The 59,650-nt window shown below is 43.1% G+C and overlaps 1 protein-coding gene and 1 pseudogene across 2 annotated transcripts; one reads left to right on the forward strand and one right to left on the reverse strand.

The window, feature by feature from the left end:
- Positions 1–3,983: 3,983 nt before the first annotated feature.
- LOC311369794 (sterile alpha motif domain-containing protein 3-like) lies at positions 3,984–5,786 on the forward strand (the record flags this gene model as incomplete). Its single annotated transcript, XM_084487990.1, is given in 5 exon segments — positions 3,984–4,322; positions 4,326–4,433; positions 4,585–4,752; positions 4,942–5,037; positions 5,472–5,786. Coding segments are annotated over 5 exon segments (1,026 nt in total).
- Positions 5,787–31,644: 25,858 nt separating this feature from the next.
- On the reverse strand, positions 31,645–51,699 carry LOC311369795 (annotated as a pseudogene). The gene is made up of 6 exons: positions 51,360–51,699; positions 50,999–51,154; positions 48,477–48,585; positions 47,054–47,070; positions 31,941–32,231; positions 31,645–31,659 (listed from the first exon to the last, which is right to left on the reverse strand). The product of its transcript is annotated as an uncharacterized misc_RNA (transcript).
- Between the last annotated feature and the right edge of the window lie 7,951 nt (positions 51,700–59,650).

Here is a 59,650-nt window from a genome sequence, read left to right on the forward strand (position 1 = left end):
GGCGTCAGTAGCTTGACACTTTGGGATCGACTGAAAAGATCATTAACGGGACAATTTATAAATTGAAGTATTTATAATATGACACTCTTTGAATGCTTTTAATTGTTCATTTTCAGATCAGTTAATGCCTTTGCATCTATCTGTTCCAGTTTCAAGAAGTCAGAGTTAAGGAAGATAACTGGCGATGTGATAAAGATACCAGGTAATCCAATGAATGTGAATTCTTCTATGAACCACCCCTCTTTCTCACCCCCCCTTTCTGTCTTAATACCAATAACTTCAATTGCTCTCCCATATACACGTATTGTCGTTTATTCTACTTGCCTGTTTGATCTAAATATAGCTTTTTGCTGTATTCAAGTCAACAATTCATGAATGTGTTCTGTTCATAAATACAATTTTTCCTAATTGATATTTAATATTTGGCACTGCACAGATCATATTTTTGCTTAACTTTGTATTGGCTTGCAAAAAGATGATTGGTCTAAAAACGAGTCCAAGATGGACGAATAAGTCTACTTATGCTATTTCCCATCTATAGACGTTATATAAAACAAATAGTTTTGGGGAAAACATGTCATTTTAAAGCAGTGTTAGCTGTACCATGATCATGTTTTGGTAAGCTAATAGTTTTATATTGTGGTCTAAACTTTGTCTTTTTTTTTCTTTGCTTTTTAGGTCGCTGGTTCAAGAATGATCTGGAACTGTAAGTTGTGCGCCACTTCTTTCACCTCCAGAATACAGTTATTTAGACACTACAGGCTGCAGCAGAGCCACTATTCCAGAATCAGCCCTCTTCCATGCCTCTACACTGATTGCATTTGTACATTTCAGACACTTAATGCACTGAGTACTCATCTGTCAAGATATACAGCACAACCTAGCAGTTGTACAGAGCAAAGTCAGGGGACTGTGTTATTTAAATGCCCTTTATGCACATATCAGCAACCCTTTTCTAAAACAGATTTTTTCAGTCATCTCAGAAAGCATTTGAAAAATCATGAAACAGTGACGTGCCCATATAAGGATTGCAGCTATCGCACAAATGTGTACTCCTCATTCAATTCCCATAAAAGTAGAGAACACCAAGAAGGTGTTCTTGCATCAGACTTTCAAACTGATATTGTCAGTGAGGCACCCCATAATCTTCAACCCAGTATTTCTGAGGAAACAAGTGATTTGCATGAAGAATGCCCAGGCCCGAGCAGAGAAGTGGGGAATGATCAGTGTGACACTGGCAGTCTAAGAAATCAACTTAAAAGAAACGTATCTTCCTTATTCTTAAAGATGCAGGCTATCCTCCATGTCTCAAACACAGCTACTCAGGAAATAGTAGACCACTTGAATCAGATCTTCTCCTTATCTGAGCCGTTGATCAAAGAGGCAGTTGGTGACATACTGCAAAGAAATGGTCACATTATTACAGAACCTACACTGAGTGAAGTTGTTACTGCTGTCATGGACTGCAATGTTCTGGCTACATCAACCTCTAAAAGGTGCCGAGTTGAGTTCACACAAGCGCAGAAAAACCTTTATTGAGCGCAACTATCCTTATGTAATGCCAGTGGAATATCAGTTGGAGGAACCTGGACATACCAGCATGTATGTTCCTATCCTTTCGATGATTCAAGAGTTGTTTAAAAACACAGACATTCTTAACAAGATTACTGAAACAAATACTGCATCTGGTCAATATCTATCATGCTCCAATGGCTCTCATTTCCTTAAAAATGAGTTGCTGTCAACGGGGATCTCGTCCTACCACTCCAGCTATATATTGATGATCTTGAAATTTGCAATCCGCTTGGCACAAAACGCAAAATTCACAAATTTTGCGCTGTATATTGGGTCCTCGCTAATGTCCCACCAAAATACAGATCAGCATTACATGCTATACAGCTAACAATACTTGTAAAAGTAACGGACGTCCGTAAGTATGGATATGCAGCTGTACTTGCGCCATTGCTGAGTGATGTTCATACCTTGGAAAAAGACGGTGTCTTCATCGAAAGAGTTGGTCAGAATGTCAGAGGCACTGTATTTTGTGTTTCTGCTGACAATTTGGCTGCTCATGGATTAGGTGGCTTTGTAGAGTCATTTAGAACAGGCCATGTTTGCAGATTCTTTATGGGCTCAGTTGAACAGTTTCAAGTAACTGAAGTTAGAGAGAGGAAGTTTCCTCAGAGAACCAAAGCTAGCCATGACTTGCATGTGCAAACTGTGCAAGAAAGTGACACTTTGAGCAGCCACTTTGGTGTTAAAGGTGGCTGTGCCTTGCGAGAATCCCTGAATTACTTCCATACAATCACAGGGTTTCCTCCTGATATACTCCACGGAAGGTATCGTTCCCATGGAGCTTTCTCTTTGTATTAAAGAGATGATCCGGCAGAAGTACTTCACTTTAGAGTATTTGAACAACAAGATTACCTCATTCCCATATCAGCACACTGATAAAGTGGATAGGCCTCAGCCACCTCCCAAAACGTTTCTTTCTCGAGGAACGATTGGAGGTAATGGACATGAAAATGCCACTCTGCTCTGACTTCTTCCATTGCTTGTTGGCAGTGTAGTACCAGAGGGTGATAAGGCGTTTTGATGGAGCTGAAAGAGGTGGTAGAGTTAGCATTGTGCCCATCATTTACTGATGAAACCTTGGACTATTTTGAGTGCAAAATCAGTGATCATAGACAGGCACTGCTAGAGGTTTTCCCTGAGGTTAGGCTCCATCCTAAACATCATTATGTGGAGCACTATCCTGCTCTAATCAAGAGCTTTGGGCCCTTGCTGCACGTTTGAACCATGCGGTTTGAGCCCAAGCACTGCTTTTTCAAAAGAGTGGTGCATGACGCTCAAAACTTAAAAAATATTTTGAAGACGATGGCAATCAGACACCAACACATGATGGCATATGATCTTGCTGCACCATCATTTTTCAAGCCAAAAACTCAGGCATCCAGGATTGAATCTGTTCTGATTTCAGCTCTACCAGAGGTTGCTCAAGTACACATTAGCGCACAAACAACTAGTGACACAATCTACAAGACATCAAATGTGACCATTGATGGCACAGACTATGTCTGTGGAATGTTTCTGTCTGTAGGAGTCAGCGGCGGACTGTCCAAATTTAGCAAAATAGAACAGATCTTCCTTGTAAATCACAATGTATCTTTTCTATGTTGTGATTAGGACTCCTGGTATGTAGAACATCTACTGTCCTATGAGCTGTCAACTGCAAACACAAGCCTGTCAATCCACCTGCATTCTTGTCTGAATGATACAGTCCCTCTCTCAGCATACAAAATAGATGGCTCACTGCTGCTGACCCTCAAGCGCTTCATTCAAGTGAGACATAACTGAGTTCATGTAATTGTTCAGTTATTGTCTTTATTCACTTTGTAGAATTTAAATTTATATGGTACTCTTATTTTACCCTCTTTACAACCTGATTTTGTCTTTTCAATAGCACAATGGCAGCTGCATCCCCACAACCAATGATTCTTCGTGTTGTAGAGCAAGACCTGGTTAGAAAATTAAAACTCAGCTCACGACCAGCCAGTGTTGATGCACTGATCAACATTATAAAACATTATATTATAAAACAGCTGGAAATCGACCTTGACTTTGAGTTGCTTTATGAAGATCCAGACTTCGACGGGAAACGTACTTCCCTTGCAGACATTGAGGAATTGCCGCAAAAAGCTGTTGTGCACATCTCGCTTTCACAAGACTCAAGCTCTATTGCATCTACCGTTGCACTTTCAGATGTGTCATCTCCAGAGCGTCTCAGCAGGTGGCCTCAAGGTCCTTTTCCAGTTCCAACATTTGCGTTTGATGTAGAACTGAAACTTTGCAATGGAAATGCGGAATATGAGAAGAACGATACTCAACTTAAGATGTCAAGAGACCTAAAGCACGACATTTTAGACAAACTTGCATCTGTTATGTATGGGTTTAAAGCTTACCCAAGCGATAAAGAGATCGCAATGGCTGCTGAGGCTCTTGTAGCCAAACATCCCTGTTTGAAGGAAGCCGGTTCTGAGAGTGGCTGGAATGGCTGGAAATACAGCATCAAGTTTAAGATGGGCAATTATAGGAACAAGATGAGACGAGCTGGATGTCAAGAGGTCACTGTAAATTCTGGAAAAAGAAGTAGAAGTAATCCTGAAAACGAACCTTCACATTCCAACATTAAAAGACCTAAGCGAGCAGAAGTAAACTTCCTACCCAACTTTGCCCAAGGAAAGGATCCTTCAATTCTTGAGCAGTTGAGGCAATCAATTGTTGATGAAAACAAGAAGACTGAGAAGAACCTGCCCCTCATTTGAAAGATGATGGAGACCACATTTCCCCTACGCCGGCAGACCATAGTGATGTCCTCCCCACCAGTCAACGAGCTTATGGACCTCTGGCCTGCTCTCAAAATGGAGTCTGAGGTAATATGGATCAGTTATTTTAAAGTGAAAATTAGATTCTTACTCATTTGGCTGCTATTTTCTGCTTTATAAATGTGTGCTGGATTCTTCAAATTGAACTTTTTTTTTAAAAGTTGTGTTGCTGTATTCTCCTGCTGTTATTTCAATCTAGTTGTATGCAGAGTTCCAGCGGATTACGAATCAGAACCTGCCCAACACATTCTTTGCTGAGCTTGACCGCCATCTTCCTCGACTGATGACCTTATTCAGACAGAAGGCATCAAAAACTGGAAAGACAGCAGATGCTCTGGCTGAAATTTTAAAAATCCACGATGAACAGGTAAATAGATTATTACACATTCCATATGTTGAACCAGTGGTTAATCAACTTTGTGTTTGCCATTTGTCTGATTGCATTAAATATGTTTTATTTGTTATTTGTGGACATATGTTCTGATTGGACTGTTTAAAATCAGCTTTGTTCAGTAAACTCTTCTGTGTATATACAATTCTGTTTTTATCTGAATAGGAAATCCATGACATCCACACCAAGCGCACTACGGTTCTCCACTGCCTTCCTGTGTATCTGCGAGAGGACGTTTCTGGATTTTTCAGAACCTGCACTTTGAGTCTCCTTAAGTCACTAACAGATTCTTATGTGTATTATGTTAGTGTTCTAACAGATTAACAGTTAATCAAAAAAACGAACATGTTTTAGGACTTACCTTTTATAGTCTACCCAAACAGTTTTCGTGTGTAGTCTGTTTTCTTTCTCCTCACTATAAAGGAACTGTATTGGCATTTTATTCAAAGTAATAAGATTTCCTGTAAATGTCCTTTAGCTTGGTTTCAGTCTCCCACACCACTTAGATTCTATGGTAATTTGGCTGATTTATGTGTGCAGAACATCAATCTTATGTTTTTCACCTCTTGAAATGAGAGGCTTTGTTCCCAGGTCTCCCTTATTGGATTTCATTGGGATTTGGTTAAAGAAAGATAAATTATGTCTTCTGTTCCATGTGTTAGTTTGTGATTAGTATCTCTTTTTCATTCTTTCAGGACGAGTCTGATGAGCCAGAGCTTGATGTTGTTGCAGTGGGCCTCCTTACTGTCATCGGTGACCATGCCACAGTCCAAAGTCCAGTTCACTACCACCCTGTGAGAATCTCTGTCATCATTGAAAATGATGCCGTGGTCAGCCTCCCCAAGATTGCCGATGCCTTCCTGGTAATCTTTGGACTAATCTATGCACACCTCAGCTATCCGAAAAAACTGAGCAACACTTTTGAATTCACTCAAAAGATTTTACTTGGTCTAGAAGGTGGTAAACTGTCACCCAGGTTGCAGACCCTCAAGAATGAGTTGATGATGTAGAAACTCTGAAAGAGCAGCATTCCAGACATTATAAAAGGCTAGTTTAAAGTTGACCTTTGCCTCAAAAGTTACTGCACTACTCTGCAGGTGTTCAGCCAATACACAATATGCCTATTTTTCGTAAGGCTAATGTTTTGTATGATTCAATGTTGTTTTTAACCATTGTGGGCTCCAAATTTCACTTTGCATTTGCATTTTAGAGTTTAGAGTGAAGATGTTCTTAAAGGTTGCATCAGCGATTCTAGGCCGAAACATGAATGATCACATTCATCTGATCTTTCCTCATGATCCACTAGCTGCCCGCCTCATAAGCAGACCGTCAGAAAAACGCGTCTCTGTAGGCAGCCTGTGCTCCGAGATCACACACAAAAACAAATGCTACTACCAACCACTCCAAACCAAAATAAATATTCCAACCAATCACCGACAAGGGGTAGGTGTTTGCCTCCACAACACCCACCCCTCGTCAGTGATTGGTTGGAATATTTATTTTGGTAACACAAAAACAAATGCTACTACCAACCACTCCAAACCAAAATAAATATTCCAACCAATCACTGACGAGGGGTGGATGTTGTGGAGGCAAACACCTACCCCTTGTCGCACAGCCAACGCACTGTATCTGCTCTGTATCAACGCACTGTAAAATGCTCAATGATTTGAGTAGCTGGTGTGACAGCGAAAGTTATAATCATACATTGGCCCTATATACCAACATTAAAGCAGCTCACCAGAGGGGTGTTCCAAGAACGGAGGTTTAACAAACACAGAGTTAACGCTGAACTCTAGGTTGTCCGATCCTGTGCCGACTAACCCAGAGCTGTCGGTTCCACAGCACCGGTTATGAATTAGTTCAATCAACACGGGGTTGGTTAACACAGGGTTGTGCGCGTTCATGGCAAACCTATAAAGACGTGATGTATGGATCATGGAAATCCTGATCAAAATGGCGAAACGGGCCGCATATTTTACCGATCAAGGTACTAATTATTCTTTTTCCTCCCTCAGCAACTAAAGAATAAAAATGATGGAAGAAAAGTGTTTTTTTTAATTGTTTTTTATTTAAATGATTTCTGCAAATGTGGTCTCGCATCCTTTGTCAGCCCTTACAAACATTTGCGAATGTGTTCCTCCTCGAGGAACGGGTAAAGTGGGGAGGCATCTCTTTGCGCAGAGTGGCTATATTGTGGAGGACGGCGCATGCAACAATTACATCGCATGCCCGTTCCGGACAAACTCTTAGTCCACGTAGGCATTGGAATCTGGACTTCAATATCCAGAATGTATTTTCAATCTTAACGCGGGTTCTGCTGTGTGCCAGGTTAAATGTTGTCTGTGGTCCAGGAGCGGGATTAGGGTACGGGGTGATGAGCGTCGGGAGGCATTGATACCCTCGATCTCCTAGGAGATCCCCATCGAATTGCCCTGCGATCAAATACAAACTTTGAGCTATCTTGCACAAGCACAACAATTATATGAGGTCTATGATATGTTCATAATGCAACGCACCCTGTTGAAATGTATTGCTCACATTGGATGTGTGCCATCAATGCACCCAATTACATTAGGAAATCCTGAAATATAACACCCAGATGAAAAGTCAACAAGGATAATTTCGGAGCCATTTGGGAACACTTAAAGTAGATAATGCTGACCTGCAAGTTGGTGAAACTCCATGAAGTTACGCAACAACCGCTTCAGCGCAAGACAGACGCACGGAGCGGCAGACGGTATGCCTATGTGCTCAGCATCTCCTACACTGTACAAAAAGCTACCCGTCGCAAAAAAACGGAAAGCTATGCAAATTGTTTGTAGTGAACTGAGGGCAGATCCACGATTGGTAACATTTGCAATGTAGGGTTGGAGAAGGCTATTTAAATATATCAAAGAATCACGTGAAAAACTATATCTCTCCAGCAAAAAGTCATCCGGAAAGGACAATATGTCGAGCCGTGGTCTAATTAATCTCTCTGTGAATTGCACAAATTATTTGCGCTCCGATATCAATAGGCGAACACGTAAAAGCTGCGATAAACGTGGGTTTAAATAGCCTACTCTGAGCAAAACCGGGTTATCTTCCAAACTTAACCTGCGCAAAACCTGCTCCGACCAGGTTTGATTGAGAGCATATGTTTCCATAGCAACTTACATGCCGTGGTCATTTTGGAACGGAAAACCTAGGGTTGCCGCTAAACCTGGGTTAACTTAGCTGGGTAAGTGATAAAACCGGCTTTGTGGAACACCCCTCAGCTTGCCTTAGGTAGGTTCCAAACACAAAGCAAAAAGAAGAAGATATAAAGGCTACCCGGAAAGTAATTGAACTCACAAAAAGGAAATTTGCAAGTGCACACAAATCCAATCCAAATATCCAAATATTACTATTTTATATTTTACTTGAGATCCCAAAATGTCACACAGTATTCTTTCTTTACTGAGCTTGTACATAGTAAGAGAACATGGGGTGACAAGTTCTAAACTGATCTCAGAGTGGGTTGGTTGTCTATATATTTTTTTATTAAAAAATTTCTGATGCTTTTGTTGCATATTTCTAATATATGTTTTACTTGAGACCCCAAAGACATCCTGCCTTCGGTCAGTATTCTTTGAAAAATGTGATTGTCTTGTAATGTGTGAACCCATAAAGATGAATGATTTTTGTTGATTGATGGATACATTGACTTCATTAGAATTCCATTTAAGTACTGTGTTTGTTACAAAATTACAAACAAGATCAGATATTGGAAGAAGAGAGCAGAGAATCCTTTAACAACACACACACACACACACGATATAACCTTGGGCCGGTGTGTGTGTGTATGTGTGCATCGCACTGTTTCTTGTATACTGTTTATATGTTTTACTTGAAGGTGTCTGTCCGACATGAAACTGGCTTTAATTGTCATTAGTTTTTTATAATGTGAGTTGACTTAGGACATCCCGAACAAAGTCAACATTTACGGAACAAAAGCTGAATGCTACTTAACCAAAATAAACATTAACTTAGTGTTCATAGCATTTAATTTCCCCTTGGGGATGAATGAAGTGCTTTGAATTGAATTTGAATTTTCAAGTAAAGTGTTACCAGTAGCAGACTTTTTTCTCTCTCTCTCTCTCTCTCTCTCTCTCTCTCTCTCTCTCTCTCTCTCTCTCTCTCTCTCTCTCTCTCTCTCTCTCTCTCTCTCTCTCTCTCTCTCTCTCTCTCTCTCTCTCTCTCTCTCTCTCTCTCTCTCTCTCTCTCTCTCTCTCTCTCTCTCTCTCTCTCAGAGCTTAAAGCATGAAATCATACTGTGGCTGAAATCATCAAAAAGTCATTATATATGACTATCTACAATCAAATGTACTTGCCCACATCTGATTTCAGGCACAGTGCCTGCAAATTAAATAGTATATTGTAGTATTTTTGAAAATGCTTACTTAAACTCTGTCGCCTTTCCTGCTGCAACACTTCACTGGGTCACTGGGCAGCGGCATGGCCACCGCCTCAAAATGAATGCCCTTGGGGAAAGCGCCCCAACTGAATGGCAGAGCTCCTTTGCTTCACCTTGAATAACAAAAAGGTAAAACAGAAAATAAATTTGAAAAGAATGAACACAGCTTTCGATACACTGTTATGTTAAAGTGAATTTTTCAACTACATAGCCACATAACAAACGTTTTGTTACACCACGTCCGGCTACATGGTCCAACACCCCCATCTAGTGGCCGCTTGTCGCCACTGGTCCTCATTCTCCCAACACACATGTCTGCAATCTGCAATCTCCATTCCCTACTTCAGTCGGTGATCTTCTATCAGCCAGCGCCAGTTCGTCGTATACAACTACCAAGTTCGTATCGGTCCTACCAGCATTATTTGAGTCTAGTTCAGTTTCCCTGACTTCCTCGTAACCCTTTTCCCTGTCCTCTAGTTCTCCGTTCTGTCTACCGTTGCCGAACACCTGCATGCCTGACCACCCGCCTGCCGCCGAACCCTTGCCTGCTTGACCGCCTGCCCGTTACCGGACCCTCGCCTACCTGACCACCCGCCTGCCACCGGACCCTTGCCTGCTTGACCACCTGCCCGTTACCAGACCCTTGCCTGCCTGACCACCTGCCTGTCGCCGGACCCTTGCCTGCCTGCCCGTTGCCGGACCCTTGCCTGCCTGACCACCCGCCTGTCACCGGACCCTTACCTGCCTGACTGCCTGCCCGTTAACGAATTCTCGCCTGCCTGACTACCCCTTGGTTCCAATAAATCCCACTTCCTTTCACCCTGTCTCCACCTCCCTGTGTCCAGTGTTTGGGTGTCCTTGGAGTCAGGCGGTGGGGGATGGAGGGCCGGTGGAGTGGTCGGGGGGAAATATGGTTATTTTTGGCCCTGGAAAGTAACAGCAAAAATTCAGATGAATATCTGGAAGTGACTGGATAGGGGTTGATTCATTTTGTTAAAAGTATGGATAAATGGATGAACATAAATGGTAGATGAAGCTGTGAAATTTAGTGAAATTTAGAAACTAAAATGTATTCAGGTTAACCCTTACCTCTTGTTAAAACAGGCATCTTCTCAGAATATAGACCTACATAATGAAAGAGTAAAGGGTTAGCAATATACAGTTAAATACACCCAACTATACAGTTTAAGAACATTACTTCAAATGCCTTGCAGTTATCTGAGATCAACAAGTGGATAGCTAGTTTTACAAAGTAGCAGACTGTCTCAGATTAAGCCAGCATTACAAAACAGCCCAGAAGTCAGTCGGTATGTCTAGATGCCTTCAAGTTATCTACTTGCTTGATGCTTTTGAGTAAGCCAGTATAATAGCATTGCCAAAGTTACCTTTCAGTTCTCTAAAATCCAACAGGCTGCTTCAGAGGTATCCAGTATGATAAAGCATGCTGCCAGTCTGTCTTATGCTACCTATGACTAGATGCCTTCCAGTCATCTACATGCTGGATGTTAGCCAGGCTTGCGAAGTTAGTTCGAAGTCAGTATCTCAAAGCGCAACACTGGCGTTATTCGACCCATAGCCCTGTTGTTCAAGGTCACCCAGTTCTGCGGATAGGAAAAACAATGACAACATTTAGTTCCATGTAGAGAAAATCTTGGCCTGGCAGCTAAAGCTAACCAGGTAGCTGCCGGGCCACAATTGGTCTATGTTGTACAAAATGTTCTCATGTTTTTTTTCTACTAACAGGGCTAGTAACAGCTTACGAGTTACGCTTTTACCTACTTATGTCTAGATGCCTTACAGCTATCTAGCAACTATGGGGTGCCTGTTTCCCCCAGTATTACAACATTATCCAAACGACCTTGCAGTTACTAGTCTGTCTTAATCTATATATGATGCTTTAGCCTTCCCAGTAATGCATTTTTACAAAGTCAACGTCGTTCAAGCTGCCTTCCAATTATCTACAATTAAACAGGCTGCCTCAGGGTATGCACCATGGACATGTTGCAGCATTGTGGGGCTGTATAGAGCACATGGAAAACAAGTCGGCGCAGAAGCACTCTTAAGAGGTTAATGTGCACCTCACTTAGAACAGGTAGTTGCTAGTTATTTTAATATTGACTGTAATTGAGCTAACCATGACTTTAAAGAGTTAGCTAAAAATGAATTGGCTGCCTGGAAGTTTGCTAGCGCTAACGGCTAGTCCATTAATAGTAAACCATATCCTTGATAAACATACTTGCCACCATAATTTGAATGTCCACCACTGATATTTATAACACATTTACTGCACTTGTGCTAACCATGACTTTAAAAAGTAAAAAGAACAGCGAGCAAGCGCCAGGGACATTATGCTAGGGAGTGTGACTTGCAAGGAGGGAGACGGCCCGGAGCGGCGGTGAATGCGGAGCCAGCCGGCGGCGGCGAGCGGTCCGGGGAGGAGCAGGACGAGGACATTGCATACTTGCCACCATAATTTGAATGTCCACCACTGATATTTATAACACATTTACTGCACTTGTGCTAACCATGACTTTAAAAAGTAAAAAGAACAGACCTAGCTTAGGTGTCTGTTCAGTCAAGAAACACAATAAAAACCGTAACAGTTAGTTCTGGCTATATTTCAAAGGACACAAAACTTACATTTTGAAATATTGTCAAAATCGAAAAAATTGTAAGGTCAAAATACTGTCATTAAATATCTACTTAACTTACCAGTGTAGAGCTCACTCAATGGAGAAAGAGCGAAAGATGGAACAATTTTAAATCTAGCAGCAGTGCTGTGATTGGCTGAAACTGTTGGGGGCGGGGAGTGCGCTGCCCCCAACAGCCTGGAGTCCAGGCTGCGCTGCCTTGAAGGCTCCGTTGGGGGCACAAAACACCATCGAGCGTTCGCGCTCTCCCCTGATTATGTTGTTCTAAAGAAATAATAGCTATGAATGCCTGTATCATACTGCATTGCAACCAAGATGTTGGAACGCTACATTTCTTCAAACGTTTACACAAACGCATACGCAGTGTATTGCATTGCGTTTTTATACGGAGCTTTGAGTCTGGAATAACGTATTCCTTCATTCATCTATTCATTATGGTAACTAATCATTGTTTCTGTACAAGTGCGACCCCTGGCCTCAGCAGCTTTCTCACTCCTAATGTGCTCCTGTATAAAAGCGTGTTTGGCGACGGGTACAATTGCTTACGGCCATACCACCCTGAACACGCCCGATCTCGTCTGATCTCGTTCAGGTGTGCAAGCAGGAAGTGAGCAGAGAGCAGTCGAGTGTTTGTTGAGACCGCGTGTGCTTGTGAGTGAGAAGGTACTTTTGTGATAGTTTTATGTTTGTTTCATTTCCCCTGCAGCCTGGCTGTTTGGGGGATTGTTTCATACTTTTTTTGATTGGATGGATTACTTGGTAAATGAAAAAATAGAAGGTAAGGCCACTTTGATTCATGTAGAACCCGAGATTGATTATGCTTTTCGTGATTGGATGGATAAATTGGTAAATGAAAACATGGAAGTTAATACCAGTTTGACACATGTGGAACGGGAGAATGATTCTGGGCATGTTGAAGCGAGCGAGAAAGGAATAACAAAAGGAGAACAATTCCGTTAGTAATGAGAGAGAAAACATGGCGAATATTAGGAGAGATAAAGAGAGACTAAATAAAGAGATGAATGCGGGAGAAATTGAGAGTGATGGTGGCTATAAAAAGGAGCTGACATTGATTGTAGAGCTGGTTGATGAAGACTATATAACCATGATGGAACTGTTGTGGGGAATCAAGGATAAGTGCGGGATTGTTCTGGCCTGCAGGGTCAAAAGTAGGAACATTTACAAGATCACCATGCAGGAGGGAAAGGGCAAGACGAGGTTATTGGATGGTTTCAAAATCAAAAACACTTGGGTGACGGCCAAAGAAGTACGCAGCAATGAAATAGTTGTTTCATTTCTAAACTTGCCACCTTACATTACTGACGCTGAAATAAGGCAGAAACTCTAATGTGGGGCGTGAAGGCGATTTCGCCCATCAAAAGAAAGAAATGGACTGGGACAGACATGGTGGACAGGACAAGGTTCTGTAAAGTACAGTTCACTGAACTTGTACAGTCACTGCCCTACTCAACAAAGTTTGAGACGCTAGACGGAGGGGAGTACTTCCACGTAATTCATGACAGGCAGGTGAAGGTCTGCAGGCTGTGCATCCAGCCAGGACATATTGTAAGAGAATGCCCAGACTTCACCTGTTATAAATGCAAGCGCCAGGGACACTATGCTAGGGAGTGTGACTTGCAGGGAGGGAGACGGCCGGGAGCGGCCGGTGAATGCGGAGCCAGCCGGCGGCGGCGAGCGGTCCGGGGAGGAGCAGGACATTGCACGCTCGTCATATCATTGGCGGGAGAGGAGGACACCGGAGCTGCCAGCGGGGGAGAAATGACCTCCACCATCGGCAGCAGTGCGGATGGCGTGTCCAGTGAGACGCGTCGCACAACGGGAGGAGCATCCGGGCAAAGTGCGGAAGAAGGCGCTAGAGCAGCACTCAAAACTCCCTCAGGGCCGCCCCGGTGGCGCACTGGGCTAAGGCGCATACCATATATTAGGCACAGTCCTAATCGCAGAGACCCAGGATCGAATCCAACCTGGGTCATTTACTGCATGTTTTCCCCTCTGGCTTCAACACTTTCCTCTCTGTCTCTCTCTATAATAAAGCTGAAAAATGCAAAAAATAGATCTTTAAAAAACTCCCTCAGCCCGGGCAAATGAACGAGGAGGCGGCCAACCTAGGGAGGTGGAGGCCCCGGGTGCAGATAGGCTCCCCGGGACGGGGGGGCTGCTGCTGCTAATGCTTCACCTAGAGAGGAGCCAGACGATTCCAGCATGGAGGTGATGGAGACGGGAACATCGGAGGAAGGAGAGTCGATGGATTACGATGCGGTGAGAGCCAGCAGGAAGAGAATGAACAAAAAGAAGGACAAAAGAGTGGAAGGTATGACCCATCGAGCATCTATGGAAAGCTGTGTTTTTCTCTTCATTATAACATCCTTAAATGCAAACGGCCTAAGGAACATGATCAAAATAGAAAGAACGATTGAACTCTGTAAATCTGACATTGTGCCTTCAAGAAACGCAATCAAGTTAATCAATATATATGCACCAAACGTGGAAGAACTGAGGAAAGGTTTTTTTAAGGACTTGGAGGTTCTGTGCACGGGAGGTTGTATGATGGTTGGTGACTATAATGTAAAATTATCAAGACTAGATTATTCAAATTACGTAACATACAGGTATGATGGGTCAAGGAACTTTTTGAAAAGCATGATGGCAGAACACAAAATGGTTGACATATGGAGGGAGGAAAATGCAGACAGGAAAGGGTTTTCGCGGAGGCAGGTGGTTATGGGGACCCTTAGACAGTCGAATAGACCTGGTTCTAGTTAAGGAAAACATTGTCAGCAAAATAAGAGGTGAAATATACTTTTACCACTCTTAGTGATCATGCAATCCTGTCGCTGAGGTTAAGGGACGTATGTGTAAGGAATGTAGGTGGAGGAATGTGGTGCCTAAACAGCTTATTAAAAGAGGATTCATATAAAGAGATGATAGCAAAATGTATCAAAGAAGAAATAGAAAACATTAAACAAAGATAATATTTGTATTAGGTGGGAAAAATTGAAAGAAAAAGTTAAAAAGAAAAGCATATACTATGCCAAACAAATGAACTTTAGAATGGATCAGGTAGAGAAAGAGATACAAAGAAGCAGGGAAGGCAGACAAAGATGCAAATTATAATATACAAAATTATATGAAGTTGAGAAGGGAACTAAAAGATTGTGAGAAAAATAAATGTGATGGGGCGATAGTAAGGAGTAGAGTACAGTATGCTGTAGAGGGGGCTTTCTAAACCTGGAAAAAAAGAAATAGGAAAATAATTATATAAACTAACTACAGAAACATGAAAATGGAGAGAAGGTAAATGATTTGGTTAGCAGCTTGAATACAGTGGAAGGCTTCTATAAAAAACTATGTATAAAAAAGGGAATACAGAAAAATAATGTATTGATGAGGTCTTGAGTGGTGTGGATGCAAGGATATCAGCAGACGAGCTAGACATGTGACAGAGATTACAGTAAAAGAAATACAATTAGCAATTACAAATGCAAAAAATAATAAAAGCCCTGGTTCAGATGGACTTAGCAGTGAATTCTACAAAGAGTTTGCTGATATACTGGCACCCATATTATTAAAGGTATACCAAAGCATGGAGGAGGGACAACTGGTTCCAGAATCTATGGCTACTGTAATCACAATATTATGCCCTTAAAAATAAGGGCAGTAGGTTGGAGTTAGGGAACTATAGACCAATTTGTTTATTGAATAATGACTATAAGATATTGTTACGACCCGGCTCGTGGGGAAGAGGGAAGCAACATGAACCAGAATGTTTTTGGTGAAATTGCAAGTTATTTATTTGCAGAACAAGAATAACAGGGAAAAGGGCGGGTAGATGCTGCTTAAATCAAAGAAAGGAATATAACTTAAAGAGATCTCTTCAAAATGAGAGATAGCTACCGGCTGCTTCAAAATCAGTGTAAACAAAATACCGACCAGTCATAGATAATCAAAATACAAAGTAAGCAGCACCCTCTAAAACCTAATGGGTCTAACAGAAAGTATCTACAGGTGTCTGGGTGGTGTCAGTTTGCCCCACCTAGTCCCTTGCCCAATTTCCTTACCACAGGTCTTCAAGTAATGCAACACAGCACACACAAATGGTTTGACACTTAACAATTCCTAGGGTAAAGCTTCTACAAACGTCCGGATTCCGGCCCTGAATCACAACTGAGGACAGCCTTTTAACCCCAGGGCTGGTCTGGAAGACGGTAGATGATTGGAGGACCAATCAGCAGCAATCAGATCACCAGCTGGAACCAGGAAGTAGACAGGTTTCGTGCCAGCCAATCCTCAGCAAGGGATCACACATCCTGCTTCACATGACACTGCTGCACAACACATAAACACATAGACAAGACACATACCCAGGTAATGGCGGTGGCCGTAACAATATTAACAAGGGTTTTAGCATATAGGATTAAGAAGGTAATGGGAGGAATAATAGCACCGACACATGGATATAGTATCGAAGGGAGAGACATAACAGATATAATAGGGACAGTTAGGGACGTTGTTAGGCACATGAAAGAACAGTCTGGGATAGTGTTGAGTGTAGATTTGAATAAGGCTTTCGATAGAGTGGAGCATGAGTTCTTGTTTCGGAGTATGAAAGAGTTTGGGTTTGGGGATAGAATAGTGAGTTGGATCAGGCTATTGTATAAGGAAGCTAAGAGTAGGGTCAAATGTAATGGACTGATGACAGACACCTTTGCTTTGGAGAGGTCAGTGAGGCAGGGCTGTCCCTTATCAGCACTGCTATATAGCATGTATATTGAACCCTTTGCTGTCCTTATAAAAAATGATAGTAATATAAAAGGAATACAAATACCAGGTGAGAAAATTAATATAATTCAACAATATGCGGATGACATGACAATAACAGTAGAAAATATGGACAGCATCAATATAATTATGAAACACATGGGAACATATGGGAGAGCAGCAGGGGCTAAAGTGAATATAGAAAAATCTGAACTAATGTATATAGGTCAGGAGAGGGATAGGGTAGACAGTATGATTGCATTTAGAGTGGTAGACTGCATCAAAGTTTTAGGAGTAAACATAGGTCCAAAAGAAAAGGAAGTAAGAGATGTGACTTGGACAGGAGTGATAAATAAGATAAAACACACTTTAAATGCATGGAAGCAGAGGAAATTGAAATTAAAAGGTAAGGTAATAGTTGTTAACTCCTTATTATTGTCCAAATGTGTGTATGTTTTGGGTGCACTAGATCTTCCGGTATGGGTTCTATCCAAATTAAATTGGCTGACTTCAAACTGCTTGTGGGATGGGAAGGGTGTGAGGATATCCCACAAAACGTTGATAGCAGGGTACAGTGAGGGAGGCTTAAAACTGGTGGACATTGACACAAAACGTAAAGCACTGAGGGTTAAAACAGTGGAGAAATATCTACATGATGTGAATGACTATGGGTGGAAACAATTCTTTAAAATGTATGTTCAGATTGCTGGTAGATGTGGAGAGCATAGTCTGCTTATGGTTTTGAAAGAACCAATGTATGAAAAGGTGCCTTTTTTCTACAAAGGTGTTCAGAGCGTTGGGAGAGTTCCTGCCAACATATCATACAACTGTAGTAATATAACAGAAGTAATGAATAAACCCGTTTTTCTCAATACAGCATAACAACAAAATGCAGGAATTAGGCAAAGTAAAGGAAATGGTCTATGGGTTTGTGCCTGGGTTTGTGCCTGTGCAGGCAATGATAGACTGTGTAAGAGAATGGGATGAAGATGCTAGGAGAGATGTGATTGTAAAAATGTATGATATAATCAAAGGGAGTATGCCTGGAGACTGGAGGAATTTGATTGAGAGAGAGTGTGTGAGGACAGGGGATGGACCTTTACCTAAACTAGTGTTTGTTAAAAATGATGTAAGCAAAGAGTTTAAAGAATTAAAAGTAAAAAACATATATTTAGAACTAATAGCAAAACAGTTGAAAAGGCCGTCATCAGAACAAATGTGGGAGAGGGTTCTGCCAGGTATGAATGCACAGTTGATATGGGAAAACCTCAAAATCAAATATAATGCAATAGAATGTGAAAACAATGACTTCATGACCAGACACAACAGGATCTATGTAAACACGGTGCTGCATCAGATTAACAAAGGAAACAAGAGAGAATGTGACGTGTGTGAAACCGAGCCAGAAGATTTGTTTCATATATATATCCGATGTGAATGTCTATGTAATTTTGTGCTGAAGTTAAAAGATATGCAGTTTAAGCTGGGGAAAACTGGGAAAAGGGTTTTGAAAAGGCATATGAATGGAACAAAATGTTGTTGTTTGGAGTAAATGGGAAAAGGAAAGATGTGAATGTTTGTTTAATTTTGTGTAAGTCACGTAAGGTATGCTATTATGTCAAGAAGGAATCTTGCTCATTTTGAGGGGAAAAAGGTTCATGTGTGGGATTTGTTTGAATCTGTTGTCAGGAGGAATGTGGGTTTGATCTTTAAATATGGTGCTGAGGACTTTGCTAAATGCTTTATTGACGGGTGTGGTTTTATATCTGTAACATCGGAAGGGAAACTAGCATTTCATTTCTGAGTGTGCCTCTATGTTTATAAGGCGCACGTGTTATTAAGTGATTTCTTTTGTGCTTTGTTACTCCTTAATATGAATGTGATTTCTGTGTTTATGTCATTGTTTTGTGTAAATATTTACATCTAAATGTATTTTGTATATATAAATTGCTATTTTTTGATAATAAAAAAAAAGACCCATAAAACTAAATTGTCAATATTGCAATTAATAGGAAGCCCCAGCAATATTATTTTCAGTGATGGCTTGTTTATTAAACGTTACATATTTTACGGACCACGCATGACATATGATCTCTCTTCACACATTTGTTGTGAAATTCTTGACCGCAATATTATGTGATGTTGAGTGGAGTAAGCACAAGCCATTGTTACTTAAAATCAATCCATCAATGAACCAGTCGGCCAGTTTCGAATTATGTACATATTATTGACATACAACCTATCGTCAGCATGCATCCAAATAAATGAGAATATAAAAGCATGCGCAAAATGTGGCAATAATCGATAGGTTGACAATGGCAGTGTTGGCCTTGTTAGAAGATGGTCGCATTCAAAATTAACGGGTGTTCCGCGACTATTTATATGATTATTTGGTCAAAAAGGAGCCGATCCCAAATCACAGCTGCCACCCTTTGCTCAAATAGGGCGAGCTCCCAGACTCCGCCCCGCTGCGCTCTGACCCACGCTTCTCCGGTAGGTAGAGACCTTTCTTTTTACGTCCACCTTGACGTCCTTTTTTTAATGTCAGCCACAGTTCGGCTTTCCGCCCCAACCTCGACCGACTTGGCAACGTTTTCCCACGCCAGTTTTTTGCTTTTGGTGCTGATTCCGGAGGAAAGAGAGCCAAACAAGATCTTATTTCTGGCCTCTACCTCCGAAATCAGCAACTCCACCTCGCATTCACTAAAGTTATTTTTTCTTCCTTTCTCCATTTTCTCCTAACGAGCGCACTACTGCAGGCCTAGTTATACGAATTAGCATATTAAATGAGGGAGGAGACTGGGTGGAGAGACGGGCTCGTGCATGTGCGCTCAATTTCACGTTAATTGGGATGTACAAAGAGAATCTGCGTGAAATCGTGCTTACGCAAGGATTGATACATCCGGATTTATTTGTGCGCAGCAGCTTTCCAGATTTTGGCGTCCGCAAAGTTTTAGTCAGAAATCCACGCAAGTCTTTGTACATGAGGCCCCTGATCTTTACTGCCAACTGTTTGGGAGAATTTAAGCAACATACAGACACTGACAACGTCTCTCCAAACTCTTTTTGTGAAACATGCGGACAGTATATTAAGACTGCCAGCAGGGAGCACCAGAGAGCTGCAATGAGGACTAGGCCCACAACAGAACATGATACCTGATATTATAACTTAGAGGATAGTGAAATATCAAAAACTATTCAATCTGATAATAATTTCACTATTTGAGGATATTTGCCTACCTGTCACTTATAAGGTCCAAGAAGAATTAAGCAGAATCTGGCTCTGTCCTGCTTATATTGCCTGTGAGTTCTGTTGGTAAGGCTGCCTGGGTTTGTGAAGTCATAATGAGGAGAGTGTCTCTGAGGACCTCGACTGGTCACCTGTTAGGCTGGCTGTTTGTGACGTCACAATGAGGAGAGTGACTCTGAGGACCTCGACTGGTCACCGGTTTATTCAGACGCGCCAATGTGAGTTTATTAAGGAAGCGTAAACCATTCACTGCTTTTCTGAATTAACGAGTGAAGTATCTCAGAATTCTGGGATAAGGCAATCCCAGAATTCTTGATGGCAAATAAAAATGATGCTGTATTTTTCTGAATGAACCAGATAATCGCAAGAGAAACTGTTAGCACACACACACACACACACACACACACACACACACACACACACACACACACACGTTGCTTCTGGCGTCATCACTGGCCATCGGTGTGGATCGTATAGGCCTACTGGTCTTTTTTTCTTTCCTTTTCTTTTTTCTAAATTGTCTGCATGGTTAAGGGGACACCTGGAGTAAAAGCAAAGCATGACCAACACTGAACGCCCCGTCGTACCACATGATGCGCAAATGATAAATAATCTTGTTTCGTTTTTCAGGATGAATATAGTCTGACAACACGCTATGTGTGGTGGACGAACAAAATACCACTCCTCCTGAGAGAATACACGTCCGAGTGTAGACAATATAAAGTGACATTGACCGTTTGCAATCGAAACATGTATAGAAAAACGCTTTACAATTATTCCAACAAGCTTCTGTTATTTAAATTGAATGGATAGCGGTGGCCTTTCAGAATAGTTGAATTAATAATATACTTATCAAATCTCCTTTTCCCACCAGATACTGGACTTGTGTATGGATCTATTAGTGCTAGTCTGTATTATTATATTACCCCTGAACAGGCTACGTTTGTGTTACTTCTGGATCACATATACGCATTGTGTGTATGCGTGTGCACGTGCGTGCCTGCATCTGGCAGGAGGGTATCGGTCCTGGTCTAATGTACTTACGTGTTGGAGTGTTAGTGTGTGTCTGTGTGTAGATAGAACGGCACCCTTCGAAAGGACCACCAACCCTGAGTAGAGGTATAAATATCACCCATGAACATGCTGCATTAGAAGTTGAAAATGTACTGTTTACACTCATTCCAATTAGATTAATTTATTTAACAAAAAAACGAATATTTTGCAGTGTTCAAATAACTCTGATCTCCAGGTTTGCTGTCGTTTTGCTTCCACCACGCCAATATCAGATCCACGATTCAACGTGTGCCTCTCTCACAAAAAAATGTAAACAAAACGCAACTCCCCCTGAGAGGATAATTCCGTCCACGTGTAGATTAAGTAGCCTAACATTGGCCATTTACAATTCATACATGTATATGAAAACGCACTGTTGACAATTATTCCAACGAGATTGTTATTAAAAAAAAATTAATACTTTGTAGTGTTCAAATAACTCTGATCTCCAGGTTTGCTGTCGTTTTGCTTCCACCCACGCTGATTTCAGATTTAAAGTTAAAACGTGTGATCGGCGGTCTACAGTGTCTATACAACACTTTTCTGGAGCATGCTCTTGACTTGTGTCCTTTTGTTCCGCACCTGTAGCACGTCACGTCGGCATCGTCACTTTTTCTGCTGTTGGCGTGCGTCTTGGCGGAGCCTTGGCCTGGCCTCACACTAGTCTTCATCACGTTGTCCGCAGATTCTGCCATGTTCATTTTCTCAGACTCTTCATAAATCCATAGCCTTCTCTTGAAGTCTGTGAATGTAATCTTATCTTCATTCTGTGTTACATGGACAGCTAGTGGCTTGAAGGAGTCTGGTAGCCCGTTTAATATCATGGCTATGGTCAGTCCATCACTCATGGTCTCACCCGCGTAGAAGTAATGACATTCTCCGCTCTTATCATATAGTCTGTAACACTCGTTCTCTGCTATGCTCAATTTGGTCAAAGACGTGTACAAGTTTATTATTCTAGGCTTGCTTCTTCCTGAATAATGTTCCCTCAATATTCGCAGGGCTTTCCTACCGTCATCAGCTGCATCGTGCCTGATCAGCGATAGGCTCTTGTCATCTATCAGTCTTGTCAGCTCAGCGTAACAATCAGCATTCTTCGCGCCATCTTCTTCAAGTTGATCTTCATTGGCGCCGGTGGGCTCATTCAAAATTGTCCCTTTTAGCTTACGAATGTGCAAGTGGCCTAGGAATCTTGTTTCCCACAGTTCATACTTGTCTTCAGATCCATCTAATAAAAGTTTGGCCGTAATGATTCCTGCCGTTGTGCTTGCCATTTTTGCTGGTCCGCTAGTTTGCTATACTTCCTTGCTAAACTAGCTTGTTAGCTTCTTTAGCTCTTATACGTCGTGACTCGCATTATACTTCTTCCGGGAATCTAAACGTTAATTTATCTCCAAGCTGGTACTCATAGCATCCACGTTAGTCAAGCATGTACAAGTTCCGTGTGTATACTGCGCGGTAACTTCTTCCGGTAATTCGTCCGTGTAAAGCTTACATTTCTTTACTTTGCTTGTGTCCAAACTCTGCCTGGGCCCATAACCTGTAAAGCATCGATGGAGCGGTGACTCCTCGTCTGTGGCGTGGTGGAGTATAAATGAAACGAATGGTATTCTCTTCAGCCTTACGGCATATTTATTCATTAATGAGAAGAGTAGGATATGAAACACGACTGGCTGCCACTCAGTCATTCGAACAACAACGTGCACATGATTTGGCGCACTCATATATGTGGCGACACGAGGAGGATTTACTAATTTGTAGATTAGTATCTTTTCTTTATTACCGACAACGCCACCTTGGGTTAGGGCCCAAGGACCCGTAGTAACTACAACGATTGTCACCTCTGATAAAAAAAAGGACACCCAGGTTCGTTCAATCAGAGAGGGCGGGAGACGGAGTTCACGGATAACATAAGACACTTTATTATAATAAACACAAGATAAATAGACAACAAAATAACAAAAAAAAGATAAAAAGAAAAGTGAGCCCAACTGGGGAAGGAAGTGGGTACAAGGCTGAGGCTTACCGGCTGGAGGAGGGGTCAACAGGGGGAAGGGATACCCAACAAAAGAAACGGGAGAGCACCCCACTCACATGGCAAACGGGAAGTGCACACAAGCACACACACACCAGGGATCACCACCACCACCCAGGGGGACCACCGCCACCACCGTCGGCCTTCAGCTCTAAAACGAAAGAGGCACAGTTAGGAGGGCTCACAACTAACAATACCAACATAACATAACAATAGCACACAACATAAACCAACTGATGAATAATCAATCAACTAAAGAGTAATAAATTGCAGTAACCAGAAAATCAAAATAAAAGAAAACAAGAAAACCAAAGAGTCTCTGGCGGAGCTCGCAGCGGCCTAACCGAGCGGCAGCCACACACGCACACACACTGCACCACGCACAGCAAGAGCGGGAAGCAGGGTCAGCAACAGGAGGCAAGCCGACTAGGGACAGCCGACGGGACCCCTAACCAAGCGAGGGAAGCGGCGGCGAAGCAGCAGCAGCGGCAGGGTAGCGCAGCAGCAGCAGCGGCAGGGTAGCGCAGCGGCAGCAGCAGCGTAGCGCGGCAGCAGCAACAGGGTAGCGAAGCAGCAGCAGAGCGGAGCAGTAGCAACAGCGTAGCGAAGCAGCAGCAGCGAAACAGCAGCAGTAGAGTAGCGTAGCAATAACAGTAACAGGGACTAATTAGCCATAATTACTCGGCTCCCAGACTTAACGTTTGTAGCTCCGGTTCTCAGTCCGGTGAATGCGTCCCTGCTAAAGAGGGAGAGGGGTGAAGAGGGTCGGTGTAGCAGGGGGGACAGCCACCACACACCATGCGACCAGCAGATCTGTTAGAGGGAGAGGAGCGGAAAGGGAGCTTAGCACCTGGCTAACAGCAATTAACGACGAAAAGCTCACCATGACTCACTATGCTCTGGTCAGCGGCGGTAAACGACCAATATCTTGCCCTGATCGCGGTGAGGACGTCGGATCTGTGCCATGAGGTGAGCGGAGCGAGTAACGACCCGGAAGTGGGCGGGCCGAAAAGGCAGGAAGCGAGAGTTCAGGAGGAGAGGCACGGCCTACTTTTATCCCCCCGGCATAACCAATAATTGGCAAATAAGCCAGAGAGGGTTTAAACAGCTTAAGTTAAGTTAAGTTAAGTTAGTTAAGTTATCCTTTATTTATCCCTTTTTGGGGGAAATTCTTTCTCTGCTTTTGACCCATCTGGGAGCCGGTGAACACCCAGAGCAGTGGGCAGCCGCAGTGCAGCGCCCTGGTTTAAACAGCAGTGGTGCCTCATACCACTACATATACTTCAAGCGTAGTGACATCATCACGTTACCGTGAAACATGTAAAGTGATGACAACAGGATAATACTATTATGGAGTAAGGGCGCAATCACATATAAACACTTAACAGGGGGACTGCGTTCGCGCTCTCCCCTGATTATGTTGTTCTAAAGAAATAATAGCTACGAATGCCTGCATCGCACTGCAGTGCAACCCAGGTGTTGGAGCGCTACATTTCTTCAAACGTTTACACAAACGCATACGCAGTGTATTGCATTGCGTTTTTATACGGAGCTTTGAGTCTGGAATAAAGTATTCCTCCATTCATCTATTCATTATGGTAACTAATCATTGTTTCTGTACAAGTGCGACCCCTGGCCTCAGCAGCTTTCTCACTCCTAATGTGCTCCTGTATAAAAGCGTCTTTTGCGCCGTTGAGAATTGCTTACAGCCATACCACCCTGAACACGCCCGATCTCATCTGATCTCGTTCAGGTGTGTTACCAGGAAGTGGATGAGCAGAAGCCGTTTCTCAATACCAAGTACGCGGACTACATTCTCGCAGACTTGGAAGTACGTACTTGGCAAGTCCGGACCTTCAAGTACAGACTTCCGAGAACGCGAGTACGCACCTGCAATTGGAACAGCAGCGGACTCGATGATGCATTCTGGGATATTTAACGGTCCCAAGTCCACACGAGTCACCTCCGATGCATCCTCGGTAGAACGGCCTCATCGAGAACGCATCGAGAACACTTCCGGGTTTCACGACAGTACTCGCGTACTCGCGTACTTGGAATTGGAACAGTGCTTGGGCTACCACTGATGACGTTTATCGAGAACGCAAGTACACGAGAACACACGAGAATGCAAATTGAGAAAGGCTTTGGAATTGGAACAGTGCTTGGGCTACAACTGATGACGTTTATCGAGAACGCAAGTACACAAGAACACACAAGAACGCAAATTGAGAAATGGCTAGAGAGAGCAGGAGGACTTTTTTGTGTTAGATTGATAAGAGTGAGTGTTGTTTTTTTTTGAATGAGTGAAAGAATGGAAGAGAGAGAGAGTGGAGAGGAGTAGGATGGATACACAGGCAAATGACAGCGGACCGGTATATACAATGAGACAGAACACGGAGGACGGCATGGAGAACCAATCGACAAAGAACACCGACCAAGGAAAGGCACGACTACGAGCAGGATCGTGAGCAGCGGCATCGTGCAGATGCCGGCAACCAACGAAGCCACAGGAAGGGCAACGACCACGAGAAAGAATGCAGACAACAGTAAAAGTACCTCGGAACTTCTTCAAAGAAAAGAAAATAACTTTGAGAAGGAGCTTACCTTGGCGGTAGAGATAGTCGGTGATGAGATGGTGACGCTGATGGAGCGAGATAAAAAAAGACTTGTGGGGTGGTGGATGGATGCCGATTTAAAATGCCCCCAAAAAATATGAAATTACAATGGCCAATGTCGAAGGGAAGGAGAAGCTGTTAGATGGAATTAGAATAAAGAGCACGGTAATGGCAAAATAAATTAGAAATTATGAACTAGTCGTATCTTTCTTAAACTTGCATACGTTTTGTAACAGACTGTTCTATGTTTAACTGGGAAAAGTAGGTGTGTCCCTTGGGAGTTGCCGTAAGGGGGTGTGAAGAATTAAAGTGAAGCGGAGTTGGCTGCTGAACACACTATCTCGTCTCCGGTCCCGTTCATTGTTTTCTATAGTCCTACAACAAGGCGAACCCAGAACGCTCAGCTACATTGGTGGCAGCGGTGTTCTTCTGTGAACTGCTGTTTGTGTTTCGTTGTGCGTTTAGTCTGCTGCGGCCCCGTGTCGGTGTTCATTAGCTTAGCTGCCCCAGTATAGCTAGCTGGCGACCTCATGTAGTGCGTGGAAGACGTACGGAGGAGCTAGTGAGGATTCTTCCTACTCGTCTCGGCAAGTCCGCTTTTCTGCTGTGGGACAGTCTTCCTGATGCGACCAAGTCGGAATATGCTGCGATTAAAGAGAGGCTGGGAGCAGCATTTGGACAGAGACAATTAATGGACCGGTTCAGAGCAAGCCTGTCAGCCCGTGTGCGTGCTTCTGGTGAAAGCCTGGAGGTGTACGCTGCTGATGTGAGCCGGCTGGTCGCAGAGGCATTTCCGGATTATGGTGGTGTTGCACAGAGGGAGGAGAGGTTTCGGCGCTTCCTGGCTGGTCTTGACCCGGCGTTGAAGGCCAAGTGTCTGGAGATGGGCGCCACAGACCTGGAGGAGGCTTTACACGTGGCGGAGCAATGTGAGAATGCCAGAGTGGCCCTACAGAATGACTATGTGAGTACTGCTGCTGCTGCCTACGGTGGTGGGAGCCCATCTGTACAGTCCGTGTCGGTCTCTGATGGTCTCCAGAGAGCTGTTGAGAAGCTAACAGAGGACATGCGCACCATGAGAGTGGGAATGAAAGAACTTTATGAGGAAAATCTGAGACTGAGGGCGGGGGATACTGACACAAGGGGGCGAAGGTTTCGCTCGCCCTCAGGAGGATGCTGTGGACCTGTGGCGAGTGAGGCTGCCAGTTGAGAGGCTCTCATGAGGAACGTGGCCGCTCCCCCGAGCCTGGGCGGTCCCCACGCCAGGGGGGTTTTCCGTCTCGTGGCTATCGTTCAGATCCATCTGGGATGCCCTCCAGGCCGCCTGGGGGTAGAAGCCCTAGCCTGAACTGCAGTGCCCGACGAGAGGACGAGCCCAGGCGACGTGAGGACGAGCCTAGGCGACGCGGCGTGCACTTCCTGCCACGACAGCAGGATGCTGACAACGGCCATCAGGGAAACGGCCAGTAGCTGGTGTCGAGGCCCAAACGCCAGCTACTCCTATGGTGGGTCCCTTGAGCCATGATTTTTCCAATGACATTGCTTGTATGGATTATACTGGTCACTCTACTTCTTTCGTCAGGGGTGTGGTTGAAGGCACCAAGGTTCCCATGTTGGTGGACACAGGGGCCTCGGTGTCACCGATTAGTGCAGACTTCCGTATGTCAGTCCCTGCCCTGCGAAACAGGCCCCTGAAAAAGAACTATGTTGACTCTCGGGCAGTTAATGGACAAAAGTTGGACACACCAGTACCAGTGAGATCACCTTCCGTCTGGGCCCGACCTGCTGGCAGCACACTTTTCACGTGCTAAGGGAATCCACCCAGTGTGTTCTGCTCGGACTGGACTTTCTGGCTAAGAATCATGCATTGCTGGATTTGGGGCGAGGTGTGTTACAACTATGGGATGTTTCTGTGCCCCTGCTTCAGGGTGGAGAGTTGGTCCCAAGTTGTTGTAACGTATCCCTCGCTGACGTCATGACCATTCCCCCGCTGAGTGAGGCTCTGGTGCCAGTGAACATTCTCACTCCTGCTGGAGCTAGTCAACCTGCTGCAGACTTCGAGGGATATCTGGAACCTAACATTCCAGAAACAACAGGGCTGGTGGTTGCTCGTACAGTGAGCAGTGTGAGGAAGGGTGTGACCTCAGCCCGCATCCTCAATCCCACAGGGGAGGCGGTTGAACTCAGGCAGGGTCTACACCTGGGTGAGTTTTACCCAGTCGAAAAGAAAGACATTTTAGTGCCACCTCGTGTCGTCGACAATCATCCAGCTGTGCCGCCGGCTGCTGCAGGTTCTGTCTCCTTGGAGGAGTCTCCTGTTACGGCTGAGCAGAGGGCCAAGCTGGCTGAGTTGCTGCTGAAGTTCACTGATGTTTTTAACCTGTGCGACAGAAACACGGGCAGGTGCACACTGATCAAACACCATATAAAGACTGGGGACCACCCCCCTGTGAAGCAGCGTGCTTATCGTGCAGCACCTGGGAAACGGACAGAGATTGAACGTCAGGTGGCTGAGCTGCTGGCTGATGGAGTTGTGGAGGAGAGTTGTAGCCCCTGGGCATCGCCAGTGGTGCTTGTGAGGAAGAAAGGGGTACAGTGGAGGTTCTGCATTGATTACCGTCGGCTGAACGCAGTGACGATCAAAGACTCACACCCCCTCCCGCGAGTGGATGATAGCTTGGATGCTCTAGCTGGCTCTGCCTGGTTCAGCACGCTTGACTTTTCGAATGGCTACTGGCAGGTAGAAATGGCTGAGGTCAGGGCCTTTGTGGGTCTATGCTCCTATTATAGGAGATTTGTGTGCAATTTCTCCCAACACGCTGCTCCATTGAACCGGCTGGCAGGGAAGAATGTGCCCTTTGAGTGGTCAGCTGAGTGTGAGGTGGCGTTCACCTACCTTAGGCAGGTGCTTACGGCCTCTCCGCTGGTTACGCTACCTAACTTTGCACTTCCTTTCAAAGTGTACACCGACGCCTCTAAAGACTCTGTTGGGGCAGTGCTAGCGCAGGATGAAGAGGGTTGTGAGAAGGTGATTGCCTACGCCAGCCAGGCCCTCACACACACACAGAAGAGATGGTCCACCTTCGACAGGGAACTGTGGGCTGTGGTGTGGGCAGTGCGTGAGTTCAAACACTATGTGGGATTATCCACGTTCTGCATCATCACTGACCATCGCCCTCTGCTGGGCTTTAGACGGATGGCCATTGATAATGACCCTACTGGACGGAGGTGTAGGTGGGTGTTGGAGCTGGACCCGTTTGACTGGGTCATGGTCAACAAGGATGGCTCCCGCCACAAAAATGCTGACGCTCTGTCCCGCCGTCCCGTGTCTCCAGACCCTGTCGAGCCAAATGCTCCTTCAGCCGGGCTTTACACCGTGGCCTCAGTGGAGGCGTCTGACCACTCTTCACCTGCTGACGGGGCACAAACAGAGCCAGTTCCTGTTTATTCACTCTGTGGTAGTGGAGCTGAATTGCGGTCGGTACAGCGTGAAGACCCTGACATTAGTGCTGTGTTGACTTGGTTGGAGCAGGGCAGGGTGCGGCGGCCTCGTAGACTCCCCGGGGGTTCCTCTGCCCGCTTGAGGAAGTTATGGACTGGAGTTGGAGTTTCACCGTCTATCAGTGATCGAGGGGCTGCTGTGCCGCACGGCGTTGCCTGAAACCACCGGAGAGAAGCGGATTCAGGCTGTTGTTCCTGCAGCCATGGTGCCGGAGCTCCTTCAACAGTTGCATGGGGGGCCGGCTGCTGCACACTTTTCCGCTGAATGTGTGTGGGAAAAAGCCAGGCAATCCTGCTACTGGCCCTTCGTGGTGTGAGCAATGCAGGGCCTGTCAGACTCGCAGGAGCCCAGTCCCAGGGCCGAGGGCTCCTATGGGGGGGTCCCAAGTTGACCGTCCTCTGCAGAGGGTGGCCACAGACATTCTGGAGCTGCCCATGACATCTCGGGGGAACAGGTACATCTTAGTTGTGGAGGACTACTTTACTAAGTTTGTTGCCCTGTATGCTTTACCGAATCAGACAGCGCACTCAGTTGCGCGCAGTTTTTTTGAGGATTATGTGTTGGTGCATGGTGTCCCCGAAATCCTGCATAGTGACCAGGGCCGGCAGTTCGAAGCAGAGGTGATTCAGAGCCTCTGTCAGTGGCTGGGGATTAAGAAGACACGCACCACTGCCTATAATCCCAAATCCGATGGCATGGTGGAGCGTCACAACCGGACTTTGATCGATCAGCTGGCGAAGATGTTGCTGTCACAGGGAGGTGAATGGGACACTTATGTGAAGCAAGTCGCCTTTGCATATAACTCCTCCAAACATGCCAGCACCCAGTTCACCCCCTTCTACCTCATGCACGGACGTGAGGCCCGGGTTGCTGCTGACGTGCTGGTGCCTGCTAGTGCTCTGGACTCCCGTGGCACTGGATCCCAGATGGATTATGCATCCACCATTGCAGAGCGGCTGGAGTTAGCCTTCAGCACAGCCAGGCTTAACTCTGCAGAGGCTTGTGAGAGACAGAAACTGTACTATGACGAAAGTAGCTGCCACCGTCCCTTTGGTGTAGGTGGGCTGGTGTGGCTGAATAACCCCACGGAAAGGCGTATGAAGCTGGCACCGCACTGGAAGGGCCCATATCGGGTCATGCAAGTGCTGGTTTCAGGTGGGGAGGCTGCGCTAACATATCGCATTATCAATGCTCTCGACCCGATGGAGCGGGCTCAAGTGGTTCATCATGACAGACTGAAGCCGTACACTCTGCCATTGCCGGCACAGACTGTTCCTGCCACTCCTGTTGCCGTTGGGTCTCCTCCTGTGGTCGAGTCTTCACCGGTTCACCGGCCCCCACAAAGCAGGGATCAGCCTCGGGCTGGTGAGTTGGACTATGGACTGTGTTGGAACTCGCCGGAGCTCAGGTCCGGACAGTCTCGCGGTGGGCGAGTGGTGCGACCTCCGTCCCATTTGCGGGACTTTGTCATGTTTTGAAGTTATTGTGTTCTGGGTTGGGCAATGCAGTGAAAGCTTGCTAGTTAAAAAAAAAAAAAAAAGGATTGAAATTAATGAAAATGTGGTCTTAGGTTGGTGAGAAGACTCAGGGTATTGTAAAAAGAAATTATTAAAGTTTATGTTTTTTTTATTTTGTTTCAGGTTAGGTTTTATGTGTGTAGTCTCAAGGTGTTGCATAAATGTTTGGCAGTGTTGGTTTTATGTTTGGATCACTGGTTACAGGGTGACGGTATAGTTTGCACTCGACCACTGCCTAGAGCAGGGGTTCCCAACCTTTTCCAACTCAGGGCCCACTTGAAAATCTAAAAAATGCCCGCGGCCCCCCTCTGACCCAATAAACAATACAAATGAATAAAAGGCCAAATAATGTGTTCTCAGACCACTCTTTTTAATTTTGATGAGACATCTGGAACATTCAGGACAAAACTGAAAGCACAGGGAACATACAGTAAGCTCCACAGTACAGGGAGCATTTGTTGAAGTTTTTAAACTGAACTACAATTTTATGTTTCATCTCATAGGAACTACAGCAGAATACATTCAGGACAAAACTGAAAGCACAGGGAACATGCAGTAAGCTCCACAGTACAGGGAGCATTTGTTAAAGTTGTTAAACTGAACTACAATTTTATGTTTCATGAACTACAGCAGAATACATTCAGGACAAAACTGAAAGCACAGGGAACATGCAGTAAGCTCCACAGTGCAGGAAGCATTTGTTGAAGTTGTTAAACTGAACTACAGCACAAATGTATGTTTCTTCTCATAGGAACTACAGCAGAATTGTATGTTTCATCTCATTAAGTAGGAACTACAGCAGAATTTTATGTTTAATCTCATTAAGTAGGAACTACAGCAGAATTTTATGTTATATCTCTTTAAGGCTATGAGTGGACAGACAGACACAAGGGCAAAATAAACCTGACAACAGAGCTCAATGGGAAGGTTTGCCCTGTTGTGTGATGTTGTCTTGCTGACACACACACACACACACACACACACACACACACACACACACACACACGTCAATCACCACCTAATCAAGCCTAACCTGGAGGAAACTAGCAAAAGCAACAATTGAACAATTATAAGGATACAAAATTACAACATTGCACTCAGGACTTTTATAAAGCTGCTGTGCAATCGGGTCCAAGGCCTAATGTGAGGGCTGATGTTGCATGGCGGCAACCAGATGCTTAATGTCCGGCACAATGGATGATAGCCTCAGTCGAAGATCTGGCTCAACATTCAGTTTATTTCTGTACTTAGTTTTTAATGCCACAAGTGCAGAAAATCCGCACTCACAGAGATACGTCGTCGGGAAAGGCATCAGAAATCTCACAGCTTTGTCGGCCAGGTCGGGATACTCAGAAGAAACATGGAGCCAAAAGTTAATTAGGTGCTTCTGCGAGAAGACCAGCTTCAGCGCTGTGTCAAAAGAGAGATCCAGGAGACTATCTTGCTCTTTTGCGCTCAGGGCGGCAAGGGCCTCGTCAGTGTGGCTGCCGAATGGATTTTCAATCCAGCTGCACTGCACATCTGGGACAGGGAAGTACTCGCGCAGCTGCGTTTTCAAACCCTGCAGGTGCTCTTTGACGGTGTTGGTGACGGTGATGGGAAGCTTCATCTTTTCCTTTGTCAGAAAATCAGACAAATTTTCAAACGAGTCACAGTTTGAATTGTCGACTCGCTTTGCCCACAGCGCCAGTTTCCTTATCGTTGCTTCCACCTTATTCTGAACATTGAAGGTGTTTACAGCTGCTCCTTGGAGAGCGAGGTTTAGCCCATTTAAATGGCTGAAAATATCAGCCAGGTAACCCAATTTGGCCAGCCATTCAAAATCAGTGAAGCGGTGTGCGAGTTCAAATTTTGAGTCAAGAAAAAACACTCGCACTTCATCGCGCAACTCAAACAGGCACGTCAGTACCTTGCCCCGGGAGAGCCACCGCACCTCAGTGTGTAACAGCAGCTGCTGATGATCACTGCCCATCTCTCCACATAACACGGCAAACAAACGTGTTTGCAGTGGTCGGCTCTTGATGAAGTTGACTGATTTGACCGCCTCATTTAAAACAGTCTTAAGATCTGGGGGCATTTTCTTTGTAGCCAGCGCTTCGTGGTGTATGCTGCAGTGGACAGATGTTGCTTGCGGAGCCACTGCTTTCACACGCCTGACAACTCCGCTATGCTGCCCCAGCATCGCACGGGCTCCGTCACTGCTCACTCCAACACATCTGGACCATTCAATCCCGTTGGAAATGATGAAAGCGTTAAGAATGTCAAAAATAGCCTCAGCAGTTGAACGGGTGATCAGAGGTTTACAAAATAGAAAGTCTTCTTTTATTTCGCCATTTTTTTTCATATCTTACGTAGGCAAGCAGGTTTGACACATTTGCAATGTCCGTGGATTCATCTAATTGGAGGGCATAAAACCGACTCTCTTTTATGTTTTGTACCAGCTGTTCACACACATTATCTGCCATCTCATCAATTCTGCGCTTTACTGTGTTATCTGACAATGAGATGAGGTTGATGGGCTGCACTGCCTTCTCTCCCAACATCACTTCAACTATTTGTTTGGCTGCGGGAAGAATTAAATTCTCTCCTATTGTGTGTGGTTTCCCCGCCTTGGCTATGAGTTGGGAGACGCGATATGATGCTTCCACAGCCTTTGTGTTCTCGCTGCCCATACACTCCATAACTTTCTTTTTACTTTGATATTCTTTGAGCTTGTTCTCAAAGAAGTGAAGTGGCTTTGTCACATACTGCCCATGCTTTGTCTCCAGGTGACGGCGTAGTTTACAGGGCTTCAAGGCTTCATTTGACAGCGTCTCACAGCACAGCAGGCACACCGGTAACTGTTCAGTTTCTGAGCCAGTCCAAAAAAATCCCAAACCTAAGTACTCTGCACTGTACTTTCTCCGACATCTTCTTTTTTGTTTGACAGTGGGGAGATCACCTGTCGATTCGCCATCTGTTTCTTGACTGGATTTTCTTTTAATTGCCCCTGTTGCTAACCAGCCATCCATTTTGATATGTGCAATACAAGTAACGGCTACATATCAATCAAATGTAAACAAAACAACCCGGTCCAGCCGCAAAGTGGTCCGGCCAGTAACAACAAAGGTTCCGATCATTTCTGTCTCTGCTACCCAGCCTAATTGAAGGCAGTGGTGGGCAAATTACTCTGAAAGAAAAAAAATTAAAATTTATAATAAAAAAAAAAAAAAAAAAAAAAAAACCTTTTAGCTGGACAGCGGACGGGCCGGCAACACCGGCACTGTGTTGGGGTGCTTAAGTGGGCGAGAGCAGCAGAGAGACTGAATTGAAACATTTTATTATCTTGTAAAATAACTATTGCTTTAAAAAAATAATAATAATAATATAATTTTTTTTTTCCACACAAAAATCATAATATTTTGAAAATGATTTGACGGCCCACCTGCAATACCTTCGCGGCCCACAGGTTGGGAATGACTGGCCTAGAGGATTTACAGTCTGGGTATTTGATGTATATTCTGTTTAGTTGTGTTGCCTATATTGTAGTTCTGTTGGGATTACAGGTGATGGGAATTTAGGGGGATATTCTCCCCATGTTTTTTTTTTTTTTTTTTTTTACAGGTTCAAGTGAAACATGGACGTTTCTTATTGAGGAGGGGACGTATGTAACAGACTGTTCTATGTTTAACTGGGAAAAGGAGGTGTGTCCCTCGGGAGTTGCCGTAAGGGGGTGTGAAGAATTAAAGTGAAGCGGAGTTGGCTGCTGAACACACGATCCCGTCTCCGGTCCCGTTCATTGTTTTCTATAGTCCTACAACAAGGCGAACCCAGAACGCTCGGCTACAGTTTATTGAAGACAGTGTCGTTCTTGCAAAGCTTGCAGAATGGGGAGTGAAGGCAATCTCGCCGATTAAAAGTCTGGTTCACTGAAACAGTGACATCGCTACCCTATTCAACCAAGGTTGAAACGCTAGAGGGGGGTCGAGTACTTCCGCGTGATCCATGACAGGCAGATAAAAGTATGCAGACTATGTATAAAACCGGGACACACTTTCAGAGAATGCCCTGAATTCAGATGCCATAAATGTAAAAAACAGGGACACTATACAAGAGTGTATTACAGAAGCAGCGGAGAGAGAGGACGTCAGCGTCGCGGAGGACGTCAACAACACCGACAGCGAGGAGGATGACATGCAGACGGAGGGAGACCCGGGTGACGTACCAGAGGGCAGGGCGGAGACCATAGAGCAGAACCAAAGACGGCATCCCCCGAGTGACGTCGCAGCAGGAGACACGTTGGAAACTATGTGGCAGGAGGAGAGCCGGTCCGGAGAGGAAACGAGTGGAGAGAGGGCTCCCCGCGAGATGACTCACGCAGCATGGAGATGGAAACCGAGACGAGGGGGAAGCTGCGATGGACTTAATGCTGATCGAAGATATTTCAGAGACAGAGAGTGAAAGCAGACCGCCGAAGGAACGAAAGGTAGAGGAGACCACAAAGAAAAGAAAAGCTGCGCTCCAAGCTGAGGAGAAAATGAGATAGAAGGAGGAAAGAAGGACAAAATGAAGGTTGGAAATGAAACCATAATTATATGTTTAATGTTAAGCTTGATTTCATTCAACACAAATGGGCTAAGAAAATTGCAGACATGTTATGTCTGCAAGAAACAAACTGGACAGACCATATCATGAAACATATAAAAACAAAATGCAAAGACATTATATGCAAACCATGGTACAGATCAATCATGCGGGATAGCGATCCTGATAAAAAATAATACTGTAGAAAACCTCAAAGAATTTTTAAATACAAAAAGATTACAGAGTACAGAATAATTAATATATATGCACCAAATATAGAAGCAGACAGGAAGGGTTTTTTCTTTGATTTAGGAAAATGGTGTGTGGGGAAACTGTATAATAGTGGGAGATATGGCGAGAGGGAAATAATTAAAAAAATTATGCTTCAAGAAAGGTTTTTCTGAAAACAATTAATTGATGTATGGAGAAACGAAAACCCAAACAGGAGAGAATACTCAAGAAGACAAATGGTGATGGGGGAATTAAAGCAAAGCCGAATAGATTATTGTATAGCACATCAGACAATGGTTACATATATAATAAATATGGCGTATAAGTTCACATCATTCAGTGACGTGAAGACATGATTATGAGCCACGGCGGGTCCGCGGTCCATCTCCGTAGTGGACCAACGAAAGCCACGATACTCCGCGGCGGATTTGTCCGAGTCCGAGTTCCGGACTCGATACTCCGCGGCGGATTTGTCCGAGTCCGAGTCCCGGACTCAAGTACTACAACACTGGTAATGTAGTGTTGAATACATGATTATTATATTTATGAATACATGATTCATAAATATATAGGATTCTTTTTTAGTATAGGCAGCACCGTAGTATACGCCGGTGCTGCCTCTACGGTGCGGCCGTTTTGTTTTGTTTTGTTTCAATGAGAGAGAAAGAGACATGCACCGGCCCACAGAGCTCAGCTGCAGCCACGGCTGGTCCAGTCTGTCATAATACGTAACCCGGGGTGGGTTACAATCGCGCGCAACACCCCCCCCCTGTCGGTCGTAGGTCTGGGGTGTGTTACGATCGCGCGCAACCGCACCCCCCCCCCCCCCCACCTGCGCCTTATAGTCCGGTGCGGCCTATGCAAGTACAAAATAGAGTTTCTTTCTAAAATTAGAGGGTGCGGATAATATTCAGGTGCGCTCTATAGTCCAGAATTTACGGTATTGCTATGCTATTTTTACTAAATCTTTGTTATGATTGGGTGCAATAAGGATACAAAAAAAATCTTACAAGATCCTGGAATTACTAATTGTGTTAAAACACTAGAAGCCAAGACATGTGCCAACCTGCCCTATAGAGAAGTGTATGTAATGTACCTTTTGTCTTAATCTGTTTGTGTGTTTTCACAGATGTCATTGGGCAACTCATCAGTGGAAGTCCCAAAACGTCTCTATCAGAGGCTGAGTGGGAGGAGGATGTCCCTCTTCACACAGGAACTGGCCACATTGGTTTTTGGAAGGGAAACTTTGGCCAAGGCAACCCTCACAGGGAAAGGGAAAAAAGGCGAGCTGAAGGAGCAGCTTGAGCCAGAAAAAATCAGCGCAATTATAGGTACAGTAATGTCATAATTATGAATACACATCCATTGTCATGATTAATTGACAAATCCATTATCATCAATGATTGTATTTCAGTGTTATACATTGTCTATCTTGTTTTAATTCATGCCCATGTCTCTTTCCTGTTTTCACAGATGCAGTGAGGGAGTGATTCCCCAACACAGAGGTGGCCGAGATCCGGGCCCTTCTACGGAGGAAGTGCAACAATGAGAGCTACAAGGCCTCATCTCATAATCAGAGTTAGATGTTGCATGAGTGTATCGTCTTTCTTGTAAGTGTGTTTGTGTTGTTTTCCCCTCTGTGTCAGTTCTAGTTCTTCTTCAGATCTATGGCACAGAATGTTGATGTGTTATTATGTTCCTGTTATTGTGTTATTGTTATTATCATTATATGTCATATATGTTATATGTCCTATTTTTGTTTGAAGAGTAATAAAGTTACTTTTCTGAAATGCAATTTGTAATCTGTTGATATAATGCACTTGAAATGTATTGAATTATAATACACTTGTAGTATAATAGCAACATTTATGCTTAAGTATAACAAAATGGGGATAAAAGTACAAATGAAATATACTTCAAACACAATTGTTTTCAAGAAAACACTATAATAACATTGCACTTAAAGTACGTGTCTATGATGTTTAGATTGTTATTGAACTTCACTATAAATACACTATTATTATCATAGTGGGACACTTTTAATAGTACTAAAAATAGTAAGGAAGTGTATTTGTAGATCACTTGAAATATTGAAGAAGCATACTAAATTGACAGTTTATAGTAATAAGTATGATAACAGTATGTACAAAATGTACTTCAACACAACTTGAAGTTGAGCTTCAATGCCTTTTTAAGTGTATTTCCATTAGAATGGTAATATAATGTAATTGTACTGTAAGCGTGCTTAATCACTCATGATTCTTGGTTTTCATTAGTATACTTTAGTGCATTTGAAGTTTGAAAAAAGTTGTTCGATTTTAGCATACAATTTACACTTGAAGTGTAGTCAAATTGGTATTAAGTTGAACTTAATACATAATTGAATACACTTAACTACACTTGGATTTGACGAAAAAAGTACAAAATGTACTTAGTATGCTTTCAAAAAGTATATTTTTAATAGTTGTTTTTTTTTACCTGGGATGCGATGAAGGGGGAGAAATGCACAGGCTATTTTCTGGGATTAGAAAGTATTTCTGGGATTACAGTATTGAGTAATATTAATAAAACAATAACAAATGATGAGAAAAGTATGTGCGATGACAACATCAAAGACATAGAAATAAAGGAAGTTAAGACAATGTCATTAAAAATCTATAAAAGTCCGGGAACAGATGGCCTTATAAGTGAATTTTTTAAAGCATTTATTGAAGATCTGCTCCCAATTTTAAACATAATATATGCAGAGATGGAAAAAGAGCAGGAGATACCAGAGTCACTGGCAACAGGACTAATAAAGATAATATATAAAAAATAAGGGAAGCAAAAGAAAATTAGAAAACGATAGGCCGCTAACAGTACTAAACACAGATTACAAAATATTAACAAAGGTATTAGCAAACAGAATAAAAACAGCAGCACCAACAATCATATCACCAACACAGGTGTATGGGATACCAGGGAGGGACATATTGGACATTATTAGCACAACAAGGGACACAATCAGTGGTGTAGTCTACGTGATACGCAGGTATACGCCGTATAACCACTAAGAAAGCTCCAGCATTTCCGTATGCCCACTTAGAAATGCGAAATGACACGTATCAATTTCGATAGACAGAATTTCTCTTAAAAAGTCTGAGTACAATGGAACGCAGCATTATAGAGCGAGAGGCTTCCGTCCATGGCCCATGCCCCGTCACCTAGACCTGACGTCACGTCACCTAGCAACAGCGAAATCATCTCAGTCGGCACCTCGGTGATTTCCAACTTTGTGTCCAACTTCTCATCAACAATGAATATGAAACAAAAACAACTGTTACGGCCTTGAGCCGACCGCATTGTCTCCCCTCCCTCTGCATGCGCTACCCCTCCTGTTTTCCCCCAAAGCAGCTCAAGTGGGCGGGTCCTTCCATCCCCTGATTAGCCCTGGCGGCTGAGTGGTGCGGGGCCCAGCCAACCAGAGAGCGACAGCGCCGTGGAGGCGTACAGGTGTCTGCCGCCTTACAAGCGGCGGCAGACACCTGTAGGGAACAAAGGCGTGTAGTCGCATTCTGTTGGTCGCAAGAGTTTGCATGTGTGTGTTCCCAGATTTGGGCCAGGGTAAGAGGAATCTCTCCAATACTGATTTTGTTCACTTGCACTCCCATTTAGGTTTTTCACTGTTTAGACACACTAGGTTTAGGGGGTGCTGATAATTTGTATTTCTGTTTCGTTATGCTAGAGTAGCCGGTTAGGTTTTGTTTTAGGACTATTCGGGTTTAGTTATTAGATAGGTAGCTCCATTTTTGTTTTAAGGAGTTCTCCTTTTGTTATATTTGTTCATTTTCTTTGACAGCACCTAACGGCCCTTTCTGTTGGTTGTTCCTTTCTATTCCTTAGTCGGATTGCAATTAATTACAATCCCAATCCACCGGGTTGTGTGTGTTACTTCCCTTTTCCCCCCTAACGAGTAAGGTTCGTAACAGCAACAAACCACTTTAAGCAATTTTTTAAATCCAAAAAAGCCTGCTGCTGCCTTGGACGAAACTCTGGTAATCACTAGGTTAGAAGATGAAGAAGACTTAGAAGAGGGAACTACAGCGGAGCCTGATGCCAGCAGTGTACCGAGTAAGTGAAAGTTGTATATTGTATACAAGTTAACTTTAGCAGATATTAGCCTAATAGTTACTAGCTTATAAGAGCTTTCCCAAACTGAATAAATACCACACATAGCCTATATTCACATAGGAATATATAACAGCCTTGCTAGCTTAATCTTGGTGTAGTAAAGATAAACAGCCAGGCTGATTTGTCAACAAACATTCTTCCCACCTTAAAGGATTGCGTTGACCAACGTAGTTATTATTGCACATTTTAGTGAGTGAGTGAGTGTGTGTGCTAAATATGTCATTGTTCCTTCTAGATGATATCTCCTGGCCAGCCCTGTGGACTGAGAGTCAGGCTAGGGAGTTTAAAGGCAGGCATTCTTGGTTAGAATGGAAGGACAGAAAGTTAGGTAAATACCAGCCAACTTGTAAAGCTGGTATAAACACATAAGTCAACGTTTTGCGAGCGAGAGTATAGCTGGTTTATTTTCATCTTAAAGATAAATTAATTTCACTTGTAAACAATTAAATTGTAAAAATTGTATTTTCATGGTGAAACTTATGTACAGTTCATTCAATTATTTTGAATAGATTCCTATCCAGTTCAGAAGGTGTTATTGCTAATTTACATTAAAAAAAAGAAGCTTGTATGATTTTAATTAGTCATGTTTTTGTTTACTTCCAGGTTGTGCTATTTGCAGCTCGACCAAGTCCACTGGTGTCTTAACAGAAAAAATAATTTCTATATCGGAGGAGTGGGCGATGTTCAAGATCCAGTCATCAGGCTCAAGCAGACAAACAGCCCTGGCCTCCTTGAGGAACAAGATCAGACGGCATGAGATGTCCAGGGCACACGAAATAGCTCAGGAGCTCACTGAAAAGGGTGGACAGGATGTCCTTGGGAATCTTGTGATAGCTGTGTCAGACACTGTTAGCTGAGACAAATGCTGTAGAACAGCATATTATCTTGCCAAGATGAACCAACCTTTCTCTGACCATGACGATCTCATTGAGCTTCAGGAAAAAAACAGTGTCAACATGGGCACAAGTCTGCACTCAAGGTACAGTTCTTTTCAATTGTGGAACACATAGCAAAAAAGATGCAGACAAAAATAGTTGACAGCATTGTGTCATCTTCAAGCAAGCTATCTGTTCTCATTGATGAGGCAACTTCTCTCAGCCATAAATCTGCCATGATTGTCAATGTGAAGGCCTCTTTAGATGGAGCTACTCCTGAATTTGTTTTTTTGGAGCTGGAAAGCCAGAGGGCAGAGTCTATAGAGGAAGCTCTGTTAAACTGTTTGGACACTGCAGGCTTTAGTGAAGAGTGGCTTCAGAACAACTGGATCTCATTTGTTTCTGATGGAGTCAGTGTTATGCTAGGCAAAAACTCTGGTGTGGCAACCAGGCTGACTGCAAGGTACCCTCACCTCTTCACATGGCACTGTATGAACCACCGTCTAGAACTGGCTGTAAATGATGCTGTGAATGAGGTTAAGGCAGTCAACCACTTCAAAGCTTTCGTGGACAAACTCTACAGCAGTGTTTCTCAACCTTTTTTGAGCAAATGCCCCCCTTACCTTACCCCGATCCTCTGGCGCCGCCCCCCCCCCCTCAATATTATTGTTCATTTTGTTTAAAAAAAAAAATTTGTGACACCCGTGGGTAGGCTATATCCATTACCAACTCCACTCCAACTCGTGCTACATTGCTTGAATAAAAAACTTCTGTGCCGCTGGTTTTTTCTGGACAAGAAAATGTGTACAAGAAAATGTGTAACCAGTCGCCACGGAGTCGAGCTGTGCATGCGTCTGCCACCGCCACCTCAAGCCAACAAGGGCCCATCTCACAGAAAGCAGATGAACCAGACACTCTGATTGTAGGAGACTCAACCATAAAGGATATAACCGGTAAGAAGATCAAAACATGCTACTTCCCAGATGTGATGGTTAGTGATGTCAACCAGAAACTAACCACAATTATATTGGAAAACCCCAAAATCTCACAGGTTATTGTGCATGCAGGACTTAATGATATTCGAAGAGAACAGTCAGAACTTCTGAAGAGGGATTTCACTGAACTATTGGACACGCTGGACAAATTACACGTTAGGTCATTCATCAGTGGACCCATACCAGCAGTTGACAGGGGAATAAACAGATTCAGTCGTCTACTTGCACTGAATACATGGCTTTCAAGAGTCTGCAATGAAAGAGGAAGGGGCTTTATTGACAATTTCAACTTGTTCTGGGGGCGCAAATATCTTTTCAGAGCAGATGGCCTACACCCAAACAGGTTAGGCTCAAAACTGTTAAGGGACAATCTTCTCTTCTCACTCTCCCACCATGAGAAGAAGCGAGACTACAGCCTCCCCCACACATCTACTGTCCCACTATCTGACACACAGATAGCAGACAGACCACAGACCTTGAAGAGAGACAACAGCCTGCCTGACACCATCTACACCATGCCTCCCCCCTTTGCCTCTGACCTCCAGCTGTCTCCCGTTGATGATGACCACCAGCCTCATCTCTCCCATAGCCACGACAACTCCAGTTCCACTGTCTCCTCCTGCGTCAATGATACCATCCCCACGTCATGATCACAGTCTGATAACACCCAAGCGGAGGGTGCCCCAGCCCCCCCCCTCCCTGTACTGATAGTAGTCCTGATTATTACTGAGACAAAAAAGGGTTCAGCCGTAGACACAGCACAAAGGAAGTTTTGCATAATCTGTTGAACCCAAGGTTGCCTACATCAAAACATGGCAACTTTTGCATTCCTGCTGTAATCACTAAGAGAGTAAACAAAGGGAAACTTAGACGCACTGCTAACCTCTCAAATCTCATACCTATTCCCTCCAAACCCAAATCAACCTTAAAGCCTATCAATAACACCATCAGGATGGGTCTACTTAATGTTAGGTCTCTTAATAACAAATCTTTTTTAGTTAAAGACCGGGTAAACCAAATTCAGTATTTTTCTTCTTATCATATTAATTAGGCCTTAAATGTGTCCCTCAAAACATGTAAAAAATATTTTTCCCATTCATCATTTCCTTGAGGAGCTAGGCCTCAGAGAATGTTCTGTGTGCAGGTTTAAAATGGGCGGGTCTACATCGGGCGACCGCTTTACGTAAAGCGGTCGCCCGATGTAGACCCGCCCCCTGCTGCCCTCTAGGTATAAATACATTAACCGCGCACTAGCATTCTGTGGTTTCACCCGTCTATGGTTTTACCGCTCACGAGTCTGGTTTGAATTGTCAGTTTGCAGCTAGCTTGCCCGTTATGCCTCTTCAACCTCGTTGGTGCATCTTCCCTGGATGCCACAGTGGGAAACGTAACGTTAACGGTTCGTTTACTTTATTTAAGTTTCCGGACCTCTCCGGTGATGGGCGTGGTTTCCTGGCCTGCAGCGCACACGCCCCCACCGTCCTGAGCCAGGGATTACTGCTCATTTTTCATCAACTTTGAAGCATAATTTTATATACTTCGCGATTTTTTTAGTCCTTCAAATTTGGCAGGGTGGTTAATAATATATTTTCCTGTGGTATTATAAACTCAAAACCCATAATTATTCTTGGTTTACCCGGTCTTTAATGATTTTATTACCACTTCTCAACTGGATTTTATGTTTTTAACTGAAACATGGCTAGAACAAAATAACAGTGCAACCGTTCTGATAGAGACAGCTCCTCCCAACTATAACTTTTTTGATGTATGTAGATCTGGAAAAAGAGGTGGAGGGGTTGCTGCTATATTTAAAAATGTATTTCAGGGGAAACAGATGCTATTTGGTGATTTTCCATCATTCAAATACCTTTGTGTTGTATTGAAATCCCCCAGAGTTCTCCTATTAATTATTTACAGGCCACCCACATACGCTGCAAATTTCTTCGATGACTTTACAGAATTATTGTCTAGCATCTCCACAGATTTTTACTGTCTAGTTATAACTGGTGACTTCAATTTTCATACTGATGATTTTAATGATAAGTGTGCAAAAAAACTTTTTACCATTTTGGACACATTTGAAATGTCTCAACATGTGAAAGAGGCTACTCATTGTAAGGGGCACACTCTAGACCTGGTTATCACAAAGGGTCTCAATGTTTCAGATCTCTCTGTGACTGATCCTTCACTGTCTGACCATTTCTGTGTTTTCTTTAACATATCTTTTATTCCCGACATACAGACAAAATCAAATACTGTCAAAAAACGGTATATCAATGAACATTCTAATGTACTTTTTAAAAAGGCCATCTCATAGTAGTCATAGATGTCATTGCACCTTATAAGGTTAAAACGATTTCTGGAAAGCAAAAGGCACCCTGGAGAAAAGTTGCTTTTGTAACAGCCCAGAAAAAAGAATGCAGGAAGGCTGAACGCATATGGCGTAAAACAAAACTTCATATTCACCATGACATCTATAAAGAGAGCCTCTGTGCCTACAATTTAGACTTAAAAAGTGCTAGAGAAACATTTTTCTCCAATATCATTAAAAACAATACTAATAATGCCAAAACCCAATTTACAACTGTTGACAGACTGACCAAGCCCCCAACACAAATTCCACCTGACCTTCATTCCACTCAGAAATGCAATGAGTTTGCAGCATTTTATACTGCTAAAATAGAAGGCATCAGACGCGCCATCAATGTCTCCACTTTAAACAAAAATGCTGGACTACCACCATATCCAGGCAAAAGTAACATGGCAATGACATGCTTTAATGTCATAGACTCTAAAACTCTTGTGGAAACTGTGACACAACTGAAGCCATCCACCTGTTGCCTTGATACTTTACCTACCAACCACTTTAAGAATGTTTTTGACTGCCTAGCAATATTACAGACATATTGCAAATTGTTAACAACTCTCTCCAATCAGGCACTTTCCCAAAAGCCTTAAAAACTGCAGTTATCAAACCCCTTTTAAAAAAGCGGAGCCTAGATGCCTCTATTATTAACAACTACAGACCAATATCAAATCTACCCTTCATAAGTAAAATCATTGAGAAAGTTGTCCTCCAGCAACTTAGTGACTTCCTGGCATCAACTGGTTGCTATGACACCTTCCAATCCGGATTTCGACCCCTTCACAGCACTGAGACCGCCCTTATTAAAGTTGTAAACGACATCTGTCTTAACACAGACTCTGGCAAAATCTCAATACTAATGCTACTAGACCTCAGTGCTGCATTCGACACTGTAGACCATACAATACTTTTGGACAGATTAGAAAACTGGGTGGGGCTTTCAGGCACAGTTTTAAATTGGTTTAGGTCCTACCTACAAAATAGGAACTACTTTGTTTCCATTGGCGACTTTGTTTCAGAATCAACAAACGTGACATGTGGAGTCCCACAAGGTTCGATCTTAGGACCCTCTCTATTCAACATCTACATGCTCCCACTAGGGCAAATCATGCAAAATAACAATATTGACCATCACTGCTATGCTGATGACACGCAAATCTATGTATCTCTATCACCAAATGACTATCAGCCCATTGATCTGTTGTGCCAGTGCATTGAGCAAGTCAAAGACTGGATGTGCCAAAATTTCCTTCAACTAAATGAGGACAAAACCGAGATAATTGTATTTGGTGCTAAAACCGAAAGGCTTAAAGTTACCCAACACCTTCAATCTCTGTCCCTGAAAACCTCAATCAAAGCCAGAAATCTAGGGGTTATCATGGATTCAGATTTACATTTTGACAGTCACATCAATTCAGTTACAAAATCTGCATATTATCACCTTAAAAACGTAGCAAGACTTAGAGGGCTCATGTCTACCGAAGACTTACAAACACTTGTACATGCCTTTATCACTAGCAAGCTTGATTACTGCAATGGTCTCCTTACAGGTCTCCCAAAAAAATCTCTAAGGCAACTACAGCTTGTTCAGAATGCTGCTGCTAGAGTTCTAACAAAGACCAAAAAATGTGAACATATTACACCAATTCTTAATCATTACATTGGCTCCCTGTATGTCAGAGAATTGATTTAAAAATCATGTTGCTAACCTATAAATCCCTACATGGTTTAGGGCCAAAATATTTAACTGATATGCTTCCACTACATAAGCCTTCTAGGCCACTAAGATCCTCTGAGACCAATCTGTTAATTATCCCCAGAGTCAACACGAAACATGGGGAAGCAGGATTTAGTTACTATGCAACAAATAGCTGGAATAAACTCCCTGAGGATTTAAGACTTGCCCCAACTCTGACAGCTTTTAAAACAAGACTGAAGACTTTTATGTTTGCTTTAGCTTTCTGCTAAATCTTAAATATTTATTATTTTAACTTTGCCTTTATTTTCTCACTTTCTAAAATGCATTTCTTTTAAACTCTGCCTTTCTAAAATGTTTTTTAAACTTTGCCTTTATTTTCTATCTATTTTACTTTTTACTTAACTATTGTTTTCTTTTATTGTATGACAATGTTTATATGTGAAGTACTTTGAGTCTGCCTTGTGTATGAAAAGTGCTATATAAATAAAGTTGCCTTGCCTATTCAGAGTTTTATTCAAAGGTTTTAATATTGAGCTATTGAAGTTTAATACGTAACAGTGCTTGCGTACATTTTTATTGGTTATTGAACTGTTAACCCGCGAACTTGGGTTCAATATGTGCACGAAAGACTCCCTTTGTTTACGTGACGTTGCCTAGCAACGCTGTGCATGTGCAGCCTTTATCCGCTTCGTTCTGAGTTGGCAAGTAGCACGTTTAAGTTTGCGGCCAAATAGTAATTAAAGTAGTTTGTTACTATACAAGTTAAGCGCCTGTAACATCAGTGTTAAATGCGTATGTGCCGGTTGGAGTGCGTACTTTATGAAAGTGTTTATCGGTTCGCAGACGTAATGAGCGACGTTGCAGTGGTCTACATGTAATGCGCACGTTCTATTGTTTACAATTAGCATGCTAAGCAGAGTTAGCTTTATTCACGTCTTATGTTGCCTTACTATGTAATATGGATGAGATTCATGTTGCTTAGTGAAATGCCCCATCCACCGCTTGCTTTGCATGTCCCGCAAACCAACCAGTGGAAGTCAGGGGAGGGTGAAACAGTTTCGGAAAGCACCACGCTGCTGCGATGAGGTGGATTTGTTAATCGGCGTTACTATAGCGATCATGACGGCACTGAGCATAAAGTAAAAAGTAGATGAGACGATAGAGGGGTTAGAAACCGATATGAAGATAGGCTTTTTATTTCAGTTATCCTATTTTTGCACCGAAAATATTTGCAAACCATGAAAGTTTAAAAAGTAAAAAATAATGACCAATACAGAAAGCAAAGTTGTGACACCCGTGTTCGTTCCCAGCACCCCCCTAGGTTCTACGAACGCCCCCCAGGGGGCGCTGCCGCCCCTGTTGAGAAACCCTGCTCTACAGTCTCTACAGTCAGTCCAATAAAAATTCACGGGAACTTATGGAAGCAGCACAAGAAGTGGGCTCACAAGTCCTGAAGATCAGCAGAGTTTTAAACACCCGATGGGTTGCCAGCAGTTTCCGTTCTGTAAAGGCTGTGTGGAGGTCATACAAAGCACTTACCAGACACTTTGAGAATGCTGCAGGAGACAAAACAAGAAACGGCAAAGAGGCAAACCTACAGAGGCCTGGCCTGTCGTATGCAAAGCAAGGAATTTCTTTGTGACCTTGGATTGATGTATCATGCACTATCTGAACTTTCAAACCTGTCCCAGCAATTACAGCCCATTCAATTACACTTTTAAGAGCAGAACAGCTGCTGAAGCGCACCATCCGAGTGCTGGCATCATTTAAATATTCTCCAGGAGAGAAATTGGAGGAAGCATTGAAAGCACAGGCTTTGGGACAGTTTGGATCAGTGTCTCTGGACTCAAATGCTAAGCTCATACCGATCAATACAAAGGAGTTCCTACAGAGTCTACAGATCAAAAACATGGAGAAGCGGCTCTCATTCAAGGATGAAGTTCTTCATGATCTAAGCATTCTGGATTCCAGCATCTGGCCATCAACCCCTGGCATACGGCATGGTGAGGCACAGGTAAAGCGACTGTGCAGGTGGTTCAATCTGTGTGAAGAACAAGCTGTCAATGGAATGAGAGACTTCATTGAACACCCAGAGAGTGAACCTGAATGCGTCAAACCACTCATCCGCTGCATGCAGACCATGCCTTGCAGCACTGCAGAGTGTGAAAGGGGCTTCAGTCTGATGAACATTGTGTACACAGACCAAAGAGCTAGAATGTTGTTGTCTAATGTCAGCAATTTGATGATGATCAGCATCAATGGGCCCCCTGTAAGCCTTTTTGAGCCAGGCAAATATGTATCAACATGGTTACGGAGCCATCGCTCTGCCACGCAAGCAAGAAGGCAGAGCACACCTCAGATGCCTGAATACAAGAACATTTGGAGAGTTTTGTAAACTAGCAGGGATAGTTTACAAAAGGAAAGCCATCACCTGGAAGTGGCTAAGGGAAAATCCGCCAACTAAAGACGAATGGATTGCAGTCGTCAACGAAATAAACTGTATGGAGAGACTGACCTTTTCCTTAAGGTTACAGTTTGATCGCTATATCAAGGCTTGGAAAAAATGGTCTGTCTACTGTAAGGAATGTAACCCACTTTAATTTTCTACTTTTTTTTATTATTATTATTCTCACACTCTAATATGGCCCATGCTTGCCCTAAGTGTTCTTTGTCTGTCTATTTGTTCTCTTTTATCCTGAAAAACAAATAAAAAGAAAGTATCAAAAAAAAGTTTCACAGGCCCCATGTCTTAACATTGTTCTTCCCTATAGGCCATTTTTGGGTCCCGAAAGGGAATCAATTGTGAGGTGTCATTACTGCAAGCTTTCTGCCAGTCTGCCATACAGATTTTGGACTTTGGGGGACATCTTGTGTTGCTCAAGCTGCATAATGATTTTCTGCAGCACTTCAAAAGTAAAACAAAGGGGTTTGGGATAAGCTAGATTAAGTGCATAAAGCAAACCTGGAAGCAGGGCACAAGCTGAGGCAACTGAAGTCAGTCCATGCAACACCGTCACGCCCTCGATGACGATGCCTATGTCTTCAGGTGGCTCCTGCGGTCCTTCCCCGTCCTTTCAAATGACAAACACTGCCACAGTGAGAAGCTCCAGGTCCCTTTGAATGTCCTCTGGTCCAGAGTCCTAAAGTACATGACACAAAACATCACTGTCATCACTTTGCACTTTTATTCATGCCTCACATTAAAAGGCAACTGCAAAATCACATCAACTTCATTTCACTGAATAGTGCTATATGGATTGGAGCCTTTTATAGGCTCAGCCACACATCTCATTATTGGCCAAGCCTGGTATCGTGACAGGGTCAAAGTACTTTGTGTCTTGATGTTTTGCAGGACTCTAGACTAACCTTTTCACCAGTAGCTCTACGCAAGAATTACTACATATATTATAAATACAACATGTAGTCAATCCATCCAGGTTTCAGTAATTATAGTTGACAAAAATGTCTGTATGTTTTACAGGATTAATATTATGAGATGAGCTGACATGCAAATTGCTGTAGAAACTTACACAATATTCCTTGATCAGGTCATCTGCATCCTCGCCGAGGAAGATGATGAGGGCTTTCAGGACACACTACCTTCGAAGATGAATGTCCTCAGTCTAGGACAATAAAATCTTGATTAATTTAATCTTCAAAATCTCTGAAGACAGGTGTCCTTACTCCTAAAACTTAAAGGAATATTTAAAATTTTTAGTTGCCTCACTCACCGGCTCAATATAAGGCAACAGAAACCTTCTGTTTAACTGTGCGTGCATTTTTAATGAAGTTAGGGGCAGAGGTCGCTCATCCAGGTTAGCTTAGCTCCAGCACCGGTAGCTAAGGGGAATGTAGCCTGCCTCCGCTTACAGCAAGAAGATAAAACTAAACCAATCACCAAACGCTTGTGTGCTCGTTTATTTACCACATTATGTTGCGCTCGTGATTTTTGGCACGTTGTGTCATTTTAGAACCAAATACATATCGGTAGGAAAGAGCACAGCGGGCATACACAAACTTACGCAGATGGGCTTTTCAGTTTGTAAACAAGACGTTGGATGGAGCAGAAGAGAGATTGCTGTGAAGATCTATATGGATATAGAACTATATGGATTTGAACCACGGAGGAGAAACTACATGTTTTGGAAGGAGAGCGGGGGAGGAGAGGCTGGAACGGTTAAGCCTGGGGACAAGAAGAGAGTCATTAGCGGTGTTGGTGTGGGGCTTGTCAACCTGCCGACAGAAAACTTTGAGTAGACTGGGAGCTGCCATCGATTGGAAGGCTTGACATATCAGGCGAAGAGGACCGTACAACAGAGTGTTAAAACGAGTGACGATTTTCCAGCTGTTGTCACTCAACCGGCAGTTATTGAAACTTTTTCCCACGTATCCACTCAGTACAGCAGCCTCAGCCTCTCTCCTCACCAGCTCCCCTTCCAAAACATCTAGGTGCTCCTCTGCTTATTCTGGTTAAAATCTATACGGTTCTGGATTTTCACATCAACCTCTCTTCTGCTCCTTATAGTCACTGACGTCTTGTTTACATCCCATGCGGTTTCCTACCGGTATGCATTTGGTTCTAAAATAACATGTGCCAGAAATAACGAGCATAACGCAACTTGGTAAATTAGCAGGAGTGTTTAGTGATTAGTTTAGTTCATCTTCTTGCTGCCAGCAGAGGCACGCTATTGCTCCCCTTAGCTACCTGCACTGGAGCTAAGCTAACCCGGATGATGCATCTTTAATAGATAGGGGTACTGTGAAACCCTCTAAGCAACCAAGGAAACGTGTTACATTTGATGCTCTAGATCAGGGGTCGGCAACCCTAGGCATGCGTGCCACCACTGGCACGTGGACGCATAATCATTGGCACACTTGCAAAAAAAAAAATTTTCACCGCTACAATGCGGCAGCGTAATCATTACTACCGATTTGTTTTGCACTTTATTCCGTTTTGGGCATTTCCTCCCAGTGCAAATATGTTTAAATTAGTTACTGAAAGCAGTGTTCTGAATTGGGATCAATTAATCATTTTTAAAGCTATGTTGTGAGTAATAGAGAAGAAAATATTTAAAAGATTGTTGCAAGTGGCCTGTATGCATGGCCTTCACATGTTTTTTTGTAAAGCTCTACATGTCTTAAAGATATTGATGTGGATGTTTCCATCATTCTCATATAATCTCACAGTGCACATATGTTTTTGAGTTTCTGAAAGCAGTATTTTAAGATGGGATATATGTAATTATAATTTGTAAGCCCATGTTGCAAATATAACAACAAAAAAAAAACTTTAAAATGTTGATGCATGATTGTGGACTATATGGAAATAATACAATTCCAGGTCTTCTGGAAATGTTTTTGGTCGCTGTGTCATAATTCAGCTTAATATTTAATATATTGTTCCTTAAGGCACACTCATTAACGAGAAAATGTCCAACTGGCACTACATGTTGAAAAGGTTACTGACCCCTGCTCTAGATGTACCTGGTCCAAAATGTCCATGATGTCAGCAGTCTTTTGGCGTGTTGATCCACCTTTGGCACGGATGACTCTGATTAGCTGACTTGAGTGGATGTCTAACTGGGCAAAGAACTTATCCTCAAGAGGAACAGCCATGAGCCTCAGGAACTCTGCATTGATCTAAAACAAATGACAGTGAATAAATAAAAAGTAAATGCAAATTACCTCACATACAATCTCAGTTTTATCAATCTCAGCTTTAACAACGTAAACACTGAAGCCTGCATACACAACAGGCAAACCGAAAAATTTTAACTGAATATGTAAATTCTGTTAATAAACAGTGTTCAATTCAAGAGTCATTTCAGTTCCATTGTTACCATACCTCTTTCTGATGGAACAGGGCAGGCCACCTGTCTTTAAAGTCTTGAATGCTGGGTTCTTGGTTGACCACCTCTTGTCGTCTGTAGGCAAACGTGCAAGCCATTTTGACTGTTTCTTTCATTGTTCCTCATCTTGACATCTTTCAGAAGTTCTATTCTCTCTTTTTCCATGCTGTCCTCAGTTTCTCCAGTAAGGAAGGATGGATAGAAGTTGGCTTTGGCTCATTTTGGCCTCTTCACCTTTTTAGCAGGGAAAGCATCCAACGTTGATTTCGATTTCAGGGAATTTACTGACAGCTCTGGACACCCCTGCACTTTGAGTTGAGTCCGGTAGTTTCCCATTTTGTACTTGAATCGCTGTTTCCAGTCGTAGCAGCCATTGAATGAGCCAGGCTCTTTTAAACAAGGGTGCTTCTTGACTAAGGCCTCTGCAACTGTGCAGAAATGTGCATCCTCCGGGTAGGCCTTATATTGGTAAATTTTCCAATTTTGTAGTCCGCCAGTGGGTATGTATCGTGTAGTTCTTGTGGCTCAATAAGTTCCACTTCCTCGACTGGGGATGGTTTGAGATCAAAAGCTCTAAAGTGTTCAATATACCATCCAATGAGCTTCTTCACAATGAAGATCAACTTTTCCTTCAGTATCACCATTTGGATGATTTCACTAAACTCTGGCAGTCCTCCCAGTGAGTCTTGGATCAAGATCATTCCACACTTGTAGTTTAGTCCATCATATGTCACGCTTTTGGCCAAGCCCACTGTATCCATATCTGAAGACTTCTGTCTCAGAGCATTTGAAATGTCCTTGTTAAGAACATCAATGTGTACAGTGGAAACATTTGTCACTTCCAATAGAGGTCTGGTAAAGCTACATGCATGCAAATGATGGGCAATCTGATACTGATGTCTCTCTGAAAGGGAAAGTAGCACGTTTTTGAAGCACCTGATATTCCTGGCAACTCTTTCAAAAAAGCTATGCTTTGCTTCAAACCGCATCGTCTATAGGGAAACTAGTGAACCAAACTGATGGATCAAGTATGGGTAATGCTCTAAGAAATTGTGTTTTGGTTTAAGGTGACAGTCTGGGAAAACCTCTTGGAATCTAATTCTGTGCTCAGAGATCTTAAAATCAAGATATGCAATGGAGTCCTGGGTTTGAATGGGACTGACGACCAGATCAACAATGTCCTTCAGGTCTGTTAAGATCTGGAAACTTGGGCAGGTCTTCACTGTGATAGGCTGTGTTGAATTGAAGTGCTGGTGAATTCAACCAAACGGTTAAAGAGAAACTTAAAACCACAGTGAAACGAGCTGAAGGCCTCATCAAAGAGCTGGAGCAGGAAATAGAAGCTCTGACCAATAGAAGCTCAGAGCTGAAGCCACTCTCACACACTAAAGACCACCTCCACTTCCTCCAGGCCTTCAGATCCCTGAAGCATCCTCCACCCACCAGGGACTGGACGACAGTGGAGATTCGTCCTCCGTCATACGTAGGGACCTTGAGGAGATCCCTGGATCAGCTGGAGGAGACAATGAACATACTGAAAATGAAGAAAATGCTAGAGGATGCTGAACTGAAGAGGGTCAACAACTGGTTCTCCAGCAGCCTGCGTTGTTGCTCAGCACCACTTAACGTATCTGTGCCATGGAAGTCTAGCGGCTACAGACAGTGCCACCATTTGCTTTTGGGAATAGCCGTGAAGTGGTCCATTTCCAATCTTGGCAGCGGCCCTCCCTCCTCCCAAATAATCTGTGTGTGAGATGGCCCGCAACTACACACACACACACACACACACACACACACACACACACACACACACACACACACACACACAGCAGTATGAAGTAGAAGACGTGACTCTGGGTCCTGATACAGCTCAACCCAGTCTCATCCTGTCTGAGGATGGGAAACGAGTACATGGTGGAGGTGTAGTGAAGAAACTCCCAGACAACTCTAAGAGATTTACAAATCTGAGAGCTGAGCTCCAGAAGGTGGGGGTGTTTGTTGATTATGATGAGGGTCTGGGCCCCGTTTCCCGAAAGCATCGTTAGCCTAACGACGTCGTTAACACCGTCGTACGATCATCGCAGAATTTTCGGACCGTTTCCCGAAAGCATCGTTACGTAACGACGTCGTTAAAACCCTCGTAGCTAACGACGCCTACAGGGGTACTCGTTAAGCACTAGGATGCATCGTTACTATAGCCTCAGTGGAGTCACCAGCTGGACATTCCGTGTATTGGATGTGTTTTATTAAAACACGTCATCCAATACCACTGAATATCCAGCTGGCGCTATTTCGCAATACCCCCAAAACAGTGGTTCCCGCATATATATAGACTACTGTTAGATTTAAACAGCAAAGACAGAGACATGTTAGAAGTCAACACAAATATAATTTATTGCAGCAATTTAAAATTCCAAAAATAAATGTACCGATGAAACGCCACGTCACAAGGCAACCCTATCACAAGGCATATAATAAAATCAAATGATTCCGTTGCTCGTGTGGGAGGTCGCTTGCGAGCGGCACTTGCTGTCTCCCTCTGATTTTAATTCAACCATCGTGGTTAAAATGTCCTCATATTGATCAATGACAGAAGACATACTGTATATGAATCATGCTGAAACCAGCGGGTGTCGGATAATTTCTGCAGGCGTTTTTTGTTGCGATTGTTTGACATAAAGCACTGTAGGCGCGTCGGTGAGGCTGTGATGAAGTTCACTATTTATTGGACCGTGTCTAGACAGTTACGAACTCCCTGACCTTAGTGGAGTGCACAATCGCCAAGTTGAGAGAGTGGTTTTCTGTACGTAGACTGCTGCGGGAAACTGTGCTGCGATGCATGCCATTCCCGCTTACATTGCCCGCACCATCATACCCCCTGCCCAACAATATGGGCAGGAATCAATCTAGACCAGCAACAGCAATAGCCATGTCAATGCCTCTGCGTTTGAATGATAATGAATGAATGGAACGTTGCATTTTTAATGTTGACACCAAAGTTTCTAGAGAGTGCGCGGCGCGTCAATCACTGAATGAATGAATGAATGAACAGACACATGCTATTTTTTATTTTTGTAATATGGAATTATTTCAAGGGAGAAAATGCCGTGGAACAATGTAGGCTACGCACGGTGCGTTCGGGATTAGGACTGATAGGCCTATAGCATATGTCGGCCTAGACCAAATCAATTGTGTTTTAATATTTGTAGCATTCATTAGTCTATTCTTTTCGTAGGCTACTCTGCTGTTGGCCTTGATGGGGAGATATTTTTTTGCTGCCACAAAATATACTTTAATCCAACAACATTCCTGCGTCTCCCCCTCCTACGGAGCCCATTTCAGCACCGTGTCAGTAGACAGCTACAATCCTACGACGTCGTAAGAGCAGAGCACGCGCGTTCATGTTAAGATGAGTTTCGGGAAACGCTCCCCTAAAATTAACGATGCTGCGTGAGATCCATCGTACGATGGATCGTACGAGCGTGGATCCATCGTTATCGGGAAACGGGGCCCTGGTCTCCTTCTATGATGTGGAATCCAGGGTTCATATCTACTCTGCTACCGGCTGCACCTTTAGAGAGCCTCTCTATCCAATCCTCTGCCCAGGTTTACATAATGAAGGCATAAACTCTACCTCCCTGATCATCTCACCTGTCAATCAAACAGACTAGGACCTTTGTTTGAATAATCAAATAATATAATAATCAAATCAAAAACAACCAAAACAACTAATGCAGTTTCTTGAATGATAATCTGTACTATGTGAGATCTGAGAGATCTGCATTAATGTTGTTGTTGAAGCCATTCTGCATGTTTTCTATATTTGTTTATGATGTGATGGTTCTTACATGATATTGTTTGTTTTTGTTAATTGATGTGACCGTGAGTCACATCAATGTGACACCTAGAGGTGTGGTGAGGCCCTTTAATTAGGCTCAGGTGCATGGTAGGGTAGAGTGGAAGGTATGGAAGAAAATTTACCTTTATTATGTTATGACATTATTATGTTAACATATACTTTTTATCGGGCCTATATGCTATATAAATATAACAATGGTGGAGAAAAGCTTAAAGAAGACATGTCACCACTCCTCTCTAACAGTGGCCTAGAGTGGTGCCAGAAAGTCTGGTGATTGGCTTGATTGTGGCGACGAGGATGGGATAGAGGTCAAGAACCAGGTGAACTGAGGTTAGCCTAGGGGCAAAAGAACAACTGGACACTCCACTTGATGCCATAAACTGTTGCTGACCCACTCCTTAAATAACTCAGGCATGTATGTGCAGGAGATCCAGATGGGACAAACATTCTTGATGGACAGAAAGGGATACATAAGGAGCAGCCCGTGACCAGCTCTCGAGTTCTTTGTCAAACCAACTCGGCTTTGCTCTTACTTGTTCGCGAGTAAAAATAAAGTCTTTTGTCATTCTTGCTCCGGTCTCCTCAAACTCTCTTATTTAAGCTATAGTGTTAAATGCGGTTTATCTACCACAAAGGGCAAACAATTTTTCAACCGCACGCACGCACGCACACGTACAGCACGTATACAAACTATTTTTTTGTATTGATCTCTTCACACTTAAAATAAATGGTTAACGATTTGCAGCGAGCGTGCGTTGTCTTTAACTGACCACTCTCACAGTCGTACTGCTGTCATTTAACGAGGAGAAGATCTTTAAGAATCTAACCCCAGTTGTTGAATGTAACCCATTTTAAAGGGTTAGATTACACTCTATTGTCAGTTTTCTCCAGATTTGTTTATATGTTTAAGGCTATTGTTTGTTAACAGTTGCAGTTATGTAGAACCTCTTTAGGGGATTAATTTTTATGAATAATAATTGTTGTTTATTAACATTTCTATTGGATTTAACTTTTGAAAAATGTATGACAAAACAATACAATGACGACAAAAAACAGAAACTACATTGAACAACGATGGTGTACCAAAGTTGCAGTATAGTTTAAATACATACCATTCTTCGTTGGTAGTCAAAGTTTTCCAGTCGATGCTGCTTGTGCCGCTCCAGCTGCTGGTTCTTCCCTCCTGATTGAAAATAACTTCCAAGTGTCGCAAAAAGCGTGACCGCGTAGGACCTGCAATGTCAAGAATGTCAAAACCCTCTGCCTGTGGGTGGGTCCCTAAGCTCCTGAAAACAGGGTATTAATTACTGCACTGTCAAACGAATTATTCTCATGTATTCACACTTAACTACACTTAGGCTGGGTTGCACCAACATGGATTAATTTAATCCTGGTTTAGGGTTAATCCAGGGTTAGTAAATCTAGGTTTAAACTGGTTTATAATTAATCCGAGACGTGTTGCACATCTTAGTTTTAACCATGGATTAGTTAAACTAGTTTAAACAAGGATTAAAATAGGATTAGTTTGTGTTGAGTGTCTGCGATGATTCACAATGTATGCTTGATAAAGATGGACCACAATATATTCACCAGCTTTCTCGTGAATAAATTGTTAACTTGTTGCTTTTATTTACAGAGTCTATATTTACCAAGTCTATATTTACAGAGGGGAGAAAATGAGTGGCCACTGCCCAAGTGGCACAGCCCAGGTCGGCCTTGAATTACAATGCAAACATAAACCTCCTCCAGAGGTGGTTTAAAATTACTGGTGCAACAGACTTAAATTTAATCTCAGTTTAAATGGAGTTTAAACTGAGATTACCAAAGGGTTAAGAGTTAATCCATGTTGGTGCAACCCAGCCTTACTCTACTGCACTCAAAATCAATCGAATACTCACTCCCATCCCGTGATGGAGGAGTTACAGAAGCCAGTGAAGCACACTTCATTGGCCGCCCGCCACTCAATGAGGGCCCTTGTCTCATCAATGGTCCCTTATTAATTGAATGCATAATAAAGACAAGTTTAACAATTTAATAATGGATAATATCTATGTATTGTCGAGTTACGGCTGAGTCATTCCATGAGAACGGTTCAAAATGGACTTTGACATTTTCACATTTTTTACCAAAATGCATCATTTGTATGTATACCCCACAGCATTAAGGATATTTTTAACTATCAGAAAAACATATTTTCCCATCTCAAGCATTGCCTCGCTATTATCATTGGTCATTTTTTCAAGATATGGGCAATGTTATTCTTCAACCCCGTTACGGACACAATGAAAGCTCTCTGAATATGATAATAAAATGTATTTCTAAAGAAATCTATATTTTCATATTAATCAGATGTCCCCCACACTAATTCAATAATTGCAAATACAAAAATGATATAAAATCTCACTTTTTTCCTATGCTAAACCCTGAAATGTCTGTTTTTGTGGAAGCGCTTTTGTCATTTTTCATCAAAAGCACAGTTTAACTGATGAATCTTCACCAAAATCAATAATCTTATGATAGCTCTCAACATTTTAGACAGAAGTCAACAAACATTAAATTAGTATTATCACATTTAAAAAAAAATAATCTAAGAAAATGTAGGTGTGACGGGGTTGAGACTAGGATAACGGGGTTGAAGAAGGTAACGGGGTTGAAGGGACAAATACAGTTTAACATTAATAGTTGTTTTTTTAACTCTCAAATTCACTGTATAGAATTTTATATGAACTTTGTATTTCATTGTATAACCACAAGAAGCAGGGGGCGTATTATTGGGTCCAGCAACAATATCCAACCACTACTGTGCAGCCCCCATCAATACAACCAATGTCTGTGGTGTTTAGTCAATGATTATGGCACACAAAGGGTTAACAGTGGCGTCTGTTAGAAGTCCCTCCTCTAACCTAAATATCGTTCACCAATTGGCTCTGCTGGTTTCCCGCCAACGTACATGTGATTGGCTGTTCCCGCTGTCACTCCATCTGCCTAATTGCCACCTGCAACCTGCTAATTGACCAGGACAGGAGGACACCGTCGAATGTCTGCAACCGCGAGTGTACAGTAAGTTCTCAACATGTCGGGCATTTGTTATGCTGCTGCAGCTAGATGGATTTTAATATCAGTGGTGTCATTTACAACATTTGTGTTTGTGTCTGTTTGCGTGCGTGCCTGTGTGTGCCTTTATGCGCACCGTGCGTGTGTGCTTGGTAATTAGGATCTCAAGGATGTCAAAGAGACACTTTTTTTATAAGTCAAAGTCTAAGTTACTTTAAATGAATTGTAGAGCCTCAGCAGTAGGCTATAGATATTGAATAAAAGCCGATATTTAATGCCTAAGAGATACGCATTTTTAAGTTAGTAGCTACTTATCATTTTCAGTTAAGCCCTTTTCACATATGGACGCGGTGTTTTCCATGCGCGCCGCGGGGCAGAGCGCAGAGCGCGCTCATGTTGAGCCTGGCTCAGGAGCGCGTCTGCACCGCGGTAGCACATACACAATGAATGGGTTTGGCTACAACTCTATGATGATCGTTGTATAATAACGTTAATCTGTTCATGTCTTGCATCAACATATTTTTGTCAGGTGACAAGAGGCAGGGGGAGGTAGATGAGAGACCATAGAAGGTAGAGGAGGAGAGGCAGGAGGAGGTAGAGATGGAGGAGAGACTGGAAACTCACAGGTGAGCTTAAATAATGATGAATATGTCATGAGATTCAGCATTCTGAAAAATGTTAGTGATGATGATATGAATAACAATGCAATGCGAACAAACAAGAAGGATATCAATTGCAGTTGCAGAAATCAATTTATATGTTTTTATGAACTTTACAAAAAAACAACAAGCTGTGACTTTTCATGTTAAACATAATTTATAAGATTGTCTTGTGGGATGTGGGATTATAAGTAGAATTGTGTGTGTGTGTGTGTGTGTGTGTGTGTGTGTGTGTGTGTGTGTGTGTGTGTGTGTGTGTGTGTGTGTGTGTGTGTGTGTGTGTGTGTGTGTGTGTGTGTGTGTGTAAAGGAATTCATTAAACCGTGTGTTTTAAGATGCTCTTATGTAAACTGCAATCGTTAGCAGGTCTGGCTAACTATTCCTTCCTCCAAAGTCTTCACCTGGTGTTACCTTGCTGTTAATAATATCAGTTTGTGGGATTATAGATAACCCTAAAAAATAAAAATAAAATATCCCTGTTCTTGACAAATACTATACCCACTGTATAGTTTCCCCCCATTGTAAACCAGCTAGTCCCAGATGTTATCAAAGTTTATCAAAGGTCATTGTTGCTCTTTATTGGACTTAGGAAAGTTTAAAAACTATACCAGCCTGACCCAAAAACACAAACAATACAGAAGCTAAACAGCTAGGCTAGGTTATGAAAAACATACATATGAAAAACAAACATAACCTATTTGCTTTCAATATTAAC

Source organism: Micromesistius poutassou (genome assembly GCF_964030765.1).
Source record: "Micromesistius poutassou genome assembly, chromosome: 24".
Lineage (NCBI taxonomy): Eukaryota > Metazoa > Chordata > Actinopteri > Gadiformes > Gadidae > Micromesistius > Micromesistius poutassou.